We start from the raw sequence: 71,559 nt of genomic DNA on the forward strand, positions 1-71,559 counted from the left end.
GACCAGTGTTCCCCCTAGCTCACGGGGCTCCTCCTTTCCCAGGAGAGAGTGTCATGGAGGATGGAAGACCCCCACTAGGAACCAGGACACCTGGCCTTCAACCCTGGACAGCTTTCAAGTACCAGGCCCACCTGTGAATGTGGCCTGTCTCTCTGACCCTCTGTTTCTTCCTCTGTGAAACGGAGCTGGTCTGTGAGTGGAGGCCAAAGAGGGAGGTCAGGACAGAGCAATGGTTGTAAAAACAAAGCTTCTGGAAACCTCCTTGGTCCTCAAGCTGGACTGAGGGGTTTTGCTGCTGGAACCAAAATAATAACATGTCCCCTTGGTTTGTACATACAGTGATATCAAACGCTACTAATGGCAAAGGACCCTAAGTCCTCCACTCGCCGTGGGTGGCACTCGTCCGCAGTGCCCCAGGGGCCCTGTCTGAGCCCCGTCTTGCGTGTCTGCAGGGGACTCAGGCTTCTCTGAAGATTCTGGGGAGTGAGCGCCTACCCCCATCTGGCTCACCCCAGTCACCTCCAGCCAGGTTGCCACCTTGGCTTTCCCACTAGCGGTCACAGTGTGTGTTGGCCCCACCCCCTCTGTCCTGCCCCTCTCCAAGAGTGACAGAGGCCTCAGTGTCCCCCAGGCTTCAGCGTTCAGCTGGCTTCACGGAGGCTGATGACAGGCCGGGAGAAAGGAGACGGCGTCTGCTCGTGCTCCTGGTCTGTGCCAGCCCTTCAGTCTCCTGCGCCTTCTTCCTATGGGGCTGATGCCGCTCTCTTCCTCCAGACAAAGTGTCCCCTCCACACCTCCTGTCCCTGCCTTTGAGCCCCGGACACAGAGCTGTTAACGCCCGCCCCCGCCCACCCCCCCGCCCCGGAAGAATCTGCATGTGGGGTATTTCACCTTGCAGGGCTTCCCCCAATGCTGGGGAAATACTCGCCTCGCATCTGCATGAATCGAGGGTAATGTCAGAGCAGGTCTTTCCAGGGGACCGAGTGCTTGCAGAACGCAAAGCCGGGCAGTTACCAAAAATGGACCACTAAGTGAAAACCAAACTCACCTATTTGGTGTGAGGTCTCCGTATAGAATCGGAGGTTCTCAGTTTTAAGTTTCTCTTCCATAAATGTTTTAAATTGTGGCAAAATACATGTCACATAAAATTTACCTTCTTCACCATTTTTAAGTGTGCATTCAGTGGTGTGGAGTTTCCCTTCCACCATTTTTAATACTTCGTTCCTTGTTCCCACCTGACCATTCTGCCTTCTTCTAGGAGGAAGAACAAAATGACCCACTCGCCTATTTTCAGTGGCTGTGTCTGTGCTCCCACAAACAGTGCCGTTGCCCTCAGGTGTTGTCACCTCGGGGACACGTCTGGAGGCCTCGCCAGGTGCAGCTTTGGACTCTGCCCAGGTCTGAAGTTGGCCCCATTTCCTAGCTCTGTGAATTCGGACGGGTGTCTTCAGTTTCCTTGTCCATAAAATCTGAGCAGCGAGACTTCCCTTGAGGGGAGGAGAAAAGGCTAAGACAGTGACGCCCAGAGAGCACCAGCCCCCCACCCTGGCCCCAGGAAAGCTCCATCTTGCTGTGACTGCCCTCGAGTGGTCATGAGTCGCTTCTTAGCCGAGCAGGAAGTGCTGAACAGGCTGAATCCTGTTAGAGGAGGTTAAAAAAATTAAAGCAACTCCAGCAAGGGAAACTGGGTGAAAACTACCCTGGCCTGAAGCCGATTGCTGACCTCCTGCTTCGCCAGGTTGACAAGGACTCTCCGTTTCCCCGTGTGCCTTCACTGAATAGGAAAGTCCCTGCAGGTGTGAGCTGAGACTCACAAAGAAGGTTGGGAGATAGCAGCCCTGGAAAAATAATTCCACCTATAAACACCTGTGTTAACAAGTGCTGTATTTGTACAGCGATTTTCTTTTTCAAATACTGTTTACACACACCTATTCTCTTACCCCACTCAGGTGTGCGTTGCATGGCATCTGGGGATCTGCTGGCAGGGGGCCAGCCTGCCCGTCGGAAATGTCTCCCCCCTCCGCCCGGCAGCTTGGGCGTGGAGGCCAGGCCTCCCCCTGGCCTGCTGAAGCTCTAGTGCTCCTGGGGTGACCACTGGGAGCACAGCCAAGTCCTGAGGAGTGTCAGGTCTGAGACCTCCGTGTAGCAGGAAGGGCCAACTTGGGACCCCCTAGGGGACAGTGACCCCAGCTGGATGAAAGAGGACACCTGCTCTTTTCCTAGCTGGCCCAGGTCACTTTGCATTTTCACACAGAGAGGAAATTTGAACCCCTCAACCACCTGATGACAACGGCAGCCATCCCGGGCACAGGAAGTGGGAGACACCGAAGATCCGACAATGACACCTTTAGAGATGTCGTGGGCAGGGGAAGAAGTCAGTTCAGTGCAGCTCTTTTTCATTCTACAAGAACTCTAGAATTTGTTCAGAATTGCATCTGACTCCATGGAAGGCCTTTGTATTAACTCATGTCTTACCCTGGTGAGTGGGCTCAACTCTAACGGCATGGGAGACTCCCAGGGACCTTTGGAATGTCTGATGCTCGGGCCCCGGGCCCAGGGATTCCGTCGCTTGACCTGGAGCAGGCCCGGCTCCAGTGCTTGGAGAGCTCCCACTCGCCTAACGCGTGGGGAGTTGTGGATAGCCTGGGACGCTTGCCTGTTTCTTTACTAGAACCCTGTCGTTTAGAATAGCTGTGCATTTACAGAAAAGTTGCAAAGATGGCACAGAGAATTCCCGACCCCCTCACTCCACAGTTTATTTGGGTTTTACGAGTGTCTGCTAAGTCTCTTTTCTACCCCAAGATCCCTCCCTACATTTGGTTGTCAGGCCTCCGTGGCAGCCCCTGGTCTGCGACTTTCCTTGCTTTGGACCACCTTGACGGTGTCGAGGGCCGGGGTTTGTAGACTGCCCCGTGCTGCGGGCTCGTGTGGTGTTCTTCTGACCCTCAGACTGGGATACTGGGTCCTGGAAGGAAGACCACAGAGGCGAAGTGCCATTTCCATCACGTCGTGTGCAGGGCCCGTGCTGTCACCTGACTTGTCACTGTTGATGTGGCCTTGATCACTGGGCTGGGGCCGTGTCTGTCAGGGTTCTCTGCTGTGAAGTGACACCCGCCCCCACCTGTCCTCTCAGAGGCCCGACACAGAGCGTGGCCTGCACCGTGGTGGGAGGGTGGCTCCACTCCCCCCTCTTGGAGGGGGCAGTGTCTACATAAATTATTTGGAATTCTTCTGTAAGGGTGAATTGTCTCTTCTCCCGGTTATTTATGTTTTCAATCATTTGTTTATGTTGGTGTGGAAGCGTAGACATTTATTTTAAACTCTGGGTAATAATCCAATGCTACGTCACTTATTTTGTGGCTCGTATTGACCTGGTTTTGGCACTGCGAGCTCTTTCAGAAGGGCTCCTGTGTCCCTCTGACATGCCTCTGTCCTCTTGGTTTTCAGGCACTTTCTTACTTAAGAAGCCAGGCACCGGCTTTACTGAACACCTGCTGGCTTCTGTTTTAGGCACTTTATTTGCATTTTCATTGTTTAATAATAACCATCCATTCCTTTCGTTAGCACACACTCTCTCTCTTTCTCCCCTACCCAGTTTTCACTCTTGTCCCAGGAGCGGTGTCACCGATAGTGGAGGGACTCGGCTGGCAAGTCAGGAGGCCGAGGATGTACCCCAGCTCTGCTTCTCACCAGCTGGGTGAACTTGAGCAAATTCCTTAACATTCGCCAGCCTCCAGTCTCTGATCTATGACACGGAGACAGCACTGCCTAGCTCAAAGGAGCGTTGTGGGTAGTAGACACCAGTGTAGACAGTGCTTGACACAAGGAGGGGTGCTCATGTAAGTAGCTCAGTCATTCCTGGCCCTGGCTCTATCCCTAAGTGACTGTGTGACCATTGTGACCTCTTTGAACCTCAGTTTCCTTATCTGTAAAATCAGGGGACTAGACCAGATGATCTCAGAAGAACCACCCAACGGTCCTGAGGTTCCACGTGGGCCCAGGTGCACCTGGCTGGTGGGGATGGGAGAGTTGGGGAGAGAGCTAGACAGGGGCCAGCAGCCCAGCCCGTGGCCAGCCCCAGGCTCGTATCAGAATCAATTTTGCAGATCTGCTAATTAGGGAAGATGGTCTTTTACCCTAGAAGACAAAAATTAACCCTGTAAATGTAACCTGCATGTCTGGGCTGAGCAACCCTGCCCACCCCCGCCCCAATATGTGTTTCAGCTCTTAGCATGCCCTGGCTGGCTGGGCACAGGCTGGTGATCATAAACCAGTCCGATCTGATAGAATGTCAAATATGTTTGTTTTCATTGGTACACAACTATGCACGTGTGTTTCATATGTTCTTAGATATCTGTTCTTCCATCTCTTTGTGTCTCTCTCTACCCAGCAGTGGCATTTGTCAGCTTCTGTTGACAAGTGGGATTGGGGCTGGGGTGTGAGGCTGGGTTTCTGGTGTGAATTTCTGAGGTTGGTTACAGGTGCTGAAACCAGGGGCCGGAGCCTGGCAGTAGGTGGGGTGTGGCCCTCACTGCGTTTCCTGTGGGAGCTGGGCCTCAGTCAGTCATGTGGGCCAGTTCACCAGAGCAGGAAAGGGACAGATCAGGAGGGCCAGCTCTGGAAACAGCGCCCGGGTAGGGCAGGGCTCGGGGAGCGGACCTGGGTGCCCACAGCTCCTCTGGTCTGGCATGGGCAGGGGGGACGGGGATGGGCGGGAGGGAGAGTCTGCTTAGAGCAAGTCTGGGTTTCAGTCTCAGAGGAACAAGGCTGAATGCCACTCACCCAAACTAGGTCACAGGTTAGGGGGAGCCCAGGGCTCGGGCCTGGTGGTGGGTGCCCCAGCATTCAGGGCTGGGAAGGGGAGTGGAGGAGGAAGAGGGGAATCCAAGTGTGAGCCTTGGTGATGGTGGCCCTGGGGAGCAAAGGGGTCTCAGAAGTTCCAGTCAAGGGAGCAAGAGGCAGCAAGGACAGGACCCAAGGTGGAAAGTCTAGTGGTCTTCCTCTCCTACAGGTTACTGCACAAACTACCGCTCAGGTGTTCTCACCCATGGGCAGAGAGACGCATCTACTAGGATGTTTGTGGGGGTCTTGTTTGTAACAGGATAGAATTGAAACAATGAAAGTGTCCATTAGCAGGGGACCTAGGGTATCTGTAATGTATATCAACACAGAGTGAGATACTCTGGGGATATTGGAAAGGAAGAGGTAGGCCTGTAGGAATTGGTACGGAAAACATTGCAAATACGTGTTGTGAGTGAGAAAAGCCAAGAGCAGAGCACAGAGAATAGTAGGCACCATTTGAACAAAAGTAGATCTACAAATGATGCTTGTATATTGTATCAATTAGGATGGGTTCTCCTGCAAGGAATAAAAAACCCAGCTAACAATGGTTAAAAAAATAAGGGTTTATTTTTTTCCTGTAACCCCACATCTGGAGGGAAGCAGTTGCTGCTTACCAAGCTTCTTTTCTGTGCCAGCTTCACGAAACTTGTTGGCTTTTTAATCCTTACACGTTTTTCCTCATGGTCCCCAAAAGGCTGCTGCAGGTGTGAACATCACATCCAAGTACAAAGAATGAAGAAGGGGACCGGACAGGACCAGAAACGATTGTCTTTTCTTAAAATCTGGAAATTGAGAGGTTCTCAGATGCCTCTCTGTTCCCTCCTGCCCCCACCAAGGGCCAACTCACGTCCACATCTCATTGTCTACGACAGGGTCACATGCCCGTCGCCAACCCCAGGGGCAGGGAAGGCTGGGAAAGCAGGGGTCTGGCTCTCCAGTCACTATAGCAAGGAAAGAAAGTCTGAAAAAGCTGTCACATTAGCCAGTCAATAGGGTCTGCCCTGTGCCTGCAAAGGACTTGGTGGGAAGGGTCCCCTGGGGCTCTTGATAGTGATGCCTCTGGGGAACAGGCTGTGGGATCTGAGATGGTAGAGTGGCTTACTTTTTTCATTATATATCTTTTCATGCTCTGACTTTCTTGTTACCATGTGTATGTGGGACTTTTTCAATTAAAAAAACTTAGTAATTAAAATCAAAAGCAAGCATCGTGAAATGCAGAGGGTGCAACGTGCCAGGCTGAGAGAGGCGATTCAGGAGACGGGGTCTGGGGAGAGCCCTGAGGCTCCTTCCTGTCTGTGGGGGCACGGCCATTTATGGGCTCCTGAGGCTGAGTCCGTGGGTGAGTGGGCTGATGATGGGCGTGAGGGAAGACCCTTGTGCTTGGCACCTGGTGGGTGGGAATGGGGGTGGAGCTCGCCCAGGACTGCACCTGGAGTGGGGAGAGAGGGGAGGCAGGGGCAGGGGGGCTGGGAGAGTCGGGTCCCCCATCTTTCAGCCGTTTACTTACTGGGTGTCTCCGACTTTCTAGCTGCCTCGTCTTCCAGAGGGCAGTGTTGAAACCACCTTCTCAGGAAAATCCCTTCGTTCCTTGCTCTAGACTGATGCGTGTTTCTAACTCTGCTCACCAGCTGGACATGTGTCTTTGACGACACAGCATGAAGTGGAAATGGGAAGATGGTCTGAATCAGTCCTTGAATCAGATGACTGCGATGAAACTGGAAGAGAGTCACAGAGGCTGATGTCACTTACGCTGGGCAGGAGGGTGGGCCCAGAGACGAGGGAAGGCCAGCGGCGCAGGCCAAGGCCACCGGAGGGAGTCTTTCCCCATCTGATGAGTTGTCTGTAATGGCCCTGTGGGGGGTCGTGTCATAGCTGGACTAAGGACAGGACTTGCTCTGTGGACCAGGGAATCGGAGACCCTGGTCTCGCCCTGGTTTTAAAATTGAGCCCCTGTTCTCCATTCATCTATCTACAGGTGGTTCTTCCCTCCAGAAGTCTAAGACGGGAGAGAATTTAGTATGAGCCCCTGGACTTTTCCTTAGCAGAGGCTCAGTCTGTACCAGGTGTATGTGATTTGCTTGTGTGTGCAAGAGAAAGCACAGCGTCGCGTGAATCCTGATGCTCACGAATAGAACCGCCAGCTGAGGCTGACACTCCAGTGCCTCCCTGACAGTGTATCGGGACCAGTCATAGAGTCAGGAAGGACTTTATAGAGATTCATAGATTTTTCAGGTAGCCAATCCTTAAACTCACAGAGCACACAGATTGTCTAGATCTGAAAACCTAAAGGCAGATGTATCAGTCAGAGCTCATTGCAGGAAACGGAAACCATTCTAGAAATATTAAGTGGAAAGAGTCTTAATACAGAGAATTTTGTCTTTACAAAATGGTTGCAAAGGCTGAAGGAGCAGGTTCTCTGCTGGGCCGCTGGAAGGACTCCGAGAAGAATACAGACCCGGCCCCTGGGAGAGCTGCTGCCTCTGAGACTTCCCGAGAGAGGGGCTGCTGCGGCTCCTGCTGCTCCTAGAGAACGCTGCTCAAGGCCCCAGTCCGATCCCGGGATCAGGAAGGCGCGAGCTGGGGAATGGAGACTGTGAGGTTGCTGCTGGAAACCCCGCCTCTCTGCGACCTAATTTGCAGCAGCGACCGTCAAGCTTTGCAGGAAGAGGGCATCTGGCTCACGTCCGCCTTCTACAGGTGTCCTTTGGTGCAAGCTAATTTGCATCCAGAACCCTAGCTGCAAGGAGGCCTGGGAAATGCCTCCCAATTCTTGCATCGGACAGAAGGAGAGGTCAAGTGGGCCATTCGAGAGAGTCCGGCTCACAGGTCAATGCCAGTGGGTGCTGGATGGCTTAAGTGGATTGATGCAATATTGACTCTTCAGGAAAAGTTTGACTCAGAAACGTGTTACACGTTGGGTGGTAAGTTCTGGAAAGCATCCATTTCTCCCAATTTCCACATGTGATACTAGATGCTTCTGGTCTCAGCTCTGTGGTATTTTGATATGTGGCCTTGAACAAGCCTCAGTTGCCCCATTTGTAAAACAGTGATGTGTGACAGGCCTGAAGGTGGCTTCCAGCTTCGGGCTATTTCTCACGGTATCATTTGGCGCACACTTTGGGTCCTGAGCTGGGCAAATCTTATAAGCACTTCTATGAACAGCCACTCTTTGTTCCTGGGGTTTCCAGACATCGAGTGCACTTCCCTGGGGGCTTTTCTGAGAGCTCGTGAAGATCAAAGAGAATTAGGAGGAAGAAAAACTTGTGGAAAGCTTGGTAAAGCCCAAGCAAAAGTGGCTTGTTGCCCCAGCACCAATGTCTGCTGTCGGATGTGGGGCTTCGTAATTTGCAAGGCCCTGTGCCATTTGCTGTTCCCAGCAGTGGCCTCTTTGCGGATGAGGAAACTATGGCTTGGCCAGCTCTGTGACATTAGGGACGATGCTTCAGAGAGCACATGACTGGTGGGGCAAGGGGGAGAACACATGTCCCAGGGCTCTGCCAGCGATCAGAAAGGGCACTGTTCCCTGGGGACTCCACCAGTCCCTAGCTGGGCTCTCCACAGAGAGGGGAATCGAGGGTTGGGGATGAGATGAGACCCTCTTCTGCCTCTCTATCCATGGGCTCAGTGCTATGCCAGTAAATGTTTAACAACCGACCAAAAAAAAAAAAAAAAAAAAGAGACAAAATAAAAAGCCATGTTTGCCCATTTCTGTCGTGTAAATACTCACACCATGCCCATTCCAAACTACCTATGAGACATCACCAAGGGCATATCTAGGAATGATGCTCACATTTGGCTTTAGTGATGCGGGGAGGGCTGCCCTAGGTGGTCCGCCGAGATGCCTATTGGTGAAATCTCTCATTATTCATGAGAGAAGTGGTGGAGAGTGACTGACCAGCCTGAGGATCACGGAGACCGAGGGGAACACAGGCTGCCGGGCTTAATGGGTCCTGCCCCGAGGAGGCAGTGACATCACCCTGAGGCAGGAGATGGTCTGAGCTCATTCGTTGACTGTTCTCCAGAAGGAATGGTTTTCGGGTACCAGCCTAACCACTTCTTATCCACTGCCAGTGACCGCAGGGACTGGTCCAAGGCCACACAGCTGGTGCCTACCCATCCTGAGGCTCTCACCTCAGCTCTGTGAATAAGCCCTCATTTCTCAGAGGCCTCAGAGGGAGGGATGCTCGGCAGCTCTCCTTCCCCAGCAGGCCAGAGGGAAAAAGTAGGGTGTTGACCCGAGGCCTGGAGAGGACCCCCAGACTCTCAGCCCACCTGGAGTCATCTCCGCACTCCCCTGGCCCCGCTGGAAGCTCACTCTCCCTCACCCGTGGCCTGTTCTCCCTCTCTTCCCTTCTTCCAGACCCAGGAAGGAGCTAGTGTCCCAGGGCATGCAGGGGACATTCAGGGATTGCCCTGGGATTGTTGGAGAGAAATCCCTTCCACCACTGTGGCTGAGCGCGGCTGGCGCTGGGCCGGGGGGAGCCTGAGGAGGAAGTACGATGACCCCCGGCCACGCACCTCTGTGGCTTGTCACGGAGGACTCCAACAGGAAGTGACTCTTCACGCAGGGGGACGCATGCGTGCCCTTTGGAACTTGTCCCCACCTCACCCTTTAAAGAATTCAAGCAAAATCACAGAAACAATCCAAAATGGCAAATTGGTTAAAAATACAGATGCTGGAGCCAGATTGTCTGGCTTGGAACCCAGGCTGCACCGGGTCCCAGCTGTGTGATATCAGGCAACTGTCTTCTCTCTTCTCCACCTCAGGGTTTTCGTCTATAAAATGCTAATAACAATAGTTAATAAGACCGACCTGTAAGGCTGTTGAGAGGATTAAATGGTTAGAGCCACCGTAACCACGTGGGCTGGTGTGTGTATAGCCCTGACACAGTCGGAAATCAATAGCTATCAGCTGTTCAAGTATTATCGATATTGTAGTTGGTGGCCTCTGAGTCCTGGGGTTTCTTTAAGTCTTTGGGGGTTTTGGGTTGTTTGGAGGGAGAAATTGTGCTTGTCATCCTGCCTGCCTGCCGGGATCCTCCATGCTGGCCCTGTGCAAGCAACGAGGGACAGACACATGCTTAATGGCAGTGATGGTGCGTTCTTTCACGGCAGGCTGGAGGAGGCACCTCCCTGATGTCTCTTTCTCTTGCACCATTGCACCCTTGGGAATGTTGCCTTCATGACCCCCAGGGGCATCCACGGTCTGGGGGAAGATGCTGAGGAGCAGAGTTCCGATGGACCTCGGTTCAACTGGACTTAGAATTCCAGATCTGCCACTACCAAGCTCTGTGACATTGAGCAGGTGACTTCACCTCTCTGAGCCTTGGTTTCCTATCCATAGCAATGAAAGGAACTGTAGTTATTGATATTAATATTGGTCGCGAGAAGGAGGGAGGCATAATTGTAAATATTAAATGAGATCGTGGGAATGTCCCAGGCCCAGGGTGGGAACACAGTCTCTCAAATCTTAGTGCCAAAGTGGGTTATGTGGTTTAGGCAATTATGTCCTTTCATTCTCATAAAAGCCTGTGAGCAGTCACATTTCTTAGTAACCCAGTGTACAGATGGTCTGATGGAGGCCGAGGGCCATGCCACCTGCCCAGGGCCGTAGAGTGCGGCCACTGCTGAGTGGGTGTCAGCCGGGCTCTGCTCCGAGCTCAGAGCTGCCCAGGAGCTCTGCCAACTCCTACTGTGCCTTTCCTTTCTTTCTGCCATGTCTGAGGAACTCAGCCCAAGAACCACCAGCCACAGTCCTGAATGGGCCCTTTCTTCCTTGAGGACACCTGGATGGAGGCTGGGGCGCCCGGAGGTGGCAGAGTGACAGCAGGTGGAGATGGTTTCTGTTTGCCTCTTGGTTCTCAAGTGTTTCCTCTGATAACATTCATAGCGAGCCGCACTGCTGGACGTTTACAGCCCACCCTGAGGGCCGGAAGTGCCCTGGCCACGGAGGAGAAGAGGAAAGAGGAGGAGGGGATGGATGGGAAGGAGGAGGGGCAGGAATAAGGGGCAGCAGGAGAGGCGGCCACGGCCTAGTGGCTGAGCAGGGCCTGAGCGCACTGTTCCTGAAGGCGTTTAGAAAGTCTAGCTTTCTCCACCAGAGCTTCCTTTGGGCTAAGAAATTCCCGAGACATTTGCAATGTAAAGGGCGGCCGACCTCCGTGACGCAGGGGATGAGATACCATCAGAACGAGAGTATATTTAGAAGACAGGAAATGAGCCCTCCAGCCTGCCCTTGACTTCGAGCAGGCGTTTTGCCTTGTGAGCACCCGGAGTTGACCGAGAGGCTGCAGGGCAATGTGAGAGGAAATCGTTCTGGCTGTGCTGAGGCGCCCATTTCTTCCCTTTTTCTCCTCCCACCCCTCTTTCTGTTTCTGTGCTTGCAGGCTTGGCTGGGGTTGTCCCAAAGTGATGGGGAGAAATGACATTTTGCTAGGAACTGAGTCATTTTGCTGGATTTTTTCAGCCATGTCCCTGATTAGTAAACCTGTCTCAAGAATGGGAAAATGCACGGGGCTATTTTTAAGTGTTCTCAGCATCAATGATCCTAATTCCTAGAACAGACATCAATGGCCTTTCTAGTCTCAAGTGTAGATAAACACTTAGCAGCTGTGTGACCTTTGGCAAATGAGCCTTGCTGAGTGTCAGTTTGCTCATCTGTAAAATGGGGCTAAGACTCCCTCCCTCACAGGCAGAGGATGAAATGATTGTGGGCACCCACTCCCTGCCTCCTTGCAGTGTGTGGTGCCTGTGGGCATTCAGTATGCTGAGGGTTCCTCTTGTTATTTCTACGATAAGACACTGTTCCAAGACCAGCATGGGGAGTGGGTGAATTCGCCCATGTGCCAAACACAGGTGTGTTTATCAGTTTCAAATCCACCTTTGCTCACCTAGTGGGGGTATCAAACTGAATCTTGTGCTTAAATCAGCAGCCAGGGGAAAAGTTGGCAGCTTCCTCTAGTAAATCAACATTTGCCCAGCTCCTCTGTGCCAGCCCTGTGAGGGCAACTAGAGGGAGAGAGATGCCACACGGCCATGGCCGGGGGACTCTGTCCCAGGTGGAGACGGACACACAAATGATGACAAGAGCAGTGGTGAGAGCGGTGAGGGCAGGGGGCACCTAACTCAGAATGGGGACTTTGGGAATGGCTTCTCTGGGGATCTCATTGTCCGTTATTGAAATCCAAGGACACTCCAGGATGCAGTGGAATTAGAAGGACGAAGACAGTTAGGGCGTTTTTATAGGTGTGCTTGGTGCAGACGCTCTCTCAGAGTAAACTGTGTGGAATACATTCCATTCCAAGAGAGACACGTCCATGTGTCTAATATAAATGTCACTACTCTCAGTGTCATTTTCGCTGAGTACTAGACGCCATGCACAGGGCTTTGCTCATTTCATCTTCACAGCAGCTCTGTGTCCACTTGCCTAAGGTCTTACAGTGGAGAGAGGGCAGAGCTGGGATGTAAACAGAGCTCTGTGACATGTCCCTTCCCGTCACCAAGGCCCCTACGTGCGTGCATCCTTCCTGACTCAGACCTGACCGGCCACCGTGCAGAGGGGCGATTTTGCTGTGGTCACTTATTGCTCCAAATTGGCTATAACGAGATGGATGTCCTAATGATAATTCCTCTGTTGGTGAGGGCTGCTGGAGGACAAGAGTGTTGCCCTGCGTGCCGACAACAGTTCTCTCTGGAGTGGGACTCCCCAGGGCCCTGGAGAGCAGGGCTCTCTTGTCGCCTTTGCTCTCCATCTCCAACAGTTTTGGGTGGTGGGGCGGTGCGCAGGCCTGCTCATTCCTCAGCAGCTGCCTCTGGGGTGGAAGCCTCAGAGCCCACAAGGTCTCTGGTCCCTGGTCTGGCGTGGTTGTCAGCAGCTCAGGCTAAGGCTGGGAGACTGCGCCAGCCTCTGTGTGAAGGGCGGGGTGCTCAGGGGCCCACAGGAGGCTCACCTGGGCAGCGTGTGCCAAGAGCAGAGTGGGGTCAATCTGGCTGTGGAATGTCCAATGTGCTTAAAGAAAATACTTTTTTTAAGAACTTCAGCAGATTTATTGCTCCTCTGCAATATAATTCAATGTGTCCTATTATATAAACTTATGTGAAATATAATACACAATTAGGTACACAATAGTGCCCCCTTACCCTCAGGGGATATGTTCCAAGACCCCTGGTGGATGCCTGAAACCACGGATGGCACCAAACCCTCTATATACTACGTTTCTTCCTATTCATACACCTATGATAAAGTTTAATTTATAAATTGAGCACAGTAAGAGATTGACAAAAATAACTCGTAATAACATAGAAGCATTATAACAATATACTGTAATAAAAGTTACCATAGACCTTAGCAACCTCAGCGTATGGTTTTTCCCTTTCCTTTTTAAGTTGAGAACTTTCACATTTTCACTTAGAGGAAGTGCTCTTCAGCTGCTCCTTGGCATATCCAAATTGCCACCATCACCACTCTTGTATTTTGGGGTCATTATGAAGTAAAATAAGTGTGACTTGAACACAGCACTGTGATACTGCAACAATCGATCTGATAACCGAGACGGCTACTAAGTGACTAACGGGCCGATAGCGTATACAGTGTGGATCCGCTGGACAGAGGGGTGATTCACGTCCTGGGAATTTCATCACACTGTGCAGAACAGTGTGCAATTTAAAACTTATGAATTGTTTGCTTTGGAATTTTCCATTTAATATTTTCAGACTGGAGCTGAAACCATGGAAAGTGAAACCGTGGATAAGGGGGGACTATTGCATTATACTGTATAATTGGTGTCTCAGTTAACTTCCAGCTCTATAGCTTTCTTGCCAGAGGATCAGAGTTGAACTCAAATTAATCATTGTAGCTACTGGTTAGCATTTGTCATGAATTCAGAGAGGGGGTAATGGAAGCTATCGTTGGAAGGAATCATAGGTGAGCTTTGACACTGGGGAATTAGCATTTGAACAATTCACAAATGACCTGGAAAGTCCAGATGCTACAGTCTTAATGCAGTTGAAGTATAGCGTCTCAGGCTTGGGAGGCTGTATGCTGGTGAGGAGGGCCCCCCGGAAGTGTTCACCTGCGCCTCTCAGAGCAGATCAGCGTCTCATGCGTGAAGTGAGGAAAATCATATTTCTCTGCAAAGAAAAAAAAAGATCCAGCACAGAAAGCTATCTGCTAAGGTGATGCTGAGGGATACGGAGCAGTGACAGTTCTCAGCCAGGTACAAGCCATCATGCAGGCTTCAGAGAGGGGTGATTGCTGGCGATGGCAGGGTCGAGGAGTCTGGAGATTTGTGGAAGTTCCAACATGCACTGAGGCCATTGGGCTTCCATCATCTGAGGACCCCCTGCACCTGTCCAGCAGCTGCCGCAGCCTCAGGAGAGGAGGCAGAGTTAGTCCTAAAGGCTTCCCTCCCTGGTCCGGGCCTCTGCGTTTGGCTTCTTTCCATGTTCTGCAGCCGAGTGCGGGTCCTGGAACGCAGCATCACTTAGAGCACCCGGAGGACCGAGGGAGGCCCCAAGGCTTGTCCTGAACTTCCTGGTTGTCTGGAACCCAGGCGGATGCCTCACATCTGGTGGGTGTGGGCAGTGGAGGGGCAGGGGCACACGGAGAGGCTGGCGTTTGTCCTGAACTCTAAGTCTAGCTGCGTGGCCTCAGACAAGTATTCAACCTCCCAGAGCCTCAATTTTATCTTCTCTCCAGTGGGGCTAATAATATTTCCCTCACAGAAGTGGGGAAGGAGTGAACGAGGCGCCCGGCACGGTGCCTGCCCACAGGGGGACTTGGTAAACAGAAGCCATTAGTAATAAAACGCTGCCGTTGGGGTAGCAGATTCTGCTTCTTTAAGAGAGCTGTCTTGGAGAGATTTTTACATCCTACTGTACTGTACCAAAGAGACAACTAAATTCCTGTTTACATATAAACCTAAACCCTCTTATTCTAACTGTGCCACCACCTTAAAAGACATATATTTATGCTTTCGGTTTTAGCCATTCATCTGTTTAGAAGCAGCACGCTCTTCCAGAGTGATTATGCTAATGCACATAAGGAGTGCAACAATCGCGCTGACTGCACTAACCATCTATTTGAACTACGTTGTACAAATAAGATGTTATCTTAAATAAGCTCCTAATATAACTCAGTAATCACTATAATGCTTTTTGATGCAATTGTGGTGTTATTACTGAATTTAGCCATGAGTCTCAAATACTGAACCCTTGAGCAAACACCGGCAGTGCCCAGTTGCTGAATTCCCGACCTGGAGGAACTGGATGTGGCTGTCCTTGCAGGCTAGGGAGGGCAAGGGGTGGGCCGGCATTGTGCGTGGTCCCAGGACCAACACCCACAGCAGTAGGTGAAGAAGTGTGAAGGATTGCACCTGCCAGAGGTAGAGTCGTCCTTATCAGAAGCCTCATCAGAAAGAGGAGAAGGAACTATAAATATTGCACAGCGGGCACATTCCAGTGACAGTGGAGATATGAGCAGGCTTGGTCTGACTCACGGAGTGGAATGCAGACCAGGAAGGATTTCAGTCAGCTCCCGTCCTCTCTGCAGGGCTGACCCGACCTGCGTTGCCTCCTGACTCTCAAAGGAGGGTTGGAAAGGGACCGTGGGAACTTGTGGGGCAGGTGCATTTCTCTGGCAAGACTGAAAGAAGCACTCAGATCTCAAAGGAGAAACTCAGTTTATCCTCACATCTCATTAAAGAAGTAAGAAAATAGGACATCCATGTGAAAGCGGGGATTTAAAAATACGACTGTCCTTCCTTCCTTCTTTCCCTCCTTCTTTTTATTTTAATAGTTGGGAGCATTTAGCTTAAAAAAAGGAAATGAGAGCCAATCTAGGAGAATGCTAGGAATCAAACGAGACGAACTTTAAGGAGAAGGTTGGAAGGACTGGTTAGCCAAGTAGTCTGAAGGCGGACATGAACGGCAGGTTCGCTGTCCCGGCCCGAACTTGTCAGCGCAGTTCTCATGCAAAGAAGGTCCCTGGACTTTTTCCAGGGGAGAAGAGCAGTGTTCCCTGTTCACTGTGGAAAGAGTCCTCGACCTGGAGTCAGCAGGTTGAGTCCGTTGGTCACCATGCAGAGGGGCTCAGAAGCTGGGTCCGCCTTTCTCTTCACCCCACGGCTGCAGAGAGGGACACTCACCTTCCCTCTCTGATGGTTATAGGTGAGCAACCAGGAGTCTGGAGATGGAGGTGTCACCTCATGAACCAGCGTACGCCAGGATCTGGAGCCTCAGGGCGTTTCCATCTTCTAGAACGCTGGTTGGCCTCATACGCTGCAGTCCCCGGTGAATGACACACTCAGGAAGATACTTCTGTAGAGGACAGAGAAAGCCGGCCTGCTGGGTCTATCCAGGGGTGTGGATGTCCGCAACTGGGGTGCTTGAACACTCTAGTGTCAGAACAAGTCTAGTGTCTTGAACACTCTAGAAGAATTGCAGAATGTGTCTTTCGTGGACACGTAGAAACCCAAAGAGGCTGACCGAGTGTGGTCTAAAGGTGAGCTTAGGCGGAGGACTCATTTCAATGTCTCAGAACTACCTGTGACTTAATTTAAATTATTGCTGTTAAATTAAACTTCCAAATCATGTATAAAGTGTGTCCTCAGGTAGTTTCGTGTGTCTGGGAGCCCTCTTCATGCTTTCCTTTGATGGGGCCCACCATGCCTTCCTGTCCTGGCCCCAAGGTCCTTACCGAAGCAGACCTCATGACTTCGGAATTTAGAATTAACCTCCCGTTTCACAGATGAGAATATTCAGGCCTGGTGAGACAGGGCCGAGGAGAGCTTACAGGGTGACTCAAAGGATGGGGGAGGGGCAGAGGCCACAGCCTCGGGAACAAGCATACAACTCTGGCCTCTAACACCAATGTGCTCTGAGATCTACGAAAAGCCACAGCCTCTCTGGGTCTTGGCTTTCTCATCTATGAAATAACATTTTGGGCAATATTATGGCCTGAGTTGTGTCCCCGTAAATTTATACACTGAAGTCCTGACCCCCAGTCCCTCAGAATGTGACTGTGTATTTGGAGACAGAGTCTTTACAGACATGATGAAGGTAAAATGAGGTCATGAAGTGGGCCCCAATCCAAAATGACTAGTGTCCTTATAAGAAGAGGATATTAGGACACAGACACACACTTGGAAGACCAAGTGGGGACACAGAGAGAAGACAGCCATCTACGAGCCAAGGAGAGAGGCCTCAGGAGAAACCAGCCCTGCTGACACCTTGATCTCAGACTCCCAGCCTCCAGAACTGTGAGAAATAAATGTCTGTTGTTTAAGCCCCCAGTTTGTGGTTCTGTGTTATGGCCACCCTGGCAAACTCATAGAGACGAGATCATTCCATAGTATGTAGATGGAAAACACAAGCGTTTGTTCCTTGCTGCTGGTTAGTTACCGTGGACCCTTAAACTATCCATGGGCTGTGGTTGGCTGGGAGTTGAACAAATGAGATTGGGCCCTAAGAGGTTTCTGGAGCCTGAGGTCTTGGAATTGGCATTTATCCCTTCAGGAGACGCACTCTGCTGTGCTCTTTCCTCACCACCTCGCTGCCCTCTTGGCTGCCTCTCAGGGCCGAGCACATGCTGGTGGCTTCCTCTGCCCCAAACACTCCACATTCTTGCACATTTTGTCCAACGAGCAGGTCGATGTGACAGCAAGGAAAGCACAGCGACTTACTAAATGGTGTTGAAAGAGCAAAGAGAGAAATTGAAAACGGTCTACCATGGCCAGAGGCCAGCCAACCGGGAGTGGAGGGAGTGGAACTCCTGGTTCCTGGCGGTGGGGCCAGAAGGCATTTAGGCAGCATCTCACTGGGACTGTGTGTTTCACAGATGGGAGTTGGAGGTCCCAGAGGAAAAGTGACTCAGCCCAAGGTAGGGCTGAATCTAGACCACCCACCTCTTGAGCACCACTCCTGGTACTTGTCACTAGGTCGTACTCATTTGGGAAACAGGAAAGGAAAAAACAGACTCTTCAGATTCAGAAGTGCCTAATGGGAGAAAACAACACATTTGAACCCTAAATGTCTTCTCCAAATGAAATTGCTTGTTTTTTTAGATTCATTTAGCTGTCTGAAGGAGTTACTAGAAACAGTTAAACATTATCATCTGCCCATCATGTGAGAATGACCATGAAGGTCGGAGAAAAACACAACATGCTTGTCTTGACTCATCGGAAAGTTACCCTCATGGCCATGCTATTCGTTTTCTACGGGAGCTGTGGTGTGGGTCACACGGGTACTTTCTTCAGGTGCTCCAAGGTGAGGGCCACAGAGGAGGGGCACAGGGTTGGTACATTGTCACCTCTGTGGAAGGTGCTGGATGGCTTCCTCAAAAAACAAAACAAACAAACAAAAAGCAATGTATACTCATTGCTGCAAATTTAAAAATGAAAAAAGAGTAAAACAAGAGAAGACAAAGAAACTTCCTATATTTTCACAATCAGAAGTTCACTGCTATTACTCTTTGGTGTATTTTGTTTTTTCTATTTTTTCCTGCATGTTAATTTTCTTACTTAGTTGTAATCATCCTTTGATTGTAGGTTTCAGTGGAGAGGATCTAAGTTTTTCTCATTTCTCATTTTATCTCTCATACTTGTAGAGTGCTTGGCATGCAGTTGGTTCTCAATAAATGGTTTTAAATCAGTTTGTAGAACAATAATATATATCCAATTTTGTAGTCTCCTATTCTCATTTTAAATTATAACGTAGTCTCCCATATTTTTACTGGCTTTTTCTAACTAGTGTCTCTTTAATAAATGCATGTAAAATCAGAGTTTAATGTACTTCACCATTTCTCTACTGCTGGAAATTTAGGTGTTTTCTAGGTTTTCAGAATGCAGTGTGTTCTTAATAAATAATAAAGCAATGAACATCTTTGTACATAAATATTTTTCCCCCATGTTCTGGGATATTTCATTTGGATGGGTTCCCAGAAGGCATTAACAGGTCAAAGTATAGGAACATATTTATTTCAAATCCAGATGGCTACACACAATTTTTCAAAACGTTGAGCCGGCGTACACTCCCATCAGCAGGGTAGGAGGCTCGGGCAGACAGAACGTGAGGTCTGGGGTCCAGTCTCCTGGGCTTGAGTCCTGACTTGGTTATATACTTGCAGGTGACTTTGGGTAAGTTGCCTAACCTCTCTGGGCCTCGGTCTCCTCCTTTGTAGAGTGGAAGTGGTAGTGATAGCTCATGAATTGTGGTGAGAATCAAATGAGCAAAGTTCGCAAAAGTGCTCCAGTCTGTAAGACTATGAAATGCGAGTTCTCTGGCTAACGGCCTTGCTGTCAGGTAGGCATCCAGCCTGCAGCATCCTGGGTCACAGGGGTATAGCATCCCAGGCCTTGGGGACATAGCACCCTGGGACTCAGCACAGAGTGCCCTGGGGCTCAGGTGTGCAGTACCTGGAGTTCAGGTGTGCAGTACCTGGAACTCAGGTGTATAGTACCTGGGGCTCAGGTGTGCCGTACTTGGAGTTCAGGTGGGAAATATCTGGAGCTCAGGTATACAGTAGCTGGTGCTCAGGTGTGCAATACCTGGAGTTCAGGTGTGCAGTACCTGGGGCTCAGGTGTGCAGTGCCTGGGGATTGGGTGTGCAGTACCTGGAGTTCAGGTGTGCAGTACCTGGGGCTCAGGTGTGCAGTACCTGGAGTTCAGGTGTGCAGTACCTGGGGCTCAGGTGTGCAGTACCTGGGGATTGGGTGTGCAGTACCTGGAGCTCAGGTGTACAGTACCTGGCACTTGGGTGTGCAGTACCTGGAGCTCAGGTGTGCAGTGCCTGGGGATTGGGTGTGCAGTACCTGGAGTTCAGGTGTGCAGTACCTGGGGCTCAGGTGTGCAGTACCTGGAGTTCAGGTGTGCAGTACCTGGGGCTCAGGTGTGCAGTACCTGGGGATTGGGTGTGCAGTACCTGGAGCTCAGGTGTACAGTACCTGGCACTTGGGTGTGCAGTACCTGGAGCTCAGGTGTGCAGTACCTGGGGATTGGGTCTGCAGTACCTGGGGATGGGGTGTGCAGTACCTGGGGATTGGGTCTGCAGTACCTGGGGATGGGGTGTGCAGTACCTGGGGCTCAAGTGTGCAGTACCTGGGGCTCAAGTGTGCAGTACCTGGGGCTCAGGTGTGCAGTACCTGGGGCTCAAGTGTGCAGTACCTGGGGCTTGGGTGTGCAGTACCTGGAGCTCAGGAGCTGAGTCCTGAGGATGCCATGTTGTGTGTTCCTGTCCACCTCCTCAACCCTGCTGAAACCTGAGCTACGGCTTCTTCTGTGTTCCAGTCCTAGGGACTCAGTTCACGGTTTGCTCCCCCGGCCTGAGCACACGGCTTCACTGTTCTGTTATTGGCAGCTTCCAAAGCACTGTTTGCCAAAGGATGGCGTCAAGAAGCCCTTGGAAGTAAACAGCGTAATTTCTTTTTCTGATTATATATGTTAAGGTGAAAACTACCCTAACAAATCGATTCCCAAAGTTGCAGAGGCAAAGGAAGAAACACATGCGCTAGACTGAAGTGCGTGGTTGGTGAGGAATAGATCAGAGGGAGGCAGGAAGCCAGCAGAGGGTCACAGCAGGGAGGGAACGTAGACTTTCCAGGAAACGATTTCATTTCCCCTCCCTCCTTCTCTTCTTATCTTCTTTCCTTTCCTTCTTTTGCTCATTTATCCAACATCCACTTGTTGCTGAGAATAAGAGGATTAGAAGATGCAGCCCCTGCTCTTGGAGGCTCTTGGTCCAGAGGAGACATCCGAGAGTGATAGAGCGGTGATAACAGTTGATTGTGGGCTTCGACTGCATGCATGGGGTGCTCGGGAACACAGACATAACCAACTCCTCCCAAAGGCATGTGGGGTCATATCAAATCCCAGTGTAAGGATGTGCCTCTGGAGGCTGCCACATGGCAGGCATGTGGGCTCCGGGAGACAAGGAGAAGGCCTGGCATTGGGGGTGGGTGCTCAGGGAAGTGAGATGTTGGCTGGTCCAAGGGCAAGTTGCATGGCACCAAGTTCTGCTCCTGAAGGCTGAGGGGAACCAGGATCCCCCGGCTTGAGAACAGCTCTCTCGCAGATCCAAAGGGAATGGCAGAGATTCCTCTGTGGCTGTGCAGAGACCGTGCAGCACTCTCAGTATCCAGATGGAAGCTGCGTGGCTGCTCAAATACATTGTCTTCCCATCTCATCTGACTCATGCACTAGGAACGGCACTCTCCCGAGTCAGTCGTGCTCTCACCGGGGGCTCCTCCATCCGGAAGAAGAAGAGGGCTGCCCATTTGGGTCTGTACTATCAAGTGTGAGGAATCAGTCAGCTTTTCTTTCTTGTGTACTTTTGGACCTATACTTGACATTCTGTAAAAATGCCCAGGTCCTGTCGATTGCACGTGTCACAGGAGAAGAGTATCGGGAGCTACACTATGTTGAGCACTCAGTACGCACCGGGCCTTAGACTTGCACGCTGATCTTGAGTTCTCAGGGGAAGTCCACGAGTTAGGGCTGTAACTTACCATTTTACAGAAGCGGATCCAAAGTTCGAAGACTTGCTGCGGATCACAGAGTTGGTAGAAGGCAGAGCAGGAATCTGCTCCCAGGTGGTCTGATTCTAGGACAAACGCTCTTAGCCGCTGCTCTGTTCCCCTCCCAGCGGAAGAGACGACGCAGTAGCATATGTGGCATAAACGGCTTTCAGGGAGTTCTGCTTTGAGGAGCTGGGGTTGTGAGGCCCAACTCTGGAATTCTCCCCATTCATCACCAAAGTTCCTGTGGGTGACTATTTCCTTAGTTTGGGCCAGGCTCTGGGAACAGAGTCAGATAAGAGGAACAGGCTGACGACTTTCAAATGTCTGAAGGCAGATCAAAATAAAAAGAGATGAAAATAGTTATTGATGGACTGAGATGTAGAACAGAGGTCAGAGGGCGGAAAATATACCATGACAAAATTTAGCACAATAAAAATGAGGAGTCTTATTAATAAGATCAATAACAGAAGTGGAGTAAAGAAAAAAGTGATGAAAAAAAAAAGAATAATAAAGTGATGTGATGGGCCAGTTCTAATTCCAACTGCAGCACACATTAGTGACTTGGGTTATCTTAATTCTTATGAGCCTCCCTGTCCTTCTCTTTAATGGAAATGGTAACATGATGGATAATTCACAAGGTAGTTGTATCGATTAAAGAGAAAATACATCTGGAGGCCCCTAGACTGCTGGCGGACATAAGGAGCTCAATAAACAGTATTTCCTCCTCAACAGGGAGAACTAAGAATGGAATGACCTGCCTCCATGTGTGGGGAACATCCTTCACCGAAAAACTTTAAGACAAAGTTAGGTGAGCTCTTGATGGGAGAAGGCAGAAGGAGGAGATGGTAATCCCCATCCGATGGTGCCGAGGGTCTGGTGGACGGGCCGGGCCTCTTACAGGGAATGGGAGGTCTTCCAAATGGAGAAGCAGCTGCTCTCTCGCCCACCTGCTGCCTGTGGGACGGTGTTCCTTGTGTTGAGGGCTTGGCCACATTAAACAGAGGGTTGGAGGGTGCAGGGGTTGGAGCAGGGCTGTGTCCTAGGTGAGGACCCTGGTCAGGGGAGGGGACAGGCATTGGGAGCCCTGGCCTGACCTTCCATCACAGCTGATACCAAAGCATGAGAAGCAGGTCCTGCCCCGATGTCAACGCCCTGCCTTCTGCTTGGAGAGGAAGGTCTGAAGGGCAAGGACAGTAGGTGACAATGTGTGATTGAGTGGCATTAAGTAAGAAGTCCGAAGTGGGCAGGATTGCTTTGCGTTGGGGTTTTGGGAAATGGATGTGCTCAATGGCCTTGAGTCATTGATAGGATCTGGACACCTACAACGGCGTGAGGCCAGAAATCCAGGCGGAGAGGCTGATGGGTGGAAAGATGGTGTGTTTCAGGGACTATCTGCTTCAGCGAGCAGCGAGTGAGAAAAGAGGCAGGAGAGAGATGTCAGATCCATGTTGTGGGGCCTCGTTTGCCCAGCTCCTCTTTCCTGGACAGCGATTCTTTGGCGGCCAGGCTGGTGTCTCATCCTTCTTTACTTCTGATGGTATCTGGACCAGGAGAGGCTCAATCCTTGCTGTGGGCTTGAATTTTCCAGTGTGCTGGAGAAGGTTTCGAGCAGAGGAAGGAGCCAGGTGATGGGAAGGTTCCTACGGCAGGAGGAAAGGGAAGGATAGAAGGCTGGACAGATACTGCAAAGGGAGGCTGCTTGCCTGTGAAGACAAGAAAGAGGGAAGTGGAGATGATGTCGACTTTTTCCAGGCTGGAGGACGCATGGGTTCTGGGAGAGAAGGGGAGGGCACTGGCATGGGGCTGCTAACATCTACCAGGTGAGTTCCCTGTTTCTGTTGACAAATCAGGAGCCGAAGACGGCACTTTGGGCTGGTTGGGAATGCTGACAACTTTGGACCAACTGTGACCATTGGACGTGATAAGACAATCCTCGAGATAATTATCATTTACTGAGCACCAGCCATGAGCAAGCACTGTCCAAGGGGCTTTACACACACGATCTGTCGTAAAACCAGCTCTCAGGAGGTGGATCAGTTCCTACCCCTTTGAGGAAATGGACAGGAAATGAAGCGGATCACTTGGTGCCAGTGGGCCAGCAAGCAGCTCTGGGACGGAGCCAGAACCACCATGATCTCCTACCCTGTCCCTAGCTAATGTGTGACAGAGCCTTCCTCGTGTTTGGGGGGTCCTGGGAACAACCTCCAGGTTCTGTGACAACCATTCCCTCTACGGCTCAGTGTTGGTCCTCGCACTGGTGGGGGAGCTCAGGGGCCGTCGGCCAGAAGCTGGTCCGGGGAGAGGGGCTGGAATCAGCTGTCTCAGTGCCCGGCGGGTTCCCTGCTGAAGGGAGGGCAGCGGCTGCTGAGTGAGTGACCCCGAAGAGACCCTCCGGGCATCTCAGAGGATTCACAGGGCCGATGCTGGGCGTCAGGGCTCAGGGTTCTCTCTCCCAGACTCAGTCACGCCAGGTCAGTCAGCCCTGAGTGAGCTGCTGTTTTAGCCAAGCTTCCGAATGGTCAGGGCACATGTTCGCAAAGTGAGACTGTCCCAGATTCTTCAGGTCCTCCCAGCCTCCCGCCTCTCCCCACTCTAGAACGTCTTTCCTCCACCTTCTATCTAAGGACAGGAAGTATTACTGTCAGCTTGTGTGTTGGGTTGAGTAGGTGTCAGATCCCTCAATGTCGTTAAGCATTTATGGAGTGTCTGCCACTTGACAGGCACCGTGGGGGAAAGTTAAAGCTCCAAAGAGCCCACAGAAAACCAAGAGCAATGAAAGTGTTTATTATTCTGGCATAAAGTAGAACGAAGGTGAGGGACAGGGAACTCAGTTTCTTTGTGGTCGAGGCCATGTGAGGAAAGTCTGGAGGGCCCTGAACCTGAAGCTGATGCTACAGATGGACGGGTTTCGAAAGCACCGTGAGAGTGGGGAAGGGCTTTCCTGGGGGAAGGAACAGCATAAGCAAACTGCAGAGGTGGGCTTGTGAGGGAGGGAGGAAGCCCTTGGGTTGGCGCGTAAGGACAGTGTCAGGAGGTGAATCTGGAAAGCTACCAACTCACGGAAGCCCTGAAAGCCAGACCAGGGATGAGAACTTCATTCCCTCAGCAAAGAGGAGGCAGCGAAAGGTTTTGGTGGCAGTTATAGGTTGTGTTGTCCCCCTCGAAAAAGATATGTTGAAGTCCTAACCCCAGTACCTCAGAATGTGACCCTGATTTGGAAGTAGGGTCTCTGTAGATGTAATTAGTTAAGATGAGGTCATACTGGAGCAGGGTGGGCCCCTAATCCAGTTTGCCTAGTGTCCTTACAAGAAGAGGAGAGAGACACAGAGACAGAGCGGGAGGACGGCGTGTGATCATGGAGGCAGAGAGTAGAGGGCTGTGGCTTCAAGCCGAGGAACACCGGTGTCTCAGCTCGGGCGGCTGTAACAGAACACCGGAGGCTGGGCGGCTTCTCAACAACAGAGGCTATGTCCAGATCAGGGTGCCGGCATGGTCAGGTTCCGGTGAGCGCCTTTTGCTGGGTTGCAGGCCATCTTCCTGTGCATCCTCACGTGGCAGAGCGAGCGAGCTAGCTAGGTCTCTGGCCTCTTCTTAGGAGGAACTGATCCCATTCGTGCGGGCTCCATGCTCACAGCCTAATTCCCTCCCAAAGGCTCTCCCTCCAAATGCCATCACATTGGGATTAGGGTTTCAATATATGAATTTCGAGGGGACGCAAACATTCAGTCCACAGCACTAAGGATTGCTGGCAAACCACACAACTAGGAAGAGATAAGGAAGAATTCTCTCCTGTAGGTTTCAGAGGGATCATGACCCTGTTGACACCTTCATTTTGGACTTGTGGCCTCTAGAACTGAGAGAATAAATCTGTGTCCTTTAAAGCCTGCTCCTGGGCACTACTTTGTACGGCCATCCTAGTAAAGGAATACGGTAGCGCACGTCGATGCCACTAATGACCCCTCTCCTGGCTTGCTGCCTTCGCCCCGGGCCCCGTGCCGTGGGGATGGGTCACTTCCTAGCTCACTGCCCACTCCAAGGTTGCAGGGGGTGGCCACTGACGTTTCCACCTTACCAGCTGGGCCAGCTAGTCCTGATAACATTGTGGGCTGGGTTGTTAAAAGCTTGAATATTTTTGTTTGTTTGTTTTCTGGGAAAAGATACAGGCTTTGGGAAGAAATGAAACTGTACAAAGAAGGGGATTTTTCCGGTACAGAGTTTTGAAGTCGCTATGGGTGAATAGGTGGGACGTCCTTTTCAGAGGTACTGAGGCCAGAGATCAGGGCAAGGAGGAGGCCCAGGTGGTCCAGCTGGCTGCACTTGTCAGTGAAGGTGCCGGGACTCTAGAGATGCCGCGGCCTGTCTGCGTCCCATTGAGGAGGCACGCACTGTGCTTTTGGCTCTATGTGGTTCTGCTGAGGTCTGTGTAGCTGTTTCTACCCATGTTAGGAAAAACCAACAGAGCTGAGGGGCTGGTTTCAGCTGATGGCTGCAACCTGTTTGCACTTGGCTCGGCCAGCTTCGTGCCAGTTGAGGGCGGGAGCTGCGTCTACTGAAAGAGAGCGTTGACATGGCTTTCCAGCACCCTGCTGTGTCCTGCTCAACCTTCCTCACTCCCAACCACCCTTCCCAGCTCCTCACAGCCTGTTTGTTCAGAAAAGGTGGAGAAAAAAGTCACTCTGGCTGGATATTGATAGACGGGCTGGCTCCGTCCCACACACTGAGGACATTGTTTAAGACTGTGGCACCTCTGTAAAAATATTGGTTCTGTAGCCTTGCCAGGAGTTCTGAGTTAGCTATCAACCAGCACTCCCTGTGCAAACTCAACCTGCCTCTGACAACTTTAATCAGCGTGCAAGCCTTTTAGACTACGTTCCCTGGATTTGTGCACACGTCACCTCTGGGCCCTGCTCCCCACCAGCAGCCCTGGGGGTAGGAGTGGTGGGAAGGTGTCGTCTTGGGGCAGAATCGGGTAATTATAGCGGGATAAAGGGCAGGAGAATTCTTTCTTGAACAGGCTGGGAGAGATGTCATCTCTGTTTCATGCTGGTGTGTCTTTAGAGGAATTTTTAGCCAAAGATGAAAAGGACAAGTGTCCCTGTCGCTGGAGGAGATCCGTCGTTGTGTTCGAACCTTCGGTGTTTAGATTCTGTTACTTTCATCAGTGCAGTCAAGATTTTGAACCACAGGTATCTGTTGGCTTGAAAAGGAAAGCTTAGAGGTATTTCCTTTGATGTGACCACCTTGGAAAACAGTGTTGCAATTCCGAGGCTCTAAGGAAACCCTGAAATCTTTTTTCTGTAACATAATTCTATACAGATATGTAGACTGACAGGTGAAATTTATCTGGGGATGAGGTTATTTTAGCCATTAATCTATTTGGGATTAGAAAAGATTATTTTCAAGTTCTAAAAATAAATAAAGAGCTCAAAACTTATGTAAACACTAGATTAACATTTAAACAAATTTAAGCATGGCAAGAATTAGTAATAAAATATCCTGGACCTTTGAAGTAACTGATTTAACGTGTAGAGTACACAAAGAACAATAGTTTGATAGAATTATCAGGTAAATGTCCTCCTGCTTATCCTCACCTCCCCCAAGTTTCTTAAAAATATTTTGAACTATGATTTACAGACGGGAGGAAATTAATCGAGAAGTGTGTGCTTGGAGCAGTGGGCTGGGAAGTTAGCATTTGGACCTATTGCTTCTTTTCTGCTCCTGACTTACTGTGTGACCTTGGCCAAAGCAATTAGCCTCTCTGGGCCTCAGCCTCCATCTATGAAAGAGTGTTGTTGTCGGATGCCAAACAGGGAGTAAGATGAACGTAATGGCACTAGGGAAGAGAAATGAGGACAAGGCTCAGGGATGTTTGGAGGAAAAACAGCAGAGGAACAAGCGGCTCCCGCTTGTCCCCACGCCTCTGGTTTTGGCCCCTTCTCAGGTCTGGTGTTTGTAATCTGTGGTACCATGTTGATTTGGCCTGTTACTCAAAAATATTGAGAGCAAATATTAACTCAAGATAATGCAACTCAAGCAATGCGAAGGCCAAGTAACCTGGAAAGAGAAAATATCACCATATTTTAAAACGATGACACATGATGCTTCCAGAATTGCTCATAAATCCCTGTTTTGTGGCAGCAAGAACACGCTTGAGAAATTAATGCTGGGGTATCTCAGGGCCGCTTTATCATCATGTCAGATCTGTACACTGTCCCCCATTGCTACAAGTCTTCATGGCTGATAAGGTGCTTGTTAGAGAAATGGGAACTAAATTTATAGCTGGCTTTTGTGGAGCCAATTTACATGTTGTACTGCTGGAGCTTAGAACTAAAGGAAATGTGCTCGAAGCCAAAATTGGCTTTGTGGCTCCGGTTTCCTCTGCTCGGCACCACCTGCCTCCAATCAAACTGTCCAATTACAGGAAACAATTGTTTTCTTGCTTTCTGGGAAGTGAAGAAATTCAGCCAGTAAAGGACTGATTTCTAAATGTTTCTTTTTTTCCCCTTTTCAAAAGAAAAAAGAACAGAAAAAACAGCAAATCCAAAACATCAACACTGTTTCGGGGGAGAAAGTGTTTCCCTAACGAATTGCATTCAAAGTTCAGAGATCAGGATGATGCAGTGCACGCGTGTCGGTGTTAGGGAGCACAGGCACCTGATCTGTAATTACCTCCCGTAATAACGTTATTAGGCATTCGGAAGAAAGGTTCTTCCTTTTAAGATGAGGCGGTAATTAAGGGCTGTGAATTTCACAGGTGAAATCTTGCAGAAAGTACGATTTTGAAGTCAAAGAATTTAGTGATCCACCTCTGGTTAATTAAACTTTCTTCTCAAAATAAAATCTTGTATTTGAAACAATGCAATCGATGGCAATGATACTATTTATCGCTGGGCCCAAGTCTCATTTCTTTAAATTCTCATTTGACTTGCTAAAGCTCATTTCTCTAAAATGGTTAAAATAGCAGCAGAGAAGTTGAAGGGAAAATAAACCATCGGCTACATGTAGATGGTACTTAGCATGCACTGAGCATGGATGATAATTATAGGACAGACTCTCCTCTGGCAGGTAATATTTTAGTGGAACTAACAAACTTCACTTGATGTGTTTTTCTGTCATCTCTTAATGTTTTCTTTTTTAAAATAAAAACAGAACTGCTCAATATTTCACAATTCAATAAAAATAATGACCTCCTGAAAAACACTCATAGGCACTGTTCATCTCTTTCCCCTGCAACGCGGTTATATTTCTGAGGCTACTTCCAAAAGCTTTCACATACAACATTGACTTTTTGCCACGGTCAGAATCCACTTATATCATGGAACAACCCTGAGTTCTCCCACGCAGGGGACATCAGCTCCTAAGAATCACTGTTCTCCTCCTCCGGGAAGCCTTCCTTGGTCAGATCAGCTGGAGGCCATCCCACTCTCTGCCTTGCTCTAGTCCTGTTTCGGCTTCTGTCCCAGGCAGTGGTTTGCTCTTCTGTCCTGTGGAGAAGCCCTTTGGGAATATGAACTCCTCAGGGACCAGGCTATTTCTCTCCCATTTGGTAAAAAGGAAGGAGTGGATGCTTTCCCTCCTATTTTTCTGGGTATTTCCTCTGAGCTCCCTTTGAGACCTTTTCTCTTCTCCATCTCCCCTAGGTAGTGGGGGCACCAGGACTGCATCCTCAGCACCTTTTCCTTTCATTCTTCACACTCCCTGGGTGACCTCTGCACTCTTGTGACTTCACCTGTAACCTGTGGTCGCCAAATGCACTGGCCCATGCTCTCATCCTTACACCTGACAGAAGCCTTGGCGTTGGGGGGCTAGGCACACAGGCTCTAGAGTTGGGTACCCTGTGCTGAGCCTGGGTCTTCCGCATACCAGTGAGTGACCTTGAGGCCGTTAACTCAACCTCCCTGAGTCTTAGTTTTCTTACCAAATGGCATGGATCCCAGCGAGATCAAATCCCGTAGTCCTGAGAAGCCCCTCCTCATTCTCCAAATCTTGGCTCCCCAGGTATCATGGCCCAAGGCTCTCCCCGCCTGCATACCCCACCTCCACCACCCCAGCCTCCTGCTGCCCCGGGGCCGCCTCTGGTTCTGTGCCCGGCCCGGCCTGGTGCCTGTTTTTCTCTGAGTACCTGGAAGGTGAGTTCTCTAGAGCAGGGCCTGATCATCACTTAATGCTCCCCCGGTGTCTGGAAGACACTCAGGAAGCCTTTACTAAATGAACGGATCTGGTTTCAACAACAGATTCTGTGCTCCTTACCCACACCAGGCTCTTTATCCACGAGAATGAATTTTGGATACTGAAAATCTACCGCTTCATGGAGATCTGGTGACTCAGGGGGTAATTGTGGGCATGGGGGCTTTCCAGCAACCTAGTTAGATGAAACCACACAGCAACCTTCCCAGCCCACGGGGTGACCTATTTCTCAATTCCTGTCTTCTCAACATCCATCACCGCAGAATTCTGATGGGGCCGGGCCAGTTCACTGCTGGGATCTGATGAGAAAAGGGAATTGAAATGTAGGTGATTGATTTGGGCCTTGAGAATCTGATGGCATTTCATCTTGTTCTTTCCGACAATGGGAACTGGTCTGTGGAAAGGGGGCTTCCGGTGGCCCCTCCTGGGCCTGCCGGAAGTTCTGCTCCATCCTGGTGGAATGGGGCGGGCAGGCTGCCCTGTCACACAGTGCAAGAGATTGATTATCTGGGCTCTTGTGGCCTCTCTGGGTGAGTTCCCAATTAGAATGAAAAATCTCTAACAATTCTGTTTGCACCCAGATCCTCATTCTGCTTTTTAGAGCTGAAGTGAGAATCGAGCTCTGTGAGTCTTGCCTGACGGAGTTCATCTATGAGGCAATCGGGCTGGTCGCTGCCGCTCCTCCCGGCTGATGGGCAATCTTCCTTCCTCCTCACGCCCAGCAGGACCGGTGGATGGGCAGAACCGGCCTCTCTGGTGGGTTGTGTTTTCTCAGCCCTGCAGCAGTAAGGAGAAGTGGAGACGCTGTAGTGGGCAGGTTTCTTTTTCTCCTCCCTTTTTCTCTCAGCTAGCTCTTACTCATCTTAAGTCCTCTCCTCTGTGACTCCTTTCCTGACAATTCCCGTCCCTCCCCGACCTTCCTCCTGTGACCTCTCTGGCACCCTGGGTGCCCTGTTGGGAAGCTCCTCACGTTTTCTGCCTACCATTCAGCCTCCCACCAGCCTGACCGTCCCTGGAGGGCAGGCGGTGTGTTGCTGACCATTGAAAGCTCAGGGCACAGTGCTGGGTGACCACTCTGTACGAATTTGCAAGGGATGAAAGGACCACACAGTGGTCATCAGCCCTCTGCCCAGTGGGCTATTAGAATCTTCTGAGGAATTTTTAAAAATAACGTGGTAGCTGGGGCCCCACCCTGGACGAATGGAATTAGAATGTGTGAGGGTGAGACCTGGGTGTCAGCATTTAAATAGCCGCCCAGGTGGTTTCACTGCTCAGGCAGAGAGGAGAGCAACTCGAAGCGGCAGAAACTTGAAATGGCTTTGGGATCCGACTGCTGGGGCCTGGCGCTGGGCTTCCTTCCTGGCTGACTTTGGTTTCCTCACTTATAAGGGGGAGGCCCGTGAGAGGGGGTTGCTGGGTTCTGGATACTGCATATAAAGTACCTACAAGAGACTCTGTACCTAGTAACTTTTAATCTTGTGGTTGCAAACGCTTGGTGCACATTGCCCTTAAGCCTATAGCATTTGGAGTGAGGCAAGGCCTGGTTTGAGTAGGTTACCAAATATTTGACTCTGGGTGGGCTACTTGACTTCCGTGAGGCTCAGTTGTCTCCTTTGTGAGACGGGTTTAATGCTATTACCCACATCACAGAGGTGTAAGGATTAAATGAGCTGAGATATTCAAGTAGTAATTTTGATAATCAGTAGCTACTTATTATTATTATTAGGTTATTGGATAAGCAGGTGAAGAACATAGGGTGAATGCTGACCGATGTTTACAGAAGAAAAAACAGTTAGATGATGATGTACGAATTGTGGCTGTTTGGACTTCTCTTCTAAAGCGTCTCTCTCTAAGCCTTGAACTTTAAGGAAAAGCTGTATGCCTTGCTTTCTGACCTTCAAAGATCAAAGTATTGATGATTATGTAATGCCAGATTTGTAAATTTCCAAGACGCTTCTGGAGTGGAAATACGTTTTCATTTGCTAATTTCTGTTAACAAGGCAAAAAGCTTTCTTAAATAAACAATTACATTTTTAGAGAAGTGTAAATTAAAGCTCTCTTCCTAACTTTGCTAAAGTTGTCCTCCCTCTGACTGTAATTTGCTCTGGAGATCACACTGTCCCTGTAGCTGCTAAATTGTGAAGCTCTGAGCCAGCCCTCGGCTTCAGGTGTTAGGTGAGGATGACTGTGGTGGAAGTTTTGTCTGAGGCCAGGCCTGTGAGCCAGGAGTCAGAGCTGGCAAGCTGGCAGGTGAGCCCCTTGCAGCCCCTGCCCTTCATTCCCCACCGAGGTTGCTGGGGTTAAGGAAGCTACCATCCAAACGTGGGCAATTCAGCCTTCCAGTGTGAGGATGGATGGTGCAATGGACTCCGGCCATGAAAACCCAATTAAATGCTTAAAAATTATGGAGAAAAATTAGGAATATCTAATTCAGTTGTCTGTTGGCCCAAGAGCTGCCACCTGAGTGGTAATATGAGCCTCCTCTCAGAGGGCACCCAATTATTTCTGTTATTCCCCTGAAGACCCCCGCCGACCAGGTCACTCAGAGGCACTGGCATCTCTCATCCAGGGCTGCTGCCCGTGAATGAACCAGCAGGCGTCTTACCGCTGCCATTGTCTGCCTCGAGAAGGCCACTGTCCAAGGCTGGGTGCGTCTTCCAGGGGATCCTCAAATTCTCAGCCCTCAGAGGACCAGCAGGTGCCAGGTTTCCCACAGAGAGAGAGGGATGAGGCGGATCTGCTGCCCAGCCTCTCCCCGTGTGTCAAGTGAGCGATTCTGCGGCTCCCTTTCCCTTGGGGCGAAAACCTGGACCAGTCGGGGAAGATGCCACGTGGTCCCCTCTAGTCTCCTCCTGGCCCCTCCCACACTAAGCACCTCCTTACAAGACACAACTCCCTGCCTGTCCAAGGATGCAAGCAGGTGCTGATGTGTGAGCGTAGGAGAGGGAGAAGCGGGCCAGGCCTTAGCTCCGCCAGCTGAAAATTCCCTATTACACACGTAAAAGCCAAAGCAATCTCATTAAGCCACCGACAAAGACAGCATGACTTGGTAATGCCTTCCTAGAGGGCAATTTGGCAATATCGATCAAGAGTCTTAAAAATGTTCGCAGCCTTTTACTCAGTATTTTGACTCCTAGGAATTTAGTCTCAGAAACTATTCCAGTATGTTCATAAAGATCTACGTTCAAGGATTTCACTTGAAAATTCATCTCACTAATACACGAGCAAAATCGGAAATTAGCAAAATCGGAAATTAGCAACCTTAATGTCCAAAACAGAAGAATAACTCAGTTACTTCTGGCATTTACATACATATAGCAAAATATTTTAAATCCATTAAAATCACATTGAAGAGTAGTTCATAGGAAGACATTTACATTGCAATGTTAGCTTTAAACTATTGCGTATAAAACTGTGGGTATAGCGCGAGCCCAACCATGTAAAAGCATACATACATATGGCATATATTTAGATGCATGTGTGTACCACAAAAAAAAAAGGCCTAGAAAGAATGCACCAAGAAATGGGCAGTGGCTATACCTGGGGAATGAGACAATTACAGATAATTTTTTTTTCTTTTTCATAATACTCTGGCGTTTCCCTGATTTTCTATAGTGAGCATGTATGACCTAAAAAATACTTTAAGATGATTCAAGCAACAGAAGGTAACAGAAGCTCAGTGAGATAATGCCAGAGCTGAGAATGCGGGACGTGTTATTCCAGGTCTCCTTTGTGGGGACCTCCCAAGCCGGGTCTCCCCCTCACACCCCTCCTCCACATCTGATGCCGCAGACTTTGCCAAGGACACAGAGAAGCAGAGATGGACTTGTGCTGGCCTGAGCACTGAGCCCCCTGTGGCGTCCTGGGGTGGTAGACAGTAGCAGATAGGAGCAGGGCTCTGGATTCAGCCAAGTCTATGCTGGCTTCCTAGTTCCACGACTTATGCACAGGTTCCCTACTTTCCTAGGCTCCCTACTTCCAAGAGCCTTAGTTTCCTCATCTGTAAAGTGGGGATAACAATACCACCCACAGGAATGTAGGTGAGTTGATATACAGAAAGAGCTTGGTGTTGTCCCTAACATGTAGTAAGTGCCCTGTAATTGTGTGTGTGCGCGTGCGCGCGTGCATAAATGTGTTCATGTGTGAATGTTTGTGTGTGTTTTCTCATCTGATAAATGGATCCAAGATCATTTTCACCACTCCTTTCTTTTTTGTTTTTATTTTTTGAGGAAGATTAGCCCTGAGCTAACATCCACTGCCAATCCTCCTCTTTGTGCTTAGGAAGACTGGCCCTGTGCTAACATCTGCACCCATCTTCCTCTACTTTATATGTGGAACGCCTGCCACAGCATGGCTTGATGAGAAGTGCGTAGGTCCACACCCGGGATCCAAACTGGCAAACCCCGGGCCACCAAAGCAGAGCACGTGAACTTAACCCATTACGCCACCGGGTCAACCCCCACCACTCCCTTCTTAAAGCTTTGGATTCATTTATCTAAGAACAGGGTTTTGTAACTTACTAGACCTATGCCAGGTGGAGCAAGTCAGTCTCTGTGTGCTGAGAAAGAGAAGGGGGTCACAGAGTACATCTCCAGGAGGACAGAATTGGTGTTTCTCTCCTCCCTGCATAGCAGATGTGGGGGAGGGCTGCTGGTCCACCCTTAGAATCTTCCATGTCCACTCTCCTCACAGCCATGTGGCTGGATCCTGGCCTCCCATGGCTAGGCACACTTTGCTGAGTGGGAAACTCAATAAACAGTTGCAAATACAATCTCACTCCCCTCAACAAGACAATCATACACTTGAGAGGAAGCTAACATCGTCATCACATCACCAGCATCATCATCATCTCAATATCGGGCATGGATGAAGATGAAGTGCAGGTGTTTGCCTGGAAGTTCAGAGCCTGGCATGGCCGGCACTCTCCCTTTGCCACTGGTTCCCTCCTTCTGGACTCCCCGTGCTCAGAGCTGCCATTTGTGCACCTGACCATACCCCTTTCTGGAAAGCACTGTCGAGCCTGTTAGGTGAGCTGGCTGGCAGGGAGGGTGTAACGAGCATGGCTCTATTGCCCTTGACTGAGGCCGTGATGGGGCTTGTAGGCCATCCTGGCTGCAGGCGGACGTGCCGTTGCAGAACAGTCTCATGCTTGCGCCGTGGGGATGGTGCCGGCGAGAAAAAGGCAGCATGAGGCCAAATGCAAATTGTTTTAAAACACACAAATGAGCTTGGTTCAGGGGGTGCCAAAGAGTTCTGGATTTGAGCAGAGAGTGATTTTGTGCATTTTTACTGCTATCATGCAATAAAAATGCCACCGTTCACAGAGCCTTTAAGTTGTAGTTTTAGGAGATGCTGTCAAGAAGAGCAGTCCGCCAGTTTCACCTGATTTGCCAAACTGATTTTAGTTGGTTTTTTCAAAGTCATGTCAGACCTTCAAACCTGTGGGCTTTCTTTTTCTTTGTGAAATTGTTACTCTGAACATTTAGAATCAATCTGATTAAATGATACTCACCTTAAACCACTCAAAGTGCCATATGCCCCCAGGTAAGTGCTCTCGGATATGTGGTGTGATTCCTTATTTCAAGGAGCTGCTAGGAAAGACGGCATCAGATAAGACACTAAAGGGAAAACACGTGGCTCAGGCCGTAGGTACCATCAGGGATCAGAAAACAAAGAGATGATGTCGTCCACCGTGTATTGAGCGCCTACTCCATCCAGGGCCGCATTCACGGTGGGCGACCTGTGCAGCTGCACAGAGCCCCCTGCTTAGAAGGCTCCTGCCCTTGACTTAATGCTCTGTGTCACTGTTTTGAAATTCTTACTTGTAATGAGACTGGCGCCCTGTATTTTCATTTTGCGCCAAAGCTGTTTCCCTTCCCTTCTGGATACACAGCTGGAGTCTATCTCTCACCCTTCCTTGCAGCCAGGTGGGGTACATGACTTAGTTTGGTCAAAGGAAGGTGAGTGTCATTTGCATGCCGGGCCCATTAGAACCTCTGGGCACCATCCTTATAAACACATACACATGAACTTGGTTCATGGTGCCAAAGGATTGGCGACCTCAGCAGAGTTACTTGTGCACGTTTACTGCTAACATCCAACAACAACGCAGTTATTCCTGGGGTCTAAGCTGTGCTTCCAGGAGATGCTGTCAAGGAGGGCAGGCCAGCCTTATCCCCTTTGGTTAACTGGGGTGTGGCCCTGGGCGACTTTGGAAGCCTGTGTTGAAGATGGCGTAGCTGCTGTCAGCCTGGGTCTGAGTCTCTGAATAACTGCATGGAGCAGAACAGCCTGTACCCTGCCTTCTCGTCCCAGCCACTTGGAGCTGCCCTGGGCTCTCACGAGAGCGAAAAACAAACGTCTCTTGTTTTGAGAGAGGCCAGATTGAGACCTGTGGTTTCTGCAGCCCCTGGTGCTGCAAGGCCTCTTTTTCAGAGGAAGGAAGGCTTTCTCAGCAGCCTCCCAGCCCACTCCCTCTCTCGGCTTATTTGCCAGAACTGAGCAATTCCTGTCAAGGGGGAGGGAATTGCGTGATCAGCTTGGATAATAAGGACTTGCTCTTCAAGCCTGGGGAGGGGCCTGGCCACCCGAAGCCTGTGGCTCTCGCTACAGGAACACGTATGACCTAAAAAATAGTGATGCATGGGCAGCTGGGCTTGGAGCCGTGGGGACTGAGAGAGACTTGCCACCCGGTGGGCAGCCAGGCAGTGTCTGCCGCAGGGGAGGAAAACAGAGGTGGGGTTTTCTTTTTCCCCAGCTTCATTGAGACAGAATTGACATATAAGATTGTGTAAGTTTAATGTCTACAACATGATGATTTGATACACGTATATATTTGGAAATAATTACCTAATAAGGTTAGTTAACACATTCATCACCTCACATAATTACAATTTTTTTTGGTGGTGAGAACTTTTAAGATTTACTCTCTTGGCAACTTTCAAGTATAATATATATATATACATATATTTTAACAAACAGCAAATATTTGGTTTCAAGCTTCTGAAGAGAGAGAGTGACTATATCTTCTATTTCTTTTGGAGCAATGAATTATCCTCTGTCAGTTCTTATAAATTGGAGGATGAAAAAATTTACACATATTACATTGGGAAGAAAAACCTTCATTATAACTGTGAAGTTTATCTGGAAATAAGAACGCTCTGTGGAGATCGTCAACCATAACTACTAGCTTAACCCCTTGATTTTCCCACCTCAAACGGACACAGTGGACACAAAGGGAGCCCCCGGGAACTTGTGATTAATGTGGGCTGTGAAGCAAAGAGTGGTTCAGCAGGGACAGAGTTCCTCAGGAGGAGTCTAAGGTTTTGGACAAACTGCTTTCCGTTTTGTGTTTGGTTTGTACGTCAGAAGGAACGTCAAAGGCTGCAAGTACAGTATTGTATCTCGCTCCTTGACTCTAGTGGTTTAAATAACGGGGGGTTTATTTTTCCTCAGAGAACAAGAAGACTGGAGCTAACTAGTTGCCGGCACTGGATCAGAAGCTCGACGATATTAGCGTCAACCTCCTGCAATTTTCTTGGTGTTCTCCTAACAGTTGCAATATGGCTGTTACAGCTCCAGCCATCACATCTGAAGCAGGATGAAGGTGGCGGGGCATTTTGAGCCCTGCTTTGTCCCATTTTAGCAAGAAAATGAAGTTTTCCAGACTTTTGCCCCAAAGCAGTGTCTGGCTTTAGTCTCATGGCCGGAATTGGATGACACCCCCTCCCACCCCCCTGCCCCGACCCCCCGCCCCAGCTACCAGGGAGGCTGGGGAGTGAGGAGCAGAATGGTCCACACTGACTTAGACCAATCATGGCCCATCACCTGGGCTGGACTATGGCTGCTCTGAACCAAAGAGGGGTTCTTCCAGCAGGAAACAGGAGGAATGGATACGGAATAGGCCATAAATAGTGTATGTTACCATCTGCAAAGTACTTTGGGTAAGAGGAATGGTTTATAAAAATAAGGCAGGTGGGACTTGGACTTCTCCCGGCTGGGAGCTGGGAGGCTTGGGGTCTGGAACACTTCCTGATACAAATACAGCCCAGATCAAAGTGAAAACCAGAGCAGAGCTCGTGTCCGAGCTGCCACTGAGGTTCAGAACTGAATCCAGGGTTCTTCTTGCTGCCAATGCTTGTTCAACCGTTAATCCAGACCCCATGACCTTCTCAGGCTGTTATGGGGTCTCTATAGTAGAGGCCAGTAAGCATGGCAGGTTATCTGTCAATCAACTAGATCTCTGATTGGAAGGCTTGACCTTCACATTTGAGTTCTTTATGCCCGACGGCAGGATTTCACTCGCTTTCCCGCGGCCTCCCTTGGTGCTTCCTTCACTTTCTTTGCCTACCTATGTCACAGGGACAGCTCTGTTCCCCTGTCCTCCTCACCAGATCCGTGCCGCCAGAGCAGTGCTGTCCAGTCGGAGTATAATGTGAGCACATAAGTAACGTGAAACTGTCCAGCAGCCACATTTTAAAAAGTGAAATGAAACACATGAAAATAAATTAAAAACTGTATTTTAATTAATCCAATATGTTAAAGATATCATTTCAACAGTAATAATAGAAAAATTATCAGTGAGACATTTTTCGCTCTTTTTTTTCATGCTAAATCCTTGACATCTGGTTTGTATTTTACACCTTACACATCTCAGTTCAGACTAGCCACATTTCAAGTGATCAATAGCCATGCGTAGCTAGTGGCTACCGCATTAGAGAACAGAGTTCTGGAGGACAGACACCATTCTATTTATCTCTTCATCTCTAGTGCCTACAGAATAGCAAGCCCTTAGTAAATGCTGAAAGAAGAAATAGGGCCACACTGCTAGGAATCTTCCTCAAACCTAGGTAACTGGGAGTTCCACCAGAAAGCCCCGGAGCAGTGTGCATGGTAATCTGGAGTGGGGACTTGCATTCACACCCTGTGGGTGTGGCTTTATTAGCCGTTTAACCAAATCAACCCATTTAGCCTCTTTACGTCTCTGTTTCCTCCTCGGTAAAGAGAGACAGTAACGTCTATCTTCCAAGTTGTCCAGAAGAATAAATGGGAAGGCAGACACAAAACGTGGAGTACTTGGCACGTAGTAAGCACTTAAGAAGGAGTCGCTGTAGTTCTTTTTTTCCTCTCTCAGTTTTATTGAGATACAGGTGACATATCTCACTGTGTAAGTTTGAGATGTATGTAGTTATTTTAGGCTGGATATTGTGTGAGTCACACGGAGAAGGTGGGTATCAGTAGCAGTGGTACGGCTTGGCCAGGGCAGAGCTGGTCCTGGGGTTTGCTGTGTCCTAGTCACGGGACTCTTTTGGTATGGGTTCTCCCTGCTTTGGGAACTATCCTGGGGGGATGGCAAAGCAAGTTTTGGCTGTAGCTGGGCAAGTCACATGCCAACCGTAGGGTTTGGCAACCAAGGGCAAATGCCAAAAGAGGGTGCCCGTTGCTCTGGGTGTTGCTAACTGCTCATTGTCCCTCCACAGCCTGAGGGTTCAGCTTCCCAGGGGAACTTGATGACAGCCAGGCCCCTTCAGAGCAAGGTGAGCACCTGGGTCCCTGTCGCTCACTGTCTTCTGCTCCACTGGGCCATCCTCACACGCTCCACCCCTCCTCTCTGTGCGCCCACTGACATTTTTTCTCTCAATTGACTGCCTTGAAATATGGTTGTTTTAAGCAATGGAAACAAGTGTTTCATTATCGTACCCAGTTTTGAAAAGGAAAAATGGGCAAACAAGCCAGATACATAGTCACATTAAGAAAAGTACAGGCTAACTTTATTAAAAAGCTTCTTTGTGGTATCAGGCAGGAAGTGAAATGGCTTTAAACGGCAAACATTTCTCAATCATTTGATGCACCAGTAATCTTGGCATTCTTTCTCTTCTGTCCCCTAAAGAAAAAAAAAAAAACAGTGCCCAGATATAACTCAGACAAGAGAGGAGAAAGGGACTGAGTCAGTCATAGTCACAGAGCCCCTCTGAAGGCTGCTCATCCCTTCCGTGAAGCCACGCAGGAGGGCCAGTGACGGACGTGTGTGTGGAGGAAGGTGCGCGTTTTGCTGTATGGTTGAGCCTGGGCTCCCCGATCAATTGTTGCCTTTCTGTTGGTACCACTGGCCGATGGATTCTCTCAAATCTGTCACTGTGGGAAATACCATAAAGGTCAAATTTTGGACTTTAGCTGGTAATTCCATTTTCTGGGGATGGTGAAACCTCAATCCCCACATATAACATTCACTCCTCTTGCCAAACGCCATTGTCCTTATTTCTACTACAAGTTAGTCTCTTTGCACAAAAGATAAAAACACAGAGCAGCATGACTGGTTAAATCTTTTCTTGAAGAAAAAATCGCACGCACTTAATAAGGACCAAACCAATAGAAATGAAAGGGGAAACCAGAAGATTGATGCCACTGATATAGTCTTGCTTAGTCGCACTTTTCAAGACTTATTTATAGATGTCAAACAGGATATGGCACGTGGGAGGTGTTCAGTAAATACTCCTTAATTGATTAAAATGAAATATATTTGCGGATCTTTAAGGAAAAAGGTATACTTTTGAAAATAGCAGTTGGTGTTAATCAGTAACCAAAATGGTGCCAGATGGAATCATGGTGATCAGGACCAAAAGTCTGGCGAATACGAAATAGTTTCGAATGTCATGATTTTAGGATCTTTCCTAAAAATTCTCAGAGTGATTTCCCACATCTTCTCAGTAAGCTTTGCACTGCTTTGCAGCGTCAGGCGGCAGGCACTAAAGAAGCACCAGCTGTGCCTCGAGGTGTGGCTGGAACTCACATTTCTGACTCGCAATATCATCCTTTCTTATCCTGGCTCCACCCGTCTCCATCCTGCAAAATCCCCACCGTGTTTGAACCCGGGAGTGGAGGAGTTGGTTCCCTGTTCGCCTGCTCTTCCCCTTGATAGAGAGCTGGTCTCAGGTAATGTAATGGTTTCCTTAGTGTCTGCCTCTCTCATGGGAGCTCCTCAAGGGCGCAGACCCGCATTTATTCAGTTTTACGTCGCAGGAGCTCCCACAGCGTCTGGTGGGCAGTAGGTTATCACACACCGGTTGAATGCACGGAGGGCAGATATACTCCTTGGTGTTCGGGTTAATAACCCAGTTTGTTGCTGGTGTTCTTTGGGGTGTATTTCTACTCTTGCTCCCTGTAGTCCTTTTTCTCCCTAAGATAAATAATGAAACCAGACTTCTCACCTTGCAAAAGGTTAGTCCTGTTTCTAAAGCCATTTTGTGGGCTCTTTTGAGAGGCTAGAAATGTCTCTTATATCCCTGGGGAGAATCCTAGGTGAGGGGTTGGCAGATGTGGCCGCAAACCAAAAGAACTTGCCCTTGAAGTTAAATGAAAAGGGCATTGTGTCCCTTTTCTTTTAATTTCAATCCCTGTCATTGTCATTTGTCTGGCAGGGAACTATGCAGGTTGGGAAAGCCTGATCTCCCCCTCTAAGCTCCTTGTAGCCAGACAGAGCTTGTGATTTTCCCTCATTGGTTTTTCCTGCTTCAGTGTCCTTGGAACAACATTTTTGAATACGGCAGGGGTGTCCTCCTCACGGTCCCCGCAGCGGGCGGGGGGCGGCCCTTTAAGGCTGTGCTGTACTGATTTAGGAAAGTGTTTTTTTTAAGTCCTGACAAGTGGCTGCTCTCTCAGGTGGTGCTATTGCAGAAATGTTAGAAACAATGCCTACTTGTGGAGCCTTGCATGACTTCTTTGGCTCACATTTCTCCAGAGAGAGCTCACAGGCTGATGGCCTGGTTAAGGGCCTTCCTTGTTTCAATCCATCTGATTATTCTAGACCTCAGCAGACCTATGATTCCCTGTTTGATAAAGCCCCAACAGTTAAAGGGGAAGTATTCGTCATCTCGGCACCTGGTTTCAGGAACAAAGTACTCACCTCCCAGCCGAGGAAGCCATTTCACAATAACCTTCGTTCAGGGATGTGAAGAGCTGAGCAACTCAGCAGTGGGGTCTGTCCTGCTAGCCTGGCTGGGGCCCGTGGGGGCTAGGATTTCAGGTGGGCAGGGCTTAGCAGTTGCCACGGAGACCATCAAGCACTTGATGAAAACTGCTGGGATGGGGAGGGCTGAGAAACCACAAGAAGATAGCTGGCCTTCTAACAATTTGTGAACCCCTAAGGTAGCAGTCAGGCTCAAGCCTGTGGAGGTGGTTATTGGGGGCACTCGATTCTGGAAACAGAGGGAAGCTAAGCATTGTAACTTCTCCTCAGAAATGCATCTGATTTGTGCATCAGGGGCATCAGGATCCCGTAGGCCCCCAGAGCCTAAGGCTAATCTTGTGTGTGTACCTGCTGGGGTGGGGAGTGCTCTGTGCCATATTTGCCCTGTTGGGCCCATACACACGACTTGGTGGCTGTAGGATTTCCTGGCTACCGTGGGGAATCCTGTTCTTGGGTTTTCTGTTTAGAAGCCTAGCAATAGATCTCTCCAGCTTCGAGTACTCAAAAGTGATGATAATAGCAGCTCACCTGTATTGAGGACCTACTGCGTGCCAAAGGCTTTACCCGCATCGTCAACGTTAGTTCTTATGAAACCTTTGTAAGGCGTTGTTGTTAACTCCATTATACACAGGAGGAAACAAAGGTCCAAGGAATTGAAAAAACCTCTTTGAGGGCACAGAGCTAAGACTTCACATTAGTTGACAGTGAGTCGCGTGTTCTTCCAGGTGGCGCCCTTTCAGGGCATTTGGTGTGGGAACGCCCTCTGTGGTATCGCTAATAGGCAGTCATTTGTGGGGTTGCTTTGTTGGCAGTTCCTGCAGCCCCTGCCGGGGCACCCTCGTCCACCCCGTCTCCATTCTCGGCAGCCTTCATCCATGTGATGCATCCCCATTCCTTGAGAGGAGCCAGCCAGGACTGTCTCACCTGATAACACCTCCTGGGGGCAAGAGGGTCAGGACCTCAGGCGTTGGCCACCCCGGGCTCTGCCCAGGGCCAAATCCATCAGTCTAATTGGTTGACTCCGGAGTTCCGAGAGAGCCACCTGTCTGAAGCATAGGACTCTGACTTCGCAAAATGTCTTACAACAGGACCACCGTGGAAAGAACTGCACTTTGGTTGTTTTTTAAGACCCTCAGCAGACTCGTAAGTCTAGACAATCAGGCACTGCTCCGTGACTGAGTTGGAGAGGTCTGGGATGACTTGGGCTGTGTCCAGCTGCCCTGGGGAGGTCACCAAGACCATCATGGTGTTGTCACTGCCTGGTTAGGCTTGGGTTTCTTGACATGGGCTTCTTTTTCCTGTGGGAAGACTCCAGACTCCATGGACAGGCGGGTGCCCGGGGCCTCTGGCTACACTTCCCCTGCCTCTGTGTGTGCTTCTGCCTCTTTCCAAGGATATAGGTGTGGTCGTGCCCCTCAAGAAGGAACGTCTATAAGAGAGAAGAAAAGCCAGAGGCCTCTCAGTTCACCATCTCATCACAATACCTAGCAACACTTATGGCCTTAAAGCTCCTCCTTTCTTCTGGAACTACAATGTTGGGAGAGGGGTTATGGCAGTGGTGGTGGGACCAGACCACCTGCCTCGATGAGGTCTGTGAGGGGAGGTCATTTGAACCGCACACTCCACATCTGCCGGATGAGAACAAGTCTAACATCCATGTTGCAAGGGTGGGGAACAATGCACGTTTAGCACCCGCCACCAAGTAGACACTCCATGAATGATTATTGTTGTTATTGTCATATAACAATCTTATTATATAAAACCCAATTTTTTAAGGCCTTTCTAAGCTCATAGGAGTTGGAAGGGCTCAGCTCCAATGTTCCCTTCTTTTTACTTCATCCAAAAGGATCCCCTCTTTCTCTTCTTCTGCTCTTGGTTGTCTGGTCACAGGCTCCATCTAATACTCACCTTGTAATTGTATTTGAGTATAGACTGTGTCTTGTCTACTTACTAGACCGAAGCTCACAGAGGGTAAGGGCTCAAGACCACAGGCTAGTTGATGGTGCAGCTGGGGTTTCGACACTGACCCATATTCCTCATCCCAGGAAAAGGGGAAAATAGGGTTAGGTACCAAGTCCTAGGAAGGTGCCTGAGGAGTTTTCTCTCACATTTGCTTAGAGACGGGAACTAGCACTTCTGTGCCCTGCCTGGACGTGGGGAGCAGGACAGGCCTCCCAGTCTCCAGCGCACAGCAGATTTGATAGGAACCTACCAACTTGCGGGTGTCTCAATTGCGGGCTGCGTGGTGTAGAAACATCCCCTATTGATACGGGTGTTGAAAGTCCTGATAAAGAGGACAGGCATGGAGGAAGTGCTCAGAGGCTGCTGGGCTAGCAGGAAGCAGAAGCTGTTTCTAGCACAGAGGATGTGGCTCAAGACAAGGTATGAGAAATGAAAGTCAAGGAGGAAGTAGAAGTGGGATCGTAGGTGCCTCGAGGACAAGGAAGTGGCTTTGTTGGCAAAGGTGGAAGGAGAAAAAGTACCGAGGCTCAGCGTTGGGGTGGGTGTGGAAGCCGTTTCTCCTCTTACAACGTCTGCCTGAGGGGAGATGTTGGAACCTGGAGGTTAGACATTTGGCACATGGAGATTCTCAGTCAGCTCTCATGGAAACTGCTCTCCAGGAGAAGTTTAGCTTCTGAAGGCAACGGGACACTGAGTTCAAAGACGCTCAGTTGACTGGCTTGCGCTTGTGCTTTAGGTCTCCAGCGAGAGGTGAGGTCGACGGGGTGAGCTGGTGCCTGGAGCTGCTCGGGAGGCAGCTCTGGGTTTCCTTGATGTTGAGGGGTGCACATGGCCTACCATCCACTGAGCACCATGACGCGCTGCGGTTTACGGATAGGAACGAATTTCGTCCTCAGAATAACACATGTTTTACTGAGATGAGGCCTCTGAGAGTCACAGTATCCAGGTAACTTGTCCAAAGCAGAGTTCAGCTGGCAAGTTGACTTCAACCAGGTCTCTCTGATGCCAGAATCCAGATTCTTTCTGCCAAGTGGCTTGTTCACACACAGGTCTGGCTTGGAAATTTTTCTCCCCTGCATATGAACAAGGAGCATAATCAGAGGCCATTTGTTGGGGTCAAAGTTCCCTTTGAAAATCAGATGAAAGCTAGGATACAGGAACACATATACCCTACAGTTTTAGGTGTTAAGGGCCCTCTGGAGTGTATCTCTGATCCTCAGCTCAGGAACTCCTGAGATAAGGAAAAGGAAGCCAGAAGAATTTGGAAAAGAACGAACCCTCCACAGAAATGGATTGAAACATTGAATTGTCAGTACTACTAGTACATTCTGGATTTGTTGCCTTGATCAGAACAAGCTTAAATAAACATGGCTGTGTTGGCCCAGGTAAATGTTTTTCTTGTTTGTAACGTACATGTGAAAATGGACAACTCATTTGAACATTCTGTAGGTTGATATTTTTGCCTACCGTAAAAGCCAAATATAAAATAACTTAAAATGGTGTACAGGAATACTTAAACTATAGCATCGCTTTCCTCTCCTTTCTTGCTCAGGTGTTCTATGCTCAGGTATGGTATTTTGTCCATTCGTATAAGCCATGCAGGGATGACTTCCATGAAATCACCTGGAATGACTGCAAGGTTGTTATAGTAATCTTAAGAGGACTTGCTTTTCATTGGAATATAGTTCTTTATATATGTTTTACTAGATTTATTATTTATTTTATACCACTTTTGAACAACACTTAAAAATGCTCATGCACAGAGAATCATAGGCTATCAGAGGTGGAAGGGAGCTCAGAGATCATGCAGTCAAACCCTGTTCTTTGCAGATGGGGAAACTGAGACAAAGAGAGGAGAAACTGACAGACTCAAGGCTACTGGTTGAGTTGGTGGCAGAGCTGGGACTAGAACCCTAGTGTCTTGACCTCCTTGAGGGCTCAGTTCATTGCAACACGTGTGTCCCACTGACACTCAATACATATCTGTTAAATGTGTGGTCAGATGGAATTTTCTTCTGATCTCACTCCCTGCTTCCTTCTGCCCCACAGTCCTGGTAGGGAGGGGATCTTTGGTCACACGGGGGAGGGAACAGAGGCTTTGCTTAGCAAAGAGACCCCACACTCATGATGAGGGCCATGGCCATGGTTAGAGAAAGGTGTGCTGGTCCAGGATGTATAGGTAGGACCTACCTCTGCCTCTGGCGATGGGGCTAGAAATAATGGTCATCACCACACCAAGGACTGTGGGGAGCAGCTCCAGGATGGTGTGGTGTCCCAGGGGGCCAGAAAGGCCCAAAGGCATGTGGGGCAGGGAGAGAAGCGAGGTGGACGCTAGAGGAAAGGACTCCCAGGTACTCCCTGAAGGACATCCTCTGTGGTTTGAAAGGTGACTTGATGGGAAAGGGGAAACCATGTGGCTTAGTGTCCTATGCCTCTGTGTGTGTTTGGGACCATTTGGGCCGAAGGGGAGAGCTTCGCTGTCAACATGTATGAAGTGCCTGCGTGAGCATGTTTGGACTAGGCGCTGTGGGAAGTTATACAGGAGTAGAAGTCAGGGTCTCCACTTTCAAGTTTCTTAACCTCAGAGGTTGATGTGGTTAGGCGCCAGATTTAGCTGCTTAACCTTCACTGCTTTGTATTTTCAGACGTTTCCCCCTTTCAATTGGATTAAAACCTGCCTTGAAATTCAGTTCAGGCGATCGCTCTCTGGGCAACCGTGGATAACGGAGTCCCTTAACTTCTTTGGGCCTCAATTTCCTTGCTGCCCAAATGGAGCTTATTCCTGTCCCCAACAAAGTGGAAGTAACCCACTTTAAAAATTAAACTGTAATTCCAATTAGGGGAGCAAAACACCTGACTCCAATCAGATCACAGTGTGATCATGACCAAGGAAAGAGTGTGTGTTTCCGAAGGAGAGCGGGTCATCTTGGAAGCAGAGGGAAGGGACCCAGGGAGCAGACACTGAGGCCCGTCCACCTCAGGGAGAGTCCCAGCCGGGGATCGTCGCCCTCCCATGCCGACAATGCCCTGTTTTGGAAATAAGTACACCTGATGTCAGGACACATTCAAATCATAAACTGCTCCCCCAGCTCTGGCTCTGAGGTCACTGAGAAAACTTCTGATGATAATTTGGCTTCCTGTGCAATTTGCATACATGGAGCAAATGTTTGGCCATAGGAAGTACGTGCTGGTGCCCTTGGCAGTCAAATTCTGTCTTAACAATAAATTAGCCCATTGGCGGCCTGGTTTCTGCAGCCTGGTTTCCTGCTGGGTTCGTGAGTGTGAGTCAGGGCAGCTCTTACCCGCACAGCCTCTGAACCCCAACGCTGCATCCTTCCACCCTCCCCGCACGCTCTTTCCTCTGGCTGCGCCTCTGCCCCTCTTCACCGACCACACACAAAGGCTTGAAGCCAATTTCACCTCCCAAGGGATGGCTCTGGGTCTTTGCTCAGCCCCTAAGCTGCATCCTATTGCAGGGTAGGAGGAGGAAATGTGCCCACAACTTGAGCCAAAAGGCCTGTTGGCACTCAAAAGTACTACCTGAATGAGTGAGTGACTTAATCCCTGGGCTTATGCAGACAGATGATGGAAGGCACTGCTCTGTCATTCGGAGGGGTGGGAGTCCCTATCTGAAGTTAGTGGAAGAAGCATTAGGCAGGGGGCTTCGAGGTTCCAGGCTCGGCTCTTCCTCTGACTCTCTGTATGGTCGTGGGAACGTCAATGGGGTCCTTATTTGTAAAACAAAGCAATTGGAGTTGGGACCTTGTTATCATGGATGAAAATGTACAGTATCACAAAGGTTTGAGTACACACTTAATGTTAATCTATAAATTCAATGCAGTTCATGAAACTCAAATAGAGAATCCTGAGATTCACATGCAAGCATAAAGGACCAAAAATAGATAAGACAGTTTTAAGGGAAAATAATATGATGTGGGACTTCCTCTCTAAATATTAAGACTTATTAAAAGAGCTGTTGTAATTAAGACAGTGCAGTGAGGCTAGAATAGAAAGTGGATCAATTGAAAAGACCAGAAAACCCAGAAACTGACCCATATGGAAGTTGGTCTAGGACAGAGGTGGAATTACAAGTTAGTGGAGAGTGCACGGGTTTGCTATTTGGGACATTTAGCAATCCATACGGGAAAAAGTTGGATTAGATCATTACCTCACAACATACAAAGAGGTCAATTCAGGGAGAGTCAATACTTACACGAGAAAAGGGGAAATACAGGAGAATATCTTCTAACAGTGGGCTGGGAAAGTATCTTAAATCAGATACAAGAAGCAAAAGCCATAAAGGAAAGAGTCGTAAGTTTCACATTACAGTTAAAATCCCTGTACAATAAAGACAGCCAGGTACTGGAGGAAGATATTTTCAACAAATATAACCAATAAAAGACAAGTGTTGGGAGTATATAAATAGGAAAGCAGTATGGTAGCTCCTCAAAAAATTAAACATAGAATTGTCGTAGGATCCAGCAGTTCTATTTCTGGGTATATGTGCAAAATAAGTGAAAGCAAAGACTCAAATATATGTTTGTACACCCGTGTTTACAGCAGCATAATATACAAAAGGTGGAGACAACCCAAGTGTCTATCAATGGATGAATGGATAAACAAAATGTGGTATACCTGTACAATGGAGTATTGTTTTGTCTTAAAAAGGAAGGAAATTCTGACACATGCTACAACGTGGAGGATCCTTGAAGACATTATGCTGAGTGAAGTAAGCCAGTCACAAAAGGACAAATATTGTATGTTCTCACTTATATGAGGTCCACAGAGCAGTCAAATTCATACAGACAGAAAGTAGGATGGGGTTGCCAGGCGCTGGGGGAGGAGCAACGAGGAGTTGTTGTTCAATGGGTGCAGAGTTTCAGCTGGGAAGACGGAGAGTTCTGGAGATGGCTGGTGGTGACACGGCGTCACCGTGGACTTAACGGCATTGAATGGCACGCTTAAGCATGGTTAAAATGTGAAATTTTGTGTGACGTATACTTTAGCACAATAAACAAAATAAACAAAGCACGGATACACGTCACAGCGTGGACGAACCTTGAAAACATGTTAAGTGAAAGAAGCCAGTTACCAAAGAACCCATGTTGTATGATTCCAGTTAGATGAAATGTCCAGAATAAGCAAATCTATAGAGACAAAAAAAAAAAAAAAAAAAAAAGATTGGTGGTTGCCTGGGGCTGTGGGAAATGGGACTGGGGGGTGATGGCTAAAGTGTACACAGTTTTTGGGGGGTGCTAATGAAAAATTTCTGGAATTCTAGAACTTGATTCTAGAATCGAGTTTAGTGATGGATGCACTGCTCTGGGAATGTACTGAAAGCCACTGAATTGTACACTTTGAGTGACCTGTATGGTATGAGAATTATATCTCAATAAAGATGTTTCAAAAATAAGAACAGATAAATAACACTTTCAAAATAAGGAAAGGCAAATGACAATGAGAAAAATGGGCGAAGAATATGATTAGACAATCCACGAGGACAGCAAAGACAGGAGGACAAGCTCAACCCCTGGGAAATGCAAATTGGAGCAATAGTGAGGTTCTCTCTCACGCTTATCAGACTGGCAAAAATTCAAGTCTTTGAACATCCGATATTGGGGAAGATGTGAAGTAATGAGAAGTGTCACACAACACTGTGTGGAAATGCAGATTGGTACAGATCTTTGGAGAACAATTTGGCAATATCTGGCAAAGGTGGAGAGTTGCACCCTTTGACTCAGAAATTCTCCTTCTAGGGACGTGCCCCAGGGAATTTCTCATGCCTGTGCCCGAGAAGTTATGTGCAAAAACATCAACGCAGCTTTTTAGTCATAGCCAAAACTTGGAAACATCCTAAATGTCTATCCCAGGCTAAGGGATAAACAGATTGTCATATAATCAAGCAGTGGGATATTCTACAACAGTTAAAATGTACTGTGTGTGGACTAGATTAATATAGATGAATCTTTCAAGTAAAATATTAAGTGAAGAAAGCTGATTATTGAAAGATCAATGCACACATTTATATAATGTTTACAAACAAGCAAAACAATATTCATATCATTTATAAAAAGGGCTTCAATTATATCTGAACTGTCTTATTTAAAATATCTTTTTCCCTTATCAAATGAGAGGTCTGAAAGAAATATGTGAAAAGGTTAAGAAATACTAAGTCTCACAGGTGTCTGCATGGGTGTATGTTATGTTGTTTGTATAATTTTCTATATTTTTGAAATACTTCATAATTCAAAAGACATTTCAAAGACACACAAACTGCCATAGGATTGAAGTCGAGTACATTATTTTGGAAAGTATATGCTTCCTTGCATTTCATTAATGGTAACCCAACTAGGAAGTCTGCTCGGCCAGAGAGTGAGTGCTCGAGTCTGAGTCACCCTATGCAAACAGTCAAACAGCCAACACTTATCAAACATCCCCCATGTGAGCACTTGGCAGCGTGTCCTGGGTCCTCCCCAGCACTATTCCTCATGCCTGGCGTAGCACATGGCATAAATGATCGCTGGGCTGGGGAACCAGTACCAAAAGACCTGAAGAACTGATGGGGGTTTAGAGATGAGGGTTTCTTAAACACCTCTGGGGGCTCTGCCTGTTGGATCAGAAAGCTGTCCTTATGAGATATGCAGCTTCTGCCCATTGTTCCAGATTAAAGTGTAAATCTGCATGCCACAGGCCACTTGAGCAGGGTCACTTACTCTCATGGAGGACACTTCTTTTATTTCTAATTTTTAAAATAAAAATTGTATATATTTAAGGTGTATAGCACGATGATTTGGTATACATACACATAGCGCAGTGATTACTACAGTCAAGCTAATTAATATCTCCTCCTCCCAAAGCTGCCATATTTCTTTTGTCATGAGAGCACCTGAAACCTACTCTCTTAGCAAATTTCCAGTATTCAACACAGTGTTATTAACTCTCATCACGATGCTGTACATTAGATCTCTAGACTTATTCACCCTACGCAACTGCAACTTTGTACCTTTGACCAACATCTCCCCACTTCCCCCACCTCCCCATTCCTGACCCTGGTAATCACTGTTCTACTTTCTGCCTCTCTGTATTCCACTCTTTTAGATTCCATGTGAGATCACACGTTTATTTTTCTTTCTGTGTCTGGCTTATTTCACTTGGTGTAATGTCCTCCAGGTTATCCATGTTGTTGCAAACGGCAGGATCTCCCTTTTTAAAGGCTGAATAATATTCCATTGTGTGTGTGTATATATGCATATATACACATACATATACATATGCATACATGTATATACATCTACATATATACACATATGTATACGTATGTGTATATGTATATACACACACACCATGATTTCTACATCCATTCATTCTTGGAAGATACTTCTTTACTACGTGTGCAATCACAACCTCTCCGATTTGCGACTATTGGCAATAACAGTGAAGTAACGTTCATTAAAAGAGTAATGTAAAATGCCGTCTGCCTCCCTTTCTTAAAGATGAAAACACTTTCCTCCTTTCAGGCCAGATTCTAAGGTCGGCAGGAGGGCCCCTGCTAAGCTGAGCTGAGCCGAGACGCTGCGCTTTGCCTGCAAGTGGCAGAAAGAAAAAACGAGGGCTTCTGTTTCGCTGATGTGATTGTTTTCCTGCTGTGGACAAGAGACACCTGATGGTTACAGAAATGAGAGAGGAGGCAGTTTTGCAGGGAGAGGTACGTGTGTGTGTTTGTGTGCATGCATGTGTGTGTGTGCAGGTAAGTGAAGAGAGAATGTTTTCCCTCTTCAAACTAAATGATCTGATTTTGCCCTCATGAGCATAGCTCATGCCTGCTGCCCTGTCAATGAACCCATGGCCGTCTTGTTTCTGGGCCATCAGAACATACAAGGCATCGTCTCAACTGAGCGCTGAGGCACCAGGAAAGCCTGCAGCGCCCTTGATGAAGGCCTTGCTCTCCCCGTTTCTGCGCAGAGGAAGTTTCACAATCACCACCTTAGCAGCTGAGATCCACGCGGAGGATTTCCAAGTGTTGACAGCTTCTGAAAAGTGTTTGCTTGGCCTCTAAGTAACGACTGAGAACATATTCAATTTAATGCAGAAAATCTGAAAATAGCATCCAATTAGTTTAGTGTGGAAGACTGTGATAATATTTTAATAATATGGACTTTATGCAAAAATTTGCTTTCGTCTGAGTAATTAGGACTAAGTGAAAGGTTTAATGTGTATTTATTGAGCATGTAGTAAGAACAGTGCGTGAGCCGAATAACAAGGCAACATGGATGCATTAGGGGCTTTTTCTTTTCAGTTCACTGAAAGTTGAGTCCTTTTCTCATAATGTCTGTCATGCTGAACAATAAGATTGGCTCTAAACTGAAATGAGAATGGCTCAGTGTCCAGCCCAAGCGTATGAGAAAAATCACGTTGGTAGAACACTGACTTCCCTTGAAACGCTTTTGGGAAGATAGTTTCTTTAAATTGGCCTTGCAGAGTCTTTGAAAATATCCTCAGTACTGCAAAAGCTTTCTTTAAGAAAGCCGCAGATCTTTTGCTATCCTTCGTTCTTACCAGTGGAGACAGTGACATACTGCAGAATATGAGTCTACTTTAGTTTTTAATTTTAAAATACTTTGTGTAAAATATTTCTTTCATTTTGGTTCATCTCCCCCCCTCTAAAAAATAATGCATCCCTGAGAGAATTGGTTTAGTAGGATTTTGCCTCTCTGTTCCCAGAGGGGAATTCTTCTCCATGGATGTCACACGACAGGTAACTGTCAAATGGTAGGTAGGGACTGACAGAATAAGGGGCGGTGCGTGGTCTCTCCCAGCTGGAAGTCCATTTATAATGGGCCCGGTGTAGCCTGACTGAGGCAGGCAGGCAGCCAGCCCTCCCACAGGCCCGAGGGCCGGGATACATTCGCATGGCTGCTTTAAATGGTAGAATCAGTGTCAAATCCACAGAGAAGCCACAACGTGTGACCAGAATGAAAAACTAGGGAAAAATTCAGAGCCATGTCTCTAGTTCATTCTTTGACCTTAGCAGTTAACATTAATTTCTCTCGTAAGTAGGTGATTTGAATGCAGCTGATCAGAGGATTTTTTTTTCGGTCCCCGTGGTGCCTTTCATGTAGCTTTTCTTTTTTCTTTTTCTTTTTCCCACTAGGTGCTTAAAGAGGCACGACTTTGAGAAAATAGCCCTCTCTCTGGGATTCATCTCAGCTGAAGTCATCAGAAACGGCATCCAGCAAGGCGGTGGGAATTCAGTAACCGGCCAGAGGGGGACTCAGCTTGTCATAGAGGCGGGGCTACTGTTTCCTGGCCTGACAGTGTGGCCTGACTGCAGAGGGTAGATCCATGATATTTCCCCATGACTTTGACCTGGATTGTCTTGGCCACCTTTGCTCGGCGTCCGAACTGGCAGTGAGGTAGCCTGAGTGAGCTTCTTCTCCTCCCACCTGTAGCGGCGTCCTCCGCCTTGTACCTGGTTCCTAGGTGAGGAGGAGAGGCTGGGCCTTTGGGCCCTGCCACTTAGCTTCTTAGTTGCTCCAAGGGTTCAGCCCAAACTTTCTCCCTGGTCCTCCTTGTAGTTTATTTTGAACACTTTCAGGGGCTCTTCTTTCTTGAAACTCTGTCCTCCTCCCATTGATTCCCTGCTTCTCATTCTCTGACCTCTTTCACTGCAGATTCACTCTCTTTCGCCCCTTCCTTGTTCTCCTCTAGCCTGCCAAACATGGACATCCTATTTGGTTCTGCCCTTAACTAACGTCTCCTTATCCTCCACATTTGCTCCCGCTGGATCTCATCCACAACTCTAGGTTTCAGTTTTTATTTCTATGCAATATTCCTCTCCCTCCCTCCTGACCCTCAGCTTCACATTTTTATTTCTCATTGGATTTTTCCATCCAGACACCTTGCCAACCCTAAAACTGAATTCCCTCTCCATCCTTTCCTTTCTCACAGCCTCCCTATCCAGCCTGCATGTCATGAAAAGCCAATTCCTGTGGATGCTTCCTTTTCACTTTCTCTCACGTCTCTCCCTTTCTTTCCTTTTCTCTCCTTGCTGTCTCACTAGCACAGCCTGAGTCCTTGCAATGGCTTCCAAGCTGCTTACCCTATTTCCATCTCAGCCCTCTCTTATTCTGACTACTGCAGCTTTCACAGGGTCTCCCCCAAAAGAAGCCCCCTTTTCCCTGCCTGGCTTCTGAACATGTTAAGAACTAAGACAGTGAGTAGAGATGGAGGCATCTTTATTCCTGATGGAGGCCATGTGGGAGGATATAGCTTTGGGTGTGTGGGCTAAGTGGCTTGCTGGACTGACTTCAGTTTAGGCCAACTTAGCCAGCCAGTCCTTGCAGCACTTGCCTGAAGCAGGTGTATGCTGGTCCAGATATATGACTGCTGGACAGATGTGCCCTGATGGATGGAGTCAACCCCAGGTATGACTAACAGCCCAGAGCAGCATCCGAGAACTCATGTCCTTCTCAAATCGAGGGGAAAAAGAAGGGCAGAGCTGAACCAAGCTTGCTCAGTTATGCTTCCTAAAATGCCAGCCAGATAGATATCTCTGTCCCCAGGTGGGCAGTAAGAAAGGCTACCAGGAGGAAGCATCAGGAGAGGGCAAGAGTATTTCTCTCCCTTAGGAGAACAGACTAATCTTATAAAGTACAAGGGCTCATCCTCTTGGTCTCTTACTCAGATACCTTCTAGTCCTCAATTTTTGCACCCACAATTTTATTCTGCAAAAGGAAATAGCTTACAGAACTCTGTTTCATCTAGATCAGTCAAAGTTCGATAAACTTATCTTGAGGTTTTCCTTCTTCATCTTTGTTAAATTGGAGCCATTGAAAGTCTTCAAAGACTTCAAGGACAAGTTCAACTAGTACAGCGATCACTGCAGAGGCTGCAACCCCAGCCATAGCATTAGCATCGCAATTCTGTGTGCCACAGCAGAGTGCTGGATGCTTTAGACATGCCACCTCATCCAATTCTCAAGTGTCAGAAAACCTAACCCAAACTGACTTAAGCAAATATGGAATTTATTGGGTCACGTAATTAAACAGTTTCTTCCACTTAGCTTCGTTTATACAAGCTTGAAGAAGATCACCATAAGGGGCGGTTACATCTTCATTACTGTCTTTACTTGCTCCATAGTCCATTTTCAGGTCTCAAGCAGTCATAAGATGGTTCACAGCAGTAACAACCCAACACCCTCTGTAAGATGGTTCACAGGAGTGACAACCCCAATACCCTGTATAAGATGGTTCACAACAGTGACAACCCCACCACCCTCCATGAGATGGTACACAGCAGTGACGACCTCAGTGTCCTCTATCGTGACAACCCCAATACCCTCTAGAAGATGGTTCACAGCAGTGATAACCCAATATCCTTTCTCCTTATCTTGAGAGGAAAAGCAAGTCAGCTTTCCCAAGTAACCAAACACCAGCCCTGGCTTTATCTTATTGACTCTGATTGGCCTGACCTGGGCTACGTGCCCATTCATGGACTAGCCACTGTAGCCTGGGAGATGGAATGCACTGATTGGCTTCATTCCAGGCCCTGACCACTTGGTAAGTGATTTACAAGGAAGGAGTTGTTCCTCCAAAGCAAACTGGAGGCCCTATTTGCCATAAGAAGAAGTGGATGCTGGGGGCAGCAATAACCATCATCCCATATAGTAGGCTTCTCAAACCTTACCGTGCACGTGAATCATCATAGGACTTATTAAAATGCAGATTCTCATCCAGAAGGCTCAGGTGGGGCCTGAGGCTCAGAGTTTGTGATAAGCTCCCAGGTCTCGCCCGTGACCCCGACCACACTGTGAGGAGCAAAGCCATGCAGTGCCTAAGGTCATACACCTGCCAGATGACTGAGCCATGGCTTGAGTCCTGGTCTGATTGATTCCACACTTGGGTACCTTCTGCCACTGCCTCCCTCCTGTCCAACCTGCCCCATCACCTCTGGTGAAAATTCTCTTTTTCTCTGAGCCCTACAAGCATTTTATGTTTCTTTCAAAGTACTTGTGTTCCATATCTTATTCTAGTTGTTGGGTAGGTGGTACAATGCATTGCGAGTAACCATTGCTCACTATTTTCCCCTTGAACTTCGCCACTAGAATCCATGAAAAGGTAGTACAGTTGGGCCGCATGTGGTTGTAATGAGGTCAGGGCAGAAGCCCGCTGACAGCAGATTCCTGCCTCGGAGACCGACCGCTGGTGAAAAGATCTAATCAACCAATCAGCAAGGACATTTGAACCCCTCCTACTGTTCTGTCTACACCTGCTCCTCTTGGGCAGAACCCAGAAAAATAAAAAGACATGAAGACATGGGCCCTGCCCACTCTGATCCATGTTGGGAAGCCAGAATAATCCACTTGGAAGCATGGAGAACAAAACAAGACAGCCTTATAATTAAATGCTAATTTGAAGGACTGGAATTGATCTTGGATTCAGAGGCAGAAGAGATTCAGGAGAGCTGGAGTAGGCTAGAAAAACTTTATGGAGAAGGTGGGACCTGAATTGAAGTTTGAAAGATGGGCAAGATTTGGAGGAGGGCAGAGGGCCTTTTAGGCTGGGGAAACAAATAGCTCAAAACACTGGCTTCTTCATGTCTGGGAGACAGAACATCTCTGTAGCGTTGTTTGGGTTGGGCACTCTGATGTCATGGTAGGTAACCTCCATGGCTGCCAAAAGTGACTTGATATTTATTCAGACTTTAAAATAGACTGGCCTATTACATCAGGTGTAAGGAATCTCATCTGGACAGTGACTAGATTTGAAGGGTCCAGTTCCTTTGCGAGTTTTTAAAATTCAATGACTAAGCCAATGAATCAAAATTAGATTGAAAACTGAAAATTAATTCAATTTTTTAAAAATGATGTCTAAAACAAGTGACCTAGGAACACAGGGAGAAAAGTACAGCAAGGAAGAGGGACAATTGGCAGTAGCTTTCTTTATTCTTTGATTTATTTGTTCATGCACTCGGAGATATTACTGGCCTCGGAGACTACAGTTTTTATTGAACTTGAGCCACTTCAGACCTTTGAGGAGATAAGGGGGAAAATAGTCCTGTTTTGGGGGGAGGTGAATCTCAAGGCTGCCTGCTCGCTGACTCAGAGGAACCCGGGTTCCTACTTTTGTGGAATCCAGCTGCAGGCTCGCTTATGTTGATCAGGACGGGCTAGCTTTCATACAGTGGGTTTCCTCAGGGATGAAGGAAGAGTGAGGGGGTGGAAGAGAATCAGGAACCCAAACAAACCTATTAGCTCTTAGGGACATTCAAATTGAAGAAATGTAGGGGAAATAAGAGGCTCTTCCAGTCCTTGCGGGTCCAACAAGAGATGTTTACTGAGCACTGAGCATGGGCCAGGCGCTATGCTACATATATCGCAGGGCACTGAAGAATGATGCTTATCTCACCAACGGCACAGCATAAGCAGTGTTTCAAAGACCAAATGAAATCACAAAGTAGTCCAAAATCACTCCCTCCTTTCTCATTGCTTTAGGGAATCAGTAGTTGAGAAGGACACTTGGATGAATTTGGTGTGTGGGATGCACATGTGTGCACGTGTGGAGAGTAGTGGAAAGAAACCTGCAGGACGGGATGGGAGGACATGACATTTCTAAGGTGGAAGGGACTAGTGCAACTACAAGAGCCAAATAGAAGTTTGGGGCCCCACTGGTTTTTGAAAATTCCATTTGCAAGGCTAATGTGGTTTATGCCACTGATCCAAATATTATGCAACTCATTGCGAAATTCTGCCTGGTTGAGTCAGTGTGTTTGGCAGTTGTGGCTCAGGTGGTGAGGTGGGTGGGATTTAAGGCCCAAATGTTGCCTGCAGGCCTGAGTTGGAACCCTGATGTCAGTCCAGAGTCAGAACTCCATTAGGCCAACTTACAGAAGCTGGTCTGGTCACAGACTGGCGCTGGAGTAGGAGCTGACGGGCTGTGCAGGGTGTGGGGCCTGGGCTGACGTGCTTCCTCCTTCTGGCTTGGCATCTGCGTGAGCATGAGCATTTCACATTGATGTCCTTCGTCCACTCTACTGTGTCATTTAGTAATGGTGTGAGCAAAGTAATAATCCTCATTTCAGTATGAAATATGTCGTAAACACAAAGCTAACCTCTGAAACCAGAGGAGCAGGCAGGCAGATAAATGGCAAGTCAGTCTACAGCATGGCTGGTCACCCAGTTCCCACCTGGAGTAACAAATCCGTAGAAAGGAAAAAGTTACTCAAGTCGCCTCTCCATCCCATTAACTTGCTTGCATGTCACATTTAAAATGCGTTCATTCTCTCAGCTGGAAATCAGGATTTTCAAGTAATACACTAAAAATCAATCAGTAACTAAACATTGCAACGGTGGGGCCAGGATCCCTGGGAGTTCAAAAGAAATAACATAGAAACCAGACAGAAAATGCAAGGTATTTTCCTGTGGTGTAACCCAGCACTTAATTTTTATGCTGATGATATAATTATTATTCAGTGTTACTTAACACCTGGAAAATTGACTTTATTTTACTTGTTAAGAGAGGGTAGACTGTGGGAAGGAGGTGGGGAGAATGGCTCACAGGTCTTAAGTGGAATTCAAACTGTTCACTTACATCAACAAGGAAAGTAACAAGAAAAACACCCAGCAGCACAAAAGGCCGGGGAATCCTATGAGATGCTAAATAGTATAGCAGGTACTAAAGGATAAATATTTCTAGCAAGTAAAAGCCAAGAAGATAAATACCAGGTAGGCGGCACCTGTTGTTATCTAACCTTTTAGGAATGCTATCGCTATTTTCCTGTTGGTCGGCGCCTCCAGATGAGGAAGGAGATTGTTCCGTGGGCAGATTCTGTTGCTGTTGCTTCTGGACATCCCCTTCCACGAGGCTCTGGCTTTTCCGTTTAATTTCACATTATGGATTTAACCCCCGTGAGGAAAGCCATTAAAACCTGGCTTGGGGTGTGTAATTGGATTTATTTTCAGTTATTTATTTAATACACTTAAATAGGTAAATGAGACCCTACTTATTTCTCAACACTTCTTTCTGCAAAGACTATATATAAGCATTCAGCAAAGTTAGTCAAGATAGGAAGGCGTGAGGACTTCTGGCTGCGGCACAGACCTGCACTGGGGTGCTCAGCCTCACTCCCTGTCCCCACCCCCTGGGGCTGGGACCGGAGCCGGGCTCCAGGGTCCAGGCGCGCGGGGCAGGGACCCAGAAGTTTTGCGGAGAAAGGAGCGGAGGTTGGGAGGCGTGAAGAGAGGGGAGGGCGCCCAGCTGCCATGCAGGTGCTGCAGTCACCCCGGGCGTGGGTGCAGCCTGGTGACCGGCGCCGTCGCCCCACCCCCGCGCCGCCACCCTCGGCATCTTGAGCCCCTGCGCCCCCACCCCGGGCCCGACAGGGACCTCCAGGCCGCCCGGCGTGCCCCAGGCTGCCCCCTGTACCCGGGCAGGCGCGGGGCGGTGCACTCCCACCAGCTCGGCGGGTGACCTCGGGCTAAACTTCCTATCAGTCCCCAGCGCGCGCGAGAGCGCCCGTTGGACTGAGTTCTTAGAAACCCTCTGGCCACCAGGACTCAGTTTCCCCTCTGGCCAGTTCCGAGGCAGCGCAGCCCCGGGGCTGGGGAGGCCAGCTCCCCAAGCTCGTGGTCGACGAGGCTGCAGCTGGGGCCTGGCCCGGCGTCCTGCCGCCCCTGCCAGGAGCTCCTCCAGGTGCCCCTGCGCGGGCGCCACCCACTGCAGTCCGGGCGCGCCCCCCTCCTTATTCCCGGGCGGTTCTAATGAAGTCTTAAAAGCATCACCAGCGATACAAGTTTTTAACGGCCTGCGTTGCCCCGTGGCCCGAGCAGTGAAAGGACCCATTGCCCACCTCAAAATGAGCAACGAAACAGCCACGGGCAAGGTCGCTGCCTCGGTTGACAGCGCTCAGCCGGGCTGCGAACCGCGCCGTTGAGGCTTGCTCAGAGGAGCGGCCCAGCCCTCCAGAGCCTGGCTTTGGAAGATCACAGAATCTCAGACCTGCTACTTTACCAACAAAACCCGCTTTCTCTGCGGTCCCCCTCCCTTTGCGCTCGCTGAGAGTGAGGCTGCAGAGCTGGGAGGTGGGGGCGGCGGGAGGAGCGAGGCCTGCAGAAGGCGGGAGAAGGGGGCTCTGCGTGAAGGCTGCGGGCTCCCCGGCACCCGCAGCCCTGATAGGGCTTTTCCGGGAGCAGGCGGTTGAGTTTCAGAGACCAGACTGGTTTCGTTTTCTTGGTTGCCTTCATCAAGACACCTCACTCTTTGACATTTCCTGCCCAGAAACCTTTGAACCATATTCTTTTTTGCTGATTGTGTGTCGTGCTCTCCAGTTCCATTGCCTAGCACTGTGCCAAACCGTGAAAGGTGGAAAGGATGGAAGCCAGAGATTCAATGATATTGGACGGGTGTCTCAGGCCTTCAGGGACCTTTGAGACGTGGCGATGCCCTCCCTATGCCATCGGACTGGCCGGGGAGAGGCTGACCTAGTTTAGAGAACTCAGGGAAAATATCCTAATGTCCTCCTTGGACAGGCTCTGCTGCCTAAATGCTTCTGTTAGCCGGTTGCCCCCTGCCTTTTAGATCTGAGCACGTCTCCGTGAGTAAGCGTCTCACCACTTGGCCGACATCGAGAACCTTCCACTGAGCTCTGTCAGTTGTGCTGTATTTAGTATCTGGGTCAAGACGGAAAACAGTTTTTCTGTTAAAAGGTTCTTTACGAGTCATTAATGAGGACATACTCTGCGGTGTTCAATGAAAATGTTAAACCCGTGCTGACGATTGGAGCTGGGGGAAATTCCCACAGAGCTTAGGATGTTCTCTGGTCTACCACTTTTTACGGACACCTCTTCTCTGATTGTGGGTGGCATCGTCTCAAGGTCTGTCCTGGTAACCTGTCTTTGTGTCTTTCCAACCTGGAGGTGGCAACAGGGACTGGGCCTTCGCCCCGGCTGGCATCTTTCCTGTGTTTGTGTGAACATGGTTCGCTGAGGGTGAGTTGGCCTGTTGCTCCGCTGCCTCCAGTAGCGGCTTCTAGCCTTGGAATGTGGTGGAGGCAAGAGGCAGCCAGGCCCAGCATCCAGCCAGTGGCCTCTTTTTTCATATGCTTTGGCCTGAGTATGGATGGCCTCCGCTGACAGGATGCCTGGGTTCAGCAGGATGTGTTGAGAGGAACTCCTGTGAGGTGGTGCTAGGGTACTAGGGACCTTCAAATGCAAATGGCCCTAAGAGTGACGGCAGAGACATTGACTTCCCTCATCTCCGTAGAGGAAGTACCCTTCTTCTCCCTATCAAAGTCCCAATTCTCAGTATGAAGATGCGTTATCATTCTGGGCATCTTGAGGTTGGGTACCATGAAGCGCCATATTGAATGGAAGAAAGATGGAATGAGTAAACCTCCCTGAGTGAGGTGATGTGTGGGGATGATTGGATGCTGCTGCCTTAGAAAGGGCTGTGGCTTTTGACAGCTTGTTTAAAATGTCTGTAATGACAGTTATGCTTCCAAAAATTCTCTTCCTTTACTTTGGAACTCTTTTTGTCTTTAGCTCAGCATCCAGAGCTGTCCTGTTCTACTTCTTGAACATCTGTCTTCAAAAGCATGAACTCAGGAGCCAGACACCTAGGTTGGAATCCAGGCTTTGCTAATAGTTGTGACTTAAGTGTCTTTGTGCCTCAGTTTCCTCATTTGTCAATTGAGGCTAATCGTGATATCGACTTCATAGGGTCGTTGTGAGCATTAGAGTTAATGTCAGCGAAGCCCTTGGAATGGAGCCTGTAGACTAGTCGCTATGGAAGTGAGGGCTCAGCTATTACTCTATCCCTGTGTTGTTTGGCTAAGCCCTCGATCTTAATCCAGCTCTTGATGTGTGACTTGGAACTTTCTTGTTTAAAGAGAGAGAGAGAGAAAAAATGTAATTGACCTATTTCACTATTAGACCAAATGGAAACCATTTGCTAATGTGCTTTCTGGGGTTCTCAGTTACTTAATGGGTTCATATTGGAATAACTGGATTAACTTCATGTGAGTTTCTAGGTCTTTAGACAGTTTGGAATGGTGAGGCTTGAGTAGAGTTCTGGAGATAACTGGATCTGAACACTGGTACCGTGAACTGTTTACCCTGGCGGGGGTTCTACTGAAGGGAAACTATTCCAGGAGGTGTTGGTCTGGGCATTGTCAGTACTAGCTCCGAGTTTATATAAAATGCAGTTTTAGCAGGCTGTCAGTCAAAACACCCCTCAGTCTTATGAATATGAAAAATGAGAAAGTGTGGTGGTTATGTCAGTTTGATTACTCAGTACCAGTACCTGAAAACAGCACACCTTGTCAAAGGCGAAATCTCTGGAATACCCAGATGGAGCCAAGGGCTGGGCAAAAGTCTGCTGTGTGCTTCTGACCAGTGTGAGTGCTGGGCAGCAAGTCAGGCTGGGACACATCCGGCAGGATGTGCATGTGGCCCCATGCGGCCGCAGCTGTTCTCACTCGGACTGTCCCTCCGTGCTTGGAAGCATTCTCAGGTGCAGTTCCTGCTGATGTGTTCTAAAATTCTTTCTCCTCCTGGAAGCCCCTCTGGCAACAATTCTGAGTCGAGAACTCTTGGGAGTCTGCATTTTTAACATCCGGGTGAGAATTGCGGGAGCAAGTGCTGAATCAGGGAGGGTGATGGAAACCCCTGGTTTGCACCACGTACATGATGGGTCATAACTCAGAGCGGTTGTGCTACAGATTCAGTCTTGGTAAGACAAGTGGTTTGAGTTGCTTTTCTAGAAATGGAAACAGGCTTGCTCTGAGTCATACCCTTGCCAAATCGCTTTCGTTAGTCATCATTCACATTTCCTAGATAATCTTACACATGTAGGCTTCTTTCAAACACATCTTCCTCCACGTGGCCTGTGTAGTGACCACTATTGTGACCTGGTGTCTCCTTACTAACACTATGCAAGCTGGTAAACCCAGATGGATGTCAGGTGGAAATTTCACAATCTTAAAAATGCTATTAATGATGATACAGAAGAGAAGGGTTTAAATGATGGCTGCTATTTATTGTGCAACGACTATACAAACGCACTTGCTAAGGGCTTATGTCCCCTATCTGCAATCTTGGTAAGTAGAGAGTGCTCTCTGCTGGCTACAGATCAGGACAGGGAAGCTTGGGGAGGACACATTCATCTTGTGGCTGCCTTCAGAGTCAGAGGAAGCGTTACTGACACGCCATTAGCGGGTTGTGTTCTCCCCCTGGGAGGGGTGATGGCGTGTGCTCTCTAGTCTCCTGTGTTTCTGGATCTCCTCTTCGTGGCTGGCATTTGAAACCTGACAGGGTCTGGGGGTAAGAGTGTGGCAATGGACAAGCAGTGTGGTCCCGCCATGGACCATGTGAGGACTCAAGCTGAGCTGGCACCTTGATTTTGGTGAGGTAGAGTCACATTTGAGCTATTGCTCTTCGTTACTGTTCCCTGCTCTTCTACTTTGGAAGCTAGGTGTTCATTGCCCCAGGGGAGGTCAAGCGCAGCAGAACAGGGAACTCAGTTCTTGGCTTTTGAATTTCAAAAGAACTCAGGGTATGAACAGTACATTTGGAAGAACACTAGCTCAGGGCCAGTTTTTGTTCTATGTTGCCCTAAGATTAAGTAAAGGTTCTGGAGGTTGGAGAAGGGGAGAAGAGATCTGGGGAGGTGTCCAGAACTCTATCTTCATCCACACACCCCTCAGTAGTTGTGGGTCCTCGGTGGGAGGGGCTGGTGAAGCGTTCCTATAGAAATGCCGGATATGTCTGAGAACTCCTAGAGGACTCTGGTCACTCCTGAAATCCCCTGGGTAGAGCCTCAGAAAATAGCCTTAATGCAGAGTCTCCCTGGTCCGAGCAGGTGAAATATTTCATCAGCTGTTTAGGTAGACAGGCCTGAAGCAGCCTCCTCACGGGTCCCCCCTTGTGCCCACTCTCACCCGCTTGGAGAACAAGCAACAACACAGAATGTTGAGTTTGTGGCCAGAGAGGCCTAGGGGGCCACTGTGCCTGAAGAGGGCCCACCATTGGGACAAGGAGGATGTTGAGGTAAATTGAGGGAACTGACACCAGGAGACCAGACGGAAGGAGAATACTGATAAATGGCAGGAAGCGAAGGCCGCGTGCACGCATGCTCCAGCCCCACTTCGCTGTCCTGGGACTAGGTGCTCCAGGCCTCAGAGTGATCCTATAGAGGAGAAAATGAGACTCTGAAATTAAATCCAGTTGTCAGAAAAATACGTAAACTATGTCTCTTGTGCACTCAAATCTGTAGGCCAAGATTTGTAGCCACTGCCTGGGTTAACCAGCAGTGGCTTTGCCCTCAGAGAGGCGTTGGCAATTAGAGGTCTTCGTCCTGGAGAGGGTTTCAGGCATGCCTTTAGTGACCATGCTGCAAGGTCATGGGGAGAAGGGTCATGGCAGGTTGGAAGCCTGAGGTTTTGCTTCTGACTTTCACCTTTACTCAGAGCCACGTTGATTCACCATTCTGCACCTCAGTTTTTTCATTTATAAATTGATATTGGGTTAAATGATCCTTTATGTACCTTAGAGTTCCAATTTTTTTTTTTTTTTTAAAGATTTTATTTTTTCCTTTTTCTCCCCAAAGCCCCCCGGTACATAGTTGTGTATTCTTCGTTGTGGGTTCCTCTAGCTGTGGCATGTGGGACGCTGCCTCAGCGTGGTCTGATGAGCAGTGCCATGTCCGCGCCCAGGATTCGAACCAACGAAACACTGGGCCGCCTGCAGCCGAGCGCGCGAACGTAACCACTCGGCCCTGGGGCCAGCCCCTAGAGTTCCAATTTTGTAAGACCACAAAATTAAATTAAAACCAGATCCAAAATTCATTTCGAATGGGGAGAGGAAAACATCACATGAGCTCCCTCTCCCCCCTCACTTATATTATCAACCAACTCACAGTCTTTTCATTTAGACCCTATTTTGTGCTTACTTTTTATGGAGCCCTGTAAACCGTCACTTAAAGTGTGTGGACAAGGTGATTTGGTCCCATTCTATCCCACGTCTCATTGGTGACATTTCTCTTAGGTGACTGCCTAGGAATTCCTGATATTTGCAATGGTCTTTGATCCTCTAGTATTCTGCATCTGGTCTTAAAACAGGCACATACTTTATCATGTGCTGACCTACTAATGTGAAGAAATCTCCAGTGTCAATGAGGTTTAAAAGGGAGCCGCAGGAAGAGCACAGTGTTCTTGACCCTGGTGACAGCCATTAAGTTTCAGCCTTCCTCATGTGAACATCTGTCCTTGAAGGTAAGCTTTGTACTTTTAAAAGAAGCATGGAACTAGCAAGACCAAAACAGAGAGTTTTTGGTATATGAGTTATTCCCAAAACAAGTACCGTTATCTAAATCAGAAGATGTATGAATTCTGACATTTCATATTTTCACTAATGTCCTAATCATTGAATACATATGTTTATTTAGTCCCAATGAATGACTTCATAAGGACGCCAAGACACATAGTTGTACCTCTATACTGTGGGCTTCATTCTATGCCTATGTCCTACAGATGATAATCAATAGTTTAAGAGTTCAATGATACAAAAAGTGACTTTGCAGAAGTAATGGTACTTTTTCCTGTGATTGTAATGGCCATCTGCCTGCCCCAATGCAGTATTCGGTGCCCATCTTCTGTGCTCCTTTGGCATGCTCAACTTACCATTTCATGTCGCATTTCTCACCCTTTCCTATGATTTCTGTTGTCCACTTTCCACAACAGATGGTCAGCTCCTTTAAGACAAGAATGAGGTCATTCGTTATTGTAATCCCAGTGCCTAGCAAAGTTTGAATGGGTGGAAGGATGGCTGGGTGGCTGGGTGATGGGTGAGGAGCAGAGGGAGAGAGTAAGAGAAGGAGCAGAACATGAGTGACCATTATTTGGCACAATGGACTAACATCAAGTAGTGCCTGAAGTTAAGCTGTGCAAGTGAGCTGTGTGATCAGTGGGAAACAATCTATAGAGCAAAAGTACTGCAAATAGCTAGAATCCCTGATTTGCATGCAAATTTCAAAGAAGATACAGACAATTCATCCTGTAAACAACTTGCCTGCCCATGATGATGTAAGGCATATTTGTCCACTTACCAACTTGATCACTGAAATGTTTTAGGAAGTCCGGTTTTGTTCATTTAAAATAGAAGACCAATTATAAGAAGGATGTCTGATTTGAAACTCTGCTACGCTTGTTTCAAATAGATCAAGTTCATTATTGTATAGCAGTGGTTCTCAAACTTGGTTATACGTTAGAATCACCTGGGAAGCTTAAAAAAATCCTGATTCTCAAGCTGTGCCCTAGACATTGTCTCAGACGCCCTGGAGGCGGGACCCAGGCATGTCAACGGCTTTTAAATCTTCCCAGGTGATTGCAATAGGCATCATGACCACTTACCTGGGCTGTAATACATATGAGGATACTAGACTACAAATTGCAGGAAGGAATCGGTCCAGATACGGCAAGAATTTGGTCTGGAGCTTAAAACTGGATACTTTGAAAAAGTATCTTCAAATAATAATAATTTAAAAGCTCATATATACTAAAAATAGAGTGAAAATGTTCTGCAAGTCAATTTTATTGTTTTGAATTCATTATTAGCTAGAACCATTGTTTTATACCCAATTTAATTGGATTTCATGCACTAAACTGAGTTTTCTCTGTGCTTGGAAGGGTGAAGACTTTTCCAGCACAGTGTATACATAGCGTGCACGGGACACAAGACGGTTTCCTGGCTCAGCTGCCACTCACTTTGGAAACCACCATCTCAAATGCCACCGGTGTGGCAGGCCAAATCTTTTAATGCCACTTCCACCCCTGGGAATTAAATTCATTCCCAGAGAAAAGGGATTCATAAATCCTAGGCCTGCCTTCCAAACAGCAGTCTGATTTCACCAGGGTGATAAATTGCTCCTATCAAAACAGACATCAAGTCTCCCAGGGAAATAATGGGTTCCAACAGTCCCGAGGGGAGCAGCTTAAGCGCCTATGAACGGGGGACTAGTGGTGAAAAACCGCGTCTTGGGAAATCAGTGACTATGTTTTTTTTGAACCTCTCCTAAATTGTAAGAGCTACAGAAGAGCAGATGAAAAGGATAATGAAAAAAATCCATCATAAAAATGTCCCTGGGAACCCATTTGTTTGAGGGTGTGGGGTTGGGCTGGGGTTGGGCTGGTTGGCGGAAAGGTGTGTAGGGTTCTGTTTTACAGAATCTCTCGGGCTCGATTCCTGGGGTGGGGTTGGCAGCTGTCAGGAAGAGGTGATTTAGTGCTCTCGGAGGCGCTCCCGCCTGAGAACGCCATCCTGCCTACCGCCCTAGTTACCTACGGTTCTCACGTTACTGTGAGCCAAGTGGGGGCTCTGGTGAAAATGCAAATGTTATCTGGACGGAAAACCCATGAAACCACTACCAGCGAGGAACAATTTATCTCAGATCATTTTCCCCAAAGAGCCAATTAGCCTCTTAAGTGGGCCTAGAAATAAATGGAAGAATGGAACTTAGTTATTCTCTTTTCTCAATTTCATAACACACTGTCTTGCTGGACCTTAGACCTAGCTGTACTAAAACAACAGACTTTTCCCCAACTCACAGTGTGTGGCTGTTTCTTTGGGCTGGAGATCTCTTGGCTGCATCTTCCAGGACCGGGCTCAACACTCTGGGCAACCTTTCGGAACGTCCCAGGAGTATTCTCCGCTGCTTCCACAGCTCTTTGCATGTCCTCTAACATAGAGCAGAGAGCAGTCGTGTGAGCGCACGGGAGACTCATATTCACTCCTGCGTTCATTCAGCAGGTACTGATTGAATTCCCACTATGTGCCAGGCACTGTGCCATGTGCCCAGGATAGAAGAGAGAGCCCAGACAGATCTGTCCCTGGAGATACCCAGATCTGTATGCTTTGTGTCGAATTCCAATGGCGCTGTGGGCTCTTGGGGAGCCCTGGATCTGGGCTGGTTCGCTGCTGGAGGAGGGGCCCGGGAGCCAGCTCCCCTTGCTGGGGCCTCACTTTCTTCATTAGTGAGAGAGTTGGAAGAGATAACACTGCAAGTTTCTTCCAATTCTGAGATTCTGTGAACTGGAGTAATCTAAAACAGGAATATTTTTTAAAAATGTGATTTCTTGGCGCTCGCCTGGTGATGCAGCAGTTAAGTTCACGGGCCCGGAACCTGGGTGTGGGCCTACACGAGGCTCATCAAGCCATTCTGTGGCAGCGTCCCACATACAACATAGAGGAGCATGCCACAGATGTTAGCTCAGGGCGAATCTTCCTCACTCCAAAATAAATGAATAAATAACATTTTTTAAAAAAAGAAAAAAATGTGATTTCTTTTGTCTTCTTAATTACTAAAGTAAACTACCTTCTTTGTGGAAGGTTTACACATACTGAGAATCAGAAGGAAAATAAAATCATCGTAATTCTACTACTTAGGAATAATAACCATTAACATTCTACTTTGATAATCAGTTTTATTATTTGTTTATTCCTTTAACGAGGTCAAACAGTGACTTTGTTGTTTCCCCGTTAATTCCCACAGGGATGTTTTTCCGTTAGTATGGCGTCCCCTTCAACATGATGTTTGTGGTTACAGTTACTACCACTGCTACCATTATTATTATTACTCTTATTACTAAGTTGCATTTTTCAAGATTTACAACGTGTCAGGCTCTGTGCTGAGCGTCTCATGCATCCTGGGCCCTCTAATGCCCCAAGGACCAGATGAGGCAGGTACTGGTCCTGCCAGTTTGCAAAGGAGGATGTCGAGGGTGACGGTGCTCACACCCTTGTAAGTGGGTGTCTGGGCTGTGGAACCCAGATGTCCATGGGTCACACGACCCATCACTGCACATCTTGTCTGTGTCTGAGCCATCCCCCGTTGTCAGCCCTTGAGATTGTTTCCAGTTTCCCACTGTTGTAATCAATACCCTGATTAAATCCTGCGGCTAAAAATTTACACAGCATCCATTCTTATTTGCTTTAGATAAATCCCAGCTGTCGAGCTGCAAAGTCAAAGGCCCTGTTAACTCTTGAATATATGCTGCCGAACTGCTCCTCTTTCCATAATTAGGGGTGTAACAATTTCCACTCCCCGCCAGTGGTACTTGAGGTGCCCCAAATCCGGTAATGAGCAGAGAAAGGGAACCAATGCAACGCTGAAGCAGAGTTGAAAAGATCAGACACATCCCAGGAGAGACAAGGATGCCAGGTACGGAGGGACGCTGCTTACCACAGACCCACAGACTCCCAGTTTTGTTGGTACCAGGGACCCTTGATTTATAGCAGGTAAAGGGACAACCCTATAGATTATGGATTTCACCTAGCCACATCATCTAAAGTTACTGATATTAAACAAATGCTGACTTTTTATTTGCCTTTAGTTAAAAAAAATAACATACGCCTTTATTGTCTTTCTCTACCATAGCCAAGCCTGATGCTTATGCCAACTTCTCTCATGTAGAAATGTCAGATGAAATTCCAGTGCCATCAAACGAGACCTTTATTCCTCCACCTGCACATTATGACTTTAATAAACACGTTATCAGCTCATGAAAATGATGGCAAACAGGTGACTGAAGGATTTGATAAGTCAGCAGCAAAGATTAACAGTTCTTTTCAGAGAAAGCTGTGAGAGGTTCCCCCATTTAAAACAATCGTGGCATGTGAATTTACAGCACTTAAATCATTATCGGCAATTAGTCCTTGTCAAAAAGGTTGCAGCTGGCTTCAATTACAGGTAAGATTTTTATAATCTGAACCTAGTAGTGCGTCTGATAAGTAGGACTCAGAGGAACACCCTTAGGGAGATTCACAATTTGAGAAAAACTTCAAGGCGTTTCAAAATTTAAAAATTCATTATTTTCAGCAATGCTTTGTTATTGACATCTATTATTAGGCTCTAGAAAAATTTCCATAGATTTCATCCTTCAGCTGTTTTCTTCCCTAACAGAAAAATTGCTGATGATTAAAAAGTTGCTTTTTAAATTACAAAAGCACTACATGCACATTATAAAAAACGTTCTGAGCAGCAGAGGATACAAAATAAAAATAACTCTCTTTCTAGACATCCCTTCATCCTTGGTTCCCCATGCCCTAAAGATAAGCACTTTTGCTTTTAATTCTTCTAGAAATTACCACCACAACTTCATCTAGAATTATTTTTACCCCTGTATCTTGATCAGTCAACTTTGGACTGTGTGTATTAACTAGGAAAGATAGAGAAATTGATGCCTTTCAGACTCCTCCATCTCTCTTTCATATGTTGACTTTCTGATTTATGTATCTTTCAGGTTTTTCTGTAGCTCAAATCTTTAGGTAATATGCTTATTTATTTCTTTATCCATCAGCTTTAGATTTTTGCCATTTTAGTAGGTGTATAAGTGGTATCTCATTTTTTAATTTGCGTTTCCTTGATGACATGCGATGTGGAGCATCTTTTCATGTGCTTATTTGCCATCTGTATGTCTTCCTTGGTGAAGTGTCTGTTCTGTCATTTTGCCCATTTTTCAGTTGGTCGTCTCTTTTCTTATTGTTGAGTGTTAAGTATTCTTCGTCTGTCTTGGGGAACAGTTCTCTCTCTGATATGTCTTTTGCAAATATTTTCTCCCAGTCTGTGGCTTGTCTTCTCATTCTCTTGACAATGTCTTTCACAGAGCGGAAGTTCTTGCTTTTAATGAAGTCCGGCTTATTAATTATTTCTTTCGTGGATCATATCTTTGGTATTGTAGATCTATTAACTTTAGATATTATCTGTTGATTCTCTGTTAAGAAAAATGAGGAAATTAGCATCTTTATAGTTCTCATCTTTCTTTCCTCTTCGTCCAGCTATGCCATTATATTTTGATATTATATTTATATGTTTTACTTAACCATAATGAACTTTTCTGTGTTTCTAATGACATTCTAAAAATAAAAAGTTAAAAAACAGCATTTATATTATAGTGCTTGTTTAATATTTTTCACTGGAAAACAAATTAAGGAAAAGTTATTTCTATGTTACTGAACTGGTGCTATTTGAAGGATAATCTCCTAAGAGTTAAGAGTAAGTGTATTTTTCTTTTCTTAAAAGAAATTGGGGCACCTGTGAATCTGCCTTATATTTAGGCCATGGGTGTTTTGCACAGCTCTCTTCCCCTCTCTGTTACACCCTGGTGTTTCTTGTTTTCTTTCTCATTTTCTTTTGTCTTTTGAAGTTTTGGTAACCATTGATTGAGGGCACACACTCATAGGCATGCCTTTTAGACTTTTCAGGTTCTCTTTCATACAATATAAGTAATTGGATTTGTTTCTCTCTTCAAGACCTTCTTCATGAGGTCTTACTTTCTCTTTTAATTGGTCCTTTGCTTTCTAGACACACTGCACAGCTGTCAACCTCGGATTTCTTTCCAATGATCTCCTCCTTAGTTCACTGTGAGCTAAATTTTATAGCATCTTGTTTCTTCAGTTCCTTTTTCTTTTTGCCAGAGCGTAAACTCTCTGTGCCATAATTTCTTCATCTATAAATTTAGGGTAAAAATAATGTCATAGGGTTGATGTGAAGATTCAGAGTTAGTACATGCAAAGTGCCAAGGAGAGTACCTTGCAATTATTTACTGCTCTGCAATTTTTTCAGAAAGGGAAGTAAAACTTTCTGAGTCCTTCAACTCTTAAAATATCTTTATTTTTGACCACCCCACTTGGTTGATAGTTTGGAATAGAATTTTAGTTTCAAAATAACTCTCCCTTAAGGTCTTGACTGTCTTTCTCCTTTCTTCTCCAAATTACATTCTATTGAGAGGTCTGAGGTCAGTTTACTTCTTGTCCTTTGTGGTTAGTCTGGGTTTTTCTTCATTCTAGAGGCACCTAGAATTCTTATTTAGTCTCTGGAATCCTGAAATGTTAACAGAGTGTAAACGTGTTTTTTTTATTCCCTTTCACTCATCCTGTGTGGCACTTGGTATACCCTTTCTATTGGAAACACCAGGTCTCTCCTTAATTTAGAGAATATTCTCCTGTTTTATTTCTCTATTTTCTGCTCTTTATTGTCTTTGTTCTCTGCTTCTGGAAATCTCTCCAAGGATGCCTCTAAAATAAAAAAAAATTTCTATTCTTTT

At 47.9% G+C, this 71,559-nt stretch overlaps 2 long non-coding RNA genes across 2 annotated transcripts; one reads left to right on the forward strand and one right to left on the reverse strand.

The window, feature by feature from the left end:
* Positions 1-4,542: 4,542 nt before the first annotated feature.
* Positions 4,543-54,528, forward strand: LOC103549349 (uncharacterized). The gene is made up of 4 exons (XR_544518.2): positions 4,543-4,634; positions 6,371-7,763; positions 50,985-51,172; positions 52,619-54,528. It is a non-coding gene; the product is annotated as an uncharacterized lncRNA (long non-coding RNA).
* LOC139075856 (uncharacterized) lies at positions 28,567-32,357 on the reverse strand. The gene is made up of 2 exons (XR_011526765.1): positions 32,146-32,357; positions 28,567-30,317 (listed from the first exon to the last, which is right to left on the reverse strand). It is a non-coding gene; the product is annotated as an uncharacterized lncRNA (long non-coding RNA).
* Positions 54,529-71,559: the final 17,031 nt, after the last annotated feature.

Source organism: Equus przewalskii, chromosome 14 (assembly GCF_037783145.1).
Source record: "Equus przewalskii isolate Varuska chromosome 14, EquPr2, whole genome shotgun sequence".
NCBI lineage: Eukaryota > Metazoa > Chordata > Mammalia > Perissodactyla > Equidae > Equus > Equus przewalskii.